Source organism: Aegilops tauschii, chromosome 7 (assembly GCF_002575655.3).
Source record: "Aegilops tauschii subsp. strangulata cultivar AL8/78 chromosome 7, Aet v6.0, whole genome shotgun sequence".
Classification (NCBI taxonomy): Eukaryota; Viridiplantae; Streptophyta; class Magnoliopsida; order Poales; family Poaceae; genus Aegilops; species Aegilops tauschii.
The window spans coordinates 470,925,861-470,997,949 of NC_053041.3; the positions used below are offsets into that span (position 1 = coordinate 470,925,861).

The following is a 72,089-nucleotide window of genomic DNA, read 5'->3' on the forward strand; positions in this document are numbered from 1 at the left end:
CACGCCAACGATTACTTCTACTTCTATGGCTAACGCGCTTAGCAATAAAGTAAAGTAATTTACATGGCGTTATTCAATGACACGCAGGTCATACAAAAAATAAAGACAACTCCTATGGCTCCTGCGGGTTGTCATACTCATCGACATGCAAGTCGTGATTCCTATTACAAGAATATGATCAATCTCATACATCACATATATCATTCATCACATCTTCTGGCCATATCACATCACATAGCACATGCTGCAAAAACAAGTTAGACGTCCTCTAATTGTTGTTGCAAGTTTTTACGTGGCTTGTATAGGTTTCTAGCAAGAACGTTTCTTACCTACGTAAAACCACAACGTGATATGTCAATTTCTATTTACCCTTCATAAGGACCCTTTTCATCGAATCCGTTCCGACTAAAGTGGGAGAGACAGACACCCGCTAGCCACCTTATGCAACTAGTGCATGTCAGTCGGTGGAACCTGTCTCACGTAAGCGTACGTGTAAGGTCGGTCCGGGCCGCTTCATCCCACAATGCCGCCGAAACAAGATAAGACTAGTAGCGGCAAGAAGAATTGGCAACATCTACGCCCACAACTACTTTGTGTTCTACTCGTGCATAGAAACTACGCATAGACCTAGCTCTGATGCCACTGTTGGGGAACGTAGCAGAAATTCAAAATTTTCTACGCATCACCAAGATCAATCTATGGAGTTTACTAGCAACGAGAGGGAAGGAGTGCATCTACATACCCTTGTAGATCGCGAGCGGAAGCGTTCAAGAGAACGGGGTTGATGGAGTCGTACTCGTCGTGATCCAAATCACCGATGATCCTTGCGCCGAACGGACGGCACCTCCGCGTTCAACACACGTACGGAGCAGCGACGTCTCCTCCTTCTTGATCCAGCAAGGGGGGAGGAGAGGTTGATGGAGATCCAGCAGCACGACGGCGTGGTGGTGGAAGTAGCGGGATCCCGGCAGGGCTTCGCCAAGCGCAAGCGGGGAGGAAGAGGTGTCACGGGAGGGAGAGGGAGGCGCCAGGGCTTGTATGTTGCTGCCCTCCCTCCCCCCCACTATATATAGGGGGCGCAGCCTTGGCCCTTCCTCCAAGGAAGGGTGCGGCCAGGGAGGAGTCCTTCCCCCCCAAGGCACCTCGGAGGTGCCTTCCCCTTTTAGGACTCTCCCTTTTCCTTATCTCTTGGTGCATGGGCCTCTTGGGGCTGGTGCCCTTGGCCCATATAGGCCAAGGCGCACCCCTACAGCCCATGTGGCCCCCCGGGGCTGGTGGACCCCCTTGGTGGACCCCCGGACCCCTTTCGGCACTCCCGGTACAATACCGATAAAGTGCGAAACTTTTCCGGCGACCAAAATAAGACTTCCCATATATAAATCTTTACCTCCGGACCATTCCGGAACTCCTCGTGACGTCCGGGATCTCATCCGGGACTCCGAACAACTTTCGGGTTACCGCATACTAATATCTCTATAACCCTAGCGTCACCGAACCTTAAGTGTGTAGACCCTACGGGTTCGGGAGACACGCAGACATGACCGAGACGACTCTCCGGTCAATAACCAACAGCGGGATCTGGATACCCATGTTGGCTCCCACATGCTCCTCGATGATCTCATCGGATGAACCACGATGTCGAGGATTCAATCAATCCCGTATACAATTCCCTTTGTCTATCGGTATGTTACTTGCCCGAGATTCGATCGTCGGTATCCCTATACCTTGTTCAATCTCATTACCGACAAGTCTCTTTACTCGTTCCGTAACTCACATCATCCCGTGATCAACTCCTTGGTCACATTGTGCACATTATGATGATGTCCTACCGAGTGGGCCCAGAGATACCTCTCCGTTTACACGGAGTGACAAATCCCAGTCTCGATTCGTGCCAACCCAACAGACACTTTCGGAGATACCTGTAGTGTACCTTTATAGCCACCCAGTTACGTTGTGACGTTTGGTACACCCAAAGCATTCCTACGGTATCCGGGAGTTGCACAATCTCATGGTCTAAGGAAATGATACTTGACATTAGAAAAGCTCTGAGCAAGCGAACTACACGATCTTGTGCTAGGCTTAGGATTGGGTCTCGTCCATCACATCATTCTCCTAATGATGTGATCCCGTTATCAACGACATCCAATGTCCATGGTCAGGAAACCGTAACCATCTATTGATCAACGAGCTAGTCTCCTAGAGGCTTACTAGGGACATGGTGTTGTCTATGTATCCACACATGTATCTGAGTTTCCTATCAATACAATTCTAGCATGGATAATAAACGTTTATCATGAACAAGGAAATATAATAATAACCAATTTATTATTGCCTCTAGGGCATATTGCCAACACTAACAATGTCATCCATACAGCTCCTCAGTCGGTTGGCTATCACTTTGACGGCCACCTTATAAAGTACTGGACAGAGAGCAATCGGACGATATTGTGAAATGCTTTGGGGGTGTCGTACCTTAGGGATCAAGGTGATGGAAGTGTCGTTGAACCCCGTTGGTAGTTCACCTCCATTGAGAAAAGCCAGCACCGCCTCCGTAACTTCATGTTGCAATAACTTCCAGTGGCGCTGGAAAAAGCCTGCCGTAAACCCGTCCACCCCTGGCGCTTTGGAAGGCGCCATTTGAAATAAAGCTCTTTGGACCTCAGATGGTTCGAAAAGTTTACACAGGGACTCATTCATCTTCGGTGTGACCCGGGACGGAACATGCGATAATAACGCATCCATATCTTTGCACCCTGTGACAAATACAAAGCTTGATAGAATGCATTAATTTCATCTTTAACCTCCTCTTCACTTGCACAAACCGAACCATCTGCCCTTCTGAGATTCGCAATTCTGTTTGTTCGCTTCCGTTGCCGGGCTTGTGCTTGAAAATAACCCGTATTGAGGTCGCCTTCTCGTAGCCATGGCACTCGAGAGCGTTGCCGCATCCAAATTTCCTCCAAATGAAGAGCTTCTCGGAGTTGTTTTATGATGCCTTCTCTTCATCCGAGGGCCCTCGTCCGACAGAGCGTTGTCACAGTTTGTCTAGACGTGACTGTAGTTTGCGCACCGACCTCGACGAGCTGCCGAACTCGCGCGCTCCCCACGGCTCTAGCTGCCGCTGGAGGGCAACCAGAGAATCGGCGATGCCCTGCAGACCCGGGGATCTGACCTGTTTCTTCCACGTGTCTGCAATGAGCTGATCATAGTCCTGATGGGACTGCCAAACATTTTCATACCGGAAATGTTTGGCCCCCGTCGAACCATGCGTGTTTGTGTGATGTCTGAACTCGGTAATAATGAAACAGTGATCCGACTCCACCGCACACACATGTCGCACTCGCGTGTGTTCGAACCTTTGCCTGAATTGCTCGTTCGCAAAGGCCCTGTCCACCCTGGCTTTGACGTTTGCTTCCCCTCCCTGACGGTTGTCCCATGTGTACGCAACACCGGACCAACCTAGGTCTTGGAACTCGCATTCGTCTCTAACTTCACGGAACGCCCTCATCTGCCACTCCGCCCGAGGGGAGCGACTAAAGTGTTCATCAGGATACAGGGTTTCATTGAAGTCCCCAACACAAAGCCAGGAATCATGGGGAATGCCATGTAGGGTATGAAGGAAGCGCCAGCTATGGTGTCGTTCCGCTGCTCTTGGAGCTCCGTAAAACCCTGTGAACCGCCATCCTGTCAAGTCCGCTGATGTTTCCCGCACCATCACATCAATATGACTGGCGCTATAGTTTTTGAGCTCTACATGCACATCGTTGGACCAGAACAGACCGATGCCCCCACTGAGGCCATCACTATCAACTGCAAAACTGCCGGTAAACCCTAAAGTGAACCGCAGATCCTCCACTCTCCTTGCTCTGATCTTCGTCTCCATGACAAAAACCAGCACGGGCCCTTCTTGCTTCACCACCTTGCGAAGCTCTCGAACTGCCTCAAGGTTCCCAAGCCCCCGGCAGTTCCAGCTGATGCAACTCATAGTTCCCGGCAGGGCTGGCTTGCAGCTCCTGCCGAATTATCAGATGTCGTAGGTGTATCTCTTTTCTTCTTCGGTGCACGTTCCTCCTCTGTACCGTCCGAGGCATCATCCCCGATTGGCTGTACTGACCCGGCCGGTATGATGGCATTATTGGTAACAGCCGCAGGCTCTGGTGCGGTAGACGCAGGTAATGCCAGCGGTCTATACACCTTCTTTGGAGATCCAACCTTCCTTTTGTTTCTTCCAGTGGAATTCTTTTTCAATGGGGAGGTGACCTCAGGCATGGCATCTTTAGTAGAGCTAGACTCTGGATTTTCCTTTCTTCCTGATTTAGCATTGTTCTGATTTGTTCCGAAGCTCTCACCAGAAGAGGCCTTCTTCTTCTCATCCGAAGCGCGGAGACTGGTGGAAAAGGGTAGATCGCCATGTTCATCCCTCATCCCCGGCGTCGGGCAAACCAAATCCGAGTGGCCCAGACGACCACACGAAAAACAGAAGTTTGGAACATGTTCATATTGAATGTCATACCAATCGCGCCTGTTCCGAGCCGCTGAATCAATAAGAATCCACCTCCGTAGAGGTTTTCTGACATCAATGGTGACTCTTGTCCTCAAAAACCCTCCCACAGGATCAAACTGGACATGTTGTGCATTCGGATCTATCTGTCTAGCCACTGCCTGACCCCGTGTTTCATTGCGTAGATTGAACGGCAGGTTGAGCACCCGCGCCCACAACTGCAAGTTGTTGAACTGAAGTTCAGAAGGTTGCATACACTCGGAAAATTCCGAGAGGATGACTGCATGTTTACTGATGTGCCACGGGCTGCCATCCCAAACGCGGTCACGATCGCGCTTGTTAGCAAATTCCGCCACAAACGTGTTTTCTCCCACCAAGTTGAAACTCGAACCCTTAGGGTTACCCCAGGCAGGCCGAAGGGCATTAGAGATCGTCTGGATATGGAGTGTATGCCGGTGCAGTACCTTGCCCGCCAGCGACCACTTCGTCGGCGCCCCCTCCTCGACGTCGTCAATCACTAATGGCGTGGCTTCTTCCTCCGTCAGATAGAGTTTGCCCATCGCCTCCTCCAGCCTTGCCCTCGCCGATCGTGGCGAGAGCGAACCTTCCTTTCCTGCGCCTGCGCCGGATGAGCTCATCCCGACGCCGCCCCGATTGCGCCTCGCCGACGAGATCGGACGCGCGCCGCCGTTTCCCCTCGAAACCCTAGTTGCCTAACGAGAGGCTCCTAAGTTTTCGGAGAACAGTCGATTCATTTGACAGAATTTACTACTATCAATGAAAAGATCAGGACCGAGTCTCCTCGTTCTATTTACTTCTATCAATGAAAAGATACGTAAACTTTGCGTATTCGTGATAATAAATCATTTGATAGAATTTACTACTTTTTGAGAAATATTCTTCGAAGGTACGCCTCACAAACTAAGTTTTGACAAACTCTCGGTTTCTATAGGAATTTTTAACAGTTTTCCGCAAAAATATACTACATGCTAGGAATTTAACAGTTTTCCGCAAAAATATACTACATGCTTTTATATCAGCAGACCTCATGACCAGGGGATTCTACAGTTTGCTCAAGGTTAAACAAGGGAAGACGGATTCTAAATTTGTTCCTTGGCCCGAGGGGAAGCATGTAGGGCCACATGCTAGCTATGTTCTTCTTTGGTCTAATTGAATTAAGGTACATTTACAAAAAGAACCTGTAACCAAACCATATCAGACTTGATCGTATCACCCTTATCTGAAGTAATGGCCTTTGGAGACCAAATAAAGGCAGGGAGCAAATGGTCCCGTGACGACATGATATCATCCCATCCCGTGGTCCACCAACAGATTAATAATTTTATTTTATTGCCAGAAGTGGATCCAAATAATTTTGGACATTGTTTACCGGCCCCTCTCTGTCTCAGAAAACATGACATTATGCAGAGAGCATTTTTGGTAGTACATTGGTAGTATGTCATTTAGGAGTAGGCGACAATGACCTATTGAAAAAGTGGTGAGCGGATGAACCAAGTGTTTCAATATACAAAAAAAAAGTGTCTCAATATATGTGAATCTATGTATACTAGTAAGCGTGCACGTGCAACGCACGTAGATAGATTTCGTGAAATTTTTGAAAATTCATACAAAGTGCATTTCTTAACTCATACAAATAATTTGATTATCATTCTTCATGATCAACATTCTTGTTGAAAAAAACATCGCACATCTTTGCGTTAATTATATAATCTCTTATCTAAATGCACACTTTCTCAATGCATAGCGCCTAAATGATTATAATCCCCTGTAAATGAATTTCAGTATTCAAACAAAATATACAGGTGGGCTTCGGCCCATTGCAGTATGTGTCAAATATACAACCGTTTGAATTTTTGTTAATCATATTGTTATAGTATAATCTAATCAGAAATTAGAATCACCTTGTTGGAAAATGGATTATTTAAAAGGTTAATCACCATTCTCCATACACACATACAAGAACCATTCAATAAAGATCCATTTATGTATCAAGAATAATAAAGAACTATTACTATGAGAAAATCAAGTGTCTTTCACAGAAGTGATAAGATGCCAGGTGAGAAAATCAAGTACAACATTTATATATCTCCAGCCAATTGAAGATATAATGTCATGCAAACCAAACCATGCCTTCGCTCTTTACAACAAGAATTCCTGCCAAGCAAAGCAGAGAAGTGCAGAATAAGGAATTTTGTTTATAGAACTATCCTCCAATTCCTAAAACACATATAAAAGTCATGCATAACACACTTTACATTTTCAGTGTTGGCACTGCAAAAAAAGCATATCATGATTTCCTGTATACTTTCTTGGCGCATATATACGGAACTCCTAACCCAAACTTACCCAAGAAACTGTAGGTTCTTATCAACATACTCTCTTGGCGCATAGACACGGAACTCCTAACCCAAACTTACCCAAGAAATTGTAGGTTCTTATCAACAAAATTCCATCAGACTATCACAACGGACAAATGAGGAATTTTTTTACTTGAGAACCTCACATCGACCATCCGACATGTCCCAATTTTGTGAAAAATAGCAGATCATCAACAAGCTCACACATCATTATTCATCAAGCTCCAAACTCTGAATGCGAGGGGAGCTCACAGTACATGTTTTCCCCGCTTGTTTTCCAACCGGCCAGTCGGCTGATGGTACCAAACCAACTGCAATACATAATAAGACTTGTTGGTTGATGCAACCAAACCAACTACAATACATCCTAAGCCAAGTCGGTTGGTACACCATAAATCGGCTGCAACTCCAAATAAGAAAATGTTCATACAGAAAAAGACAGCAATGAACTTGAGATCTTGCATGCACCTTGTCAATCTCCTCCCTATATACTTTCTTGAGATCTTGCTTACAAAATTAAGGTACCTGGGAGAAAGATATGACAAAATTCCTGAAATTCTCATAACATTTGTACTGTGAATGACAACAGAAAAAAGAAAAGAAGATCTGAATAACAGTAATTGGAAGGATAGAACAACATTTGCTTTAAATAAAATTAGCTAGTTGAGGCTGCAAGAACAACATAGAAGCTAGCATTGCTCTAGCAACTACTAAAGTACATTTTAGGCAAGCACGCCTGACCAGCTACAGACCATTTAATCGCTAGTGCTAAAAGAGATAACTCAGAAACGCAAACCTGCACGTCTCCTTGTGTTCTTAGCTATTTGTGTACCTGCCCTTTGTCCGGATGGTCTTCTTCATGTTGCACGGGCCACCGCACTCGGGGCTTGCTAGCACGTTTGCCATTAGCTGCTGATCCTCCTAAACCACATCTCCAACCATTATAAAAGAACAAAATGATTTAAGCTCGACGAAAATATGAATTGGTTTGTTAAAAATTATGTGAAAATGCACATCCACCAAATCATGAAGAAAGTGAAAGGCGATTGAAAATGCAAAGACTCAGTATCATACATCAATTCAACATGAGTACACAAGCATAGTTCATATGATGGACATGAGAATAACTATACACAGACTCCAACTTCTAATTTTGAACTAAAACGCCAAATTGGAATGTATGAACGGAACGGGAATTCCAGCTGAAACCTTCAGAATTTAGAATGTGCCAGTTGGGTGTAGGAAGAGCTAAAACAATTGATATATCCAACAGAAAGTATTGATTGGCATCTTTCATGCTTTCTAATTATTTTTCTTGCCCTGTCCATGGGTGTGCTGATTGGGCAAATCATACCGTACAAGAATCCAATACAGGCCAACGTCCATGGGAGTACTAAATTAGCTTGTAGAAATTCAGAGAAACAGGTGTTGAAGAAGCTAGCTCACGGGAAAGCATGCCGCTTGGTGGCGAGGGCCTCGACATGGCGGCGGCGGTGGTCAAGCAGAGGAGTGGAGGGCGGAGCGGCAGCCCGCACTCACGTCCATGGGTATTTCTTGTGCTTGAAGACCATGTTGCCTCATCAAGTTTACACACTCATGGCAAAGAAGCATCTGTATGACATTTATATCTCAAACCTGCACAAGAAAAATTAATATGCAAATTTCTGCCATATTTCTTTGCTGGGTTCTAAATCTGACATGGTACCATACAGGAATAGTAGGAAATAAGTTAGAGAACACTAATAGCTTAAGAGTACATATAGCTTGCACATGCATGGAATCACACTCAGCATCAAGGAATAAGATAGCACATAACTGCATGACGAACAGATCAGCCATGCCCATCTACTTCCCTCATTGCCTGCAGGAAATGTCATGTCAAATCCATTCAATGAACACATAACTGAATTGTGCAAATTCAAGTGAAGTGAAAAACACAAACTTCCAGGTTTATCAATTCACTAAGTTGGCAGGCATTATAAGTCTCACACCGCCCTAAACAATTTTCTAAGCACGTACATTGTAGCTTCAACGCATTGGACAGAAAAACAAATTACCTTCTTCGCTGAGACGCTGCATTTAAGTCTCACGCGCGACAGAAGAAAAGAACCACAGTAATTTAAGCTAAAGAGAGTGCGGGAGAGAACCTTGGAAGAAGCGGACGCCGACGTCGAGGAGCTGCTGGGACCAAGAGGAGCACTCACGCAGGTCGAGTCGTCGAGGGAGCAGACCTGCAGGGCGCCGCGGCGGATCAGCTCCAGGCATAGCGCAGCGCTGACGAAGCCCTGCCCGCCAGTCACCGTGAACCGCACGCCCTCGATCCCCTCGTTCTCGCTCAGATGCATCTCGGCTGCGGCTTAGGTGTGGGGCTAAGGGGCGGCGCGGCGGAACATAGCGACCGCAGCGGGGCTCGGCCGGCGACGCGGCGTGGCCGTGGAGGTGAAGAGGGAAATAGGGGAGAGATGGCGTCCGTCGCGTGGGGCGGCGGCAGAGGCTGGGAGGCGTCACAGCGGTGGGGAAGGAAGGCGTCGGCGTAGTCGGGGCAGTGGATAATTTGTTGGGTTCAGATGCGTTTAGCGGCGTGATGTGCGGAGGGGCAGGACGTGCGCGAGGTAGTCTGGCTGCCAGAACATTTAATCTGAAGCGTTAGTTTGTGTGGCAGACTTTGGATGTAATATGGATTGTTGGATGTAATTTAGTTTGATTGATCTAACGTCTCCGGTACTTCTGTGTACACTTCGTTGTATGGCTTTAGAGGGAGTTATGTTTGCCATTTTAATAGTAGTATAGATATAGATATAGATATAGATGCACAAGTTTAATTCCCATCGTTCGACCACCGCATTGTTGCAAACTCAAAAGAAAATCCCCGCAAAAGAAAATGTAATTTTCTCATCCTCCTATTCTTGAGTCCAGATTAGAATCCACAGTGAAAAAACGGCCACACAGGAATACAGTATTCTTTCTTGAAGTGTAAAATTTTAGACGCGGGCTGGGCTGATTCATGTCTGATCCTGTCACGGGGCGTATTTGGAAATTCGGTATTCCTGCAGGGGCTGACACGCAAAAGCGGTATCCCCTGCCTCAACGATTGGGTTTCCCTGCATTAATTTCCCGTCTGCTCCTCCTCTCTCCTCCTCTTCTTCTCCCAGCTGCGTCGTCGCCCACACGATCCACCAGCACCACCTCCACCTCCCTCTTCTCGCCGTCTCCCACCGATCCCGACCCCAGGTACGCCCCCTCCCCTGCTCTCGACCCCCCCCCCCCCCCCCACCCCCTGTCCCGTGCCGAAGCTCGCTCGCCTCGCCTCGCCTCGCGCCGCGGGCGGCCAATCGCCCCCCACCGCGCGCGGGGAGACTAGCTAGGTTCGTCCCGCCACGCTGTTACGGGTGTCGAATCCGAGATCGAGATCGAGATCTGCCCCCAATGCCTAGATCTGGGTCTAGGGGCCTGGCGGAGGCCCCGAGTCTCGGTTGTCGCGCCTGAATTTGGAGCTGCGGGAGCGATTGGCAGACAGCTTCCTGTATTTGTTTTGTCGCTGGGATCGGGGTGATCTGCGTTGTCTGGAGAAACGCGGATCGGTTTGATTCTGATGGCGCGCTTCGTGATGCTCTCCGCAGGTTGCTCTTCGTTGGGTTCAGCATGGGTCTGGTGAAGGAGGGCGCCGACATGGAGGAGGGAACCCTGGAGATCGGCATAGGTGAGTAATTGAACACGTCTCGTTTAGTGTCTCCTTATACTTTAGCTTTGTGTGCCCATCAGTGGTTGTGTTGCGCCATTGCCTGTTGTCTCCGGGTAACTGCCATTGCAGCCCGTCAGCACTTGCATTGTCGCGCCAGCTTTGGATAGGAAGTTTGAGATGCTGACTTCGATATATGTAATGAGCTTAGGCTACAAGATAAGGGACCATTTGATATAACAGAGCTTTTGCTGGAAATCCGTAGTGTCCCAATAGAGAGGGATCTAATCAAATTGTAGATGGAGTTTGCTTTTTGTAGCTTTGCAGTTTATTTTTTAACTGTGCGACAGTATGTTCCTTCAGGTCTTGCACTATGCGAATTCTTTTAGCTTAACGTTCTAATGTTAACCTTTTGGAAGCTTCATTCATAGCAAAAAGTGCATTCCACTAAGTACAATTCATTGTTGTCAACGGCATAGGGTCAAAGTGCACACACTAGTACTGCTGCTACATTCTTTTCATACAACCGAACAAAGACGGTGCTTACTAAACATTTACTTATGCAGAGTACAGGACAGTTTCTGGTGTGGCAGGACCTCTGGTTATCTTGGACAAAGTAAAGGTGTGTATGTTTTTCTAATTTGTGCATCTGTTAGCATATTCCCACACTTTTTACCAGATTATTCTAGTAGTTCCTTTTTCTTACTATTTCATTATTGTCATTATGGTCTATAGGGCCCAAAATACCAGGAGATTGTAAACATCCGATTGGGAGATGGCACCACCCGGCGTGGTCAAGTTCTGGAAGTTGATGGTGAAAAGGCTGTTGTGCAGGTTAATTAATATTTTCTCTTCTGCATTGTTGTGACGAAAAAAATGTTCAGTCTAGTCTGAAGTAATACCATTTTATATTCTTATTTGCTTTAGTAATATGTTTGGTTTAATTTCATTTTCGATTAAACTTTAGACTGTCGTTATCTATGTTTATCTGAACAGCTTGATTATACAGGTCTTTGAAGGTACTTCAGGAATAGACAACAAATACACAACTGTTCAGTTCACAGGCGAGGTACATGCCCATTATCCACAACTCTCTTCTTGTTTTTTTTACTGTTTAAATGCTCTCTAAAAGGAAGCTTTTGGTTGGCCACTGTTCGTATGATGAACTGATGATGAGGATATTCATTCTTGAAAATGCTAAGTCATGCTTATCCTTGAGTAAGGAGGATCACAACTGCATACCACTGGAATGGGATCATGCGGACAAACCCACATTGAACTATGAGAATGAAATTTAAAATAATATTGTCTGCCTTCTTGTTTGTATATGAATATGACAAGCTGCCACTTTTTGTTGCTTATGGTATCCTCCTTCTGTGACAGGTCCTGAAAACTCCTGTCTCGCTTGATATGCTTGGACGTATTTTTAACGGTTCTGGAAAACCTATTGATAATGGCCCCCCGATATTGCCTGAGGCCTACTTGGATATCTCCGGTAAGTGCTTTCTCAGTTCAAGGACACTGTTATTTAAGAGATTCATGGTTTATTGTATGTTCATTGTTCTTTATAGGACAAAATTAGAACTATGAATGGTGTTAAACTGTAATCATTTTTATACTTCCGATAGTTATGTATTGTTACTCATTTCAGGGAGTTCTATTAACCCAAGTGAGAGAACCTACCCAGAGGAGATGATTCAAACAGGGATATCTACAATTGATGTCATGAACTCCATTGCTCGAGGGCAAAAGATTCCTCTCTTTTCTGCTGCTGGTCTTCCTCATAATGAAATCGCTGCTCAGATTTGTCGTCAGGCTGGTCTTGTCAAGAGGCTAGAGAAAGGAAAGCATGCAGAGGTAGCCTTCTCTTTGAAAGAGACCATTTTTTCAACCGTGGCCAAATCATTGCTTGTTGATTGATCTGATTTCTTTGATGTACCAGGGTGGTGGTGAAGATGACAATTTTGCTATTGTGTTTGCTGCTATGGGAGTGAACATGGAGACAGCCCAATTCTTCAAACGTGATTTTGAAGAGAATGGTTCAATGGAGAGGGTCACCCTTTTCCTGAACTTGGTATTAACATTCTACCTGTTAACCAGACTTTTTCCTACCGCAAGTCAAAAATTGTTACTGCATATATAGCTATAATTTATATTTGATAATGTTTACTTGTCTCCTAAACAAGATTTGACTCAGTCAATGTCAAACAAAACATAATTTAACATTCTGCTCTTGTTTGTCTTTTAGGCAAATGACCCCACGATCGAACGTATCATCACCCCTCGTATTGCGCTAACAACAGCAGAATATTTGGCATATGAATGTGGGAAGCACGTTCTTGTCATCTTGACAGATATGAGTTCATATGCAGATGCACTTCGTGAGGTATTGCCCTTGATATTTCATCAACTAGAGCATGATTCCATTGAAGTGTATTTTCAAATCAGTTAGCTCTTCCTTGGAGTACTTGCCCTGATGTTTTGCCAGTGACCTGAATAATTAATGATTTTTTAAGGAAAGGATTGATAAAATTGTATAACCTTATTGCACACTAAAATGTCGTCTATCTATTTGCAAAAATTACTGCTTGAATGAACTAAAACTTGAAATTGTCTTGTACAAAATGCAGTACAAACTGAAGTAGCAGAGTTTGGTTGTGATCTGGTGTTGAAATATCTTGTTTTTGTTTGTTCATCACATCACTGCCAAACGGCCATATAGTGTTAGTGTTGAAAACAGAACCGATTGGTGAGAAGCCTGGAAGAGGGAGTTCTGGGAAGGCCTGGAAGACATGGTTAGGAGTGTACCGATTGGTGAGAAGCTCTTCATAGGAGGAGACCTCAATGACCACGTGGGTACATCTAACACAGGTTTTGAAGGGGCGCATGGGGGCTTTGGCTATGGCATCAGGAATCAAGAAGGAGAAGATGTCTTAAGCTTTGCTCTAGCCTACAACATGATTGTAGCTAACACCCTCTTTAGAAAGAGAGAATCACATCTGGTGACTTTTAGTAGTGGCCAACACTCTAGCCAGATTGATTTCATCCTCTCGAGAAGAGAAGATAGGCGTGCATGCCTAGACTGTAAGGTGATACCTGGAGAGAGTGTTGTACCCCAGCATAAGCTGGTGGTTGCTGACTTTCGCTTTCGGATTCGTGTCCAGCGGGATAAGCGTGCCAAAGTCGCTAGAACGAAGTGGTAGAAGCTCAAGGGGGAGGTAGCTCAGGTGTTCAAGGAGAGGGTCATTAAGGAGGGCCCTTGGGAGGAAGGAGGGGATGCGGACAATGTGTGGATGAAGATGGCGACTTGCATTCGTAAGGTGGCCTCGGAGGAGTTTGGAGTGTCCAGGGGTAGGAGAAGCGAAGATAAGGATACTTGGTGGTGGAATGATGATGTCCAGAAGGTGATTAAAGAGAAGAAAGATTGCTTCAGACGCCTATACCTGGATAGGAGTGCAGACAACATAGAGAAGTACAAGATGGCGAAGAAGGCCGCAAAGCGAGCTGTTGGTGAAGCAAGGGGTCGGGCATATGAGGACCTCTACCAACGGTTAGGCACGAAGGAAGGTGAAAGGGACATCTATAAGATGGCCAAGATCCGAGAGAGGAAGACGAGGGATATTGGCCAAGTCAAATGCATCAAGGACGGAGCAGGCCAACTCTTGGTGAAGGACGAGGAGATTAAGCATAGATGGCGGGAGTACTTCGACAAGCTGTTCAATGGGGAGAATGAGAGTTCTACCATTGAACTGGATGACTCCTTTGATGAGACCAGCATGCGTTTTGTGCGGCGAATCCAGGAGTCTGAGGTGAAGGAGGCTTTAAAAAGGATGAAAGGAGGCAAGGCGATGGGCCCTGATTGTATCCCCATTGAGGTGTGGAAAGGTCTCGGGGACATAGCGATAGTATGGCTAACCAAGCTTTTCAACCTCATTTTTCGGGCAAACAAGATGCCAGAAGAGTGGAGACGGAGTATATTAGTACCAATCTTCAAGAACAAGGGGGATGTTCAGAGTTGTACTAATTACCATGGAATTAAGCTGATGAGCCATACAATGAAGCTATGGGAGAGTCATTGAGCACCGCTTAAGAAGAATGACATGCGTGACCAAAAATCAGTTTGGTTTCATGCCTGGGAGGTCGACCATGGAAGCCATTTTCTTGGTACGACAACTTATGGAGAGATATAGGGAGCAAAAGAAGGACTTGCATATGGTGTTCATTGACTTGGAGAAGGCCTATGATAAGATACCGCGGAATGTCATGTGGTGGGCCTTGGAGAAACACAAAGTCCCAGCAAAGTACATTACCCTCATTAAGGACATGTACGATAATGTTGTGACAAGTGTTCGAACAAGTGATGTCGACACCGATGACTTCCCGATTAAGATAGGACTGCATCAGGGGTTAGCTTTGAGCCCTTATCTTTTTGCATTGGTGATGGATGAGGTCACAAGGGATATACAAGGAGATATCCCATGGTGTATGCTCTTTGCGGATGATGTGGTGCTAGTTGACGATAGTCGGACGGGGGTAAATAGGAAGTTAGAGTTATGGAGACAAACCTTGGAATCGAAAGGGTTTAGGCTTAGTAGAACTAAAACCGAGTACATGATGTGCGGTTTCAGTACTACTAGGTGTGAGGAGGAGGAGGTTGGCCTTGATGGCCAGGTGGTACCTCGGAAGGACACCTTTCGGTATTTGGGGTCAATGTTGCAGGAGGATGGGGGTATTGATGAAGATGTGAACCATCGAATCAAAGCCGGATGGATGAAGTGGCGCCAAGCTTCTGGCATTCTCTGTGACAAGAGAGTGCCACAAAAGCTAAAAGGCAAGTTCTACAGGACGGCGGTTCGACCCGCAATGTTGTATGGCGCGGAGTGTTGGCCGACTAAAAGGCGACATGTTCAACAGTTAGGTGTGGCGGAGATGCGTATGTTGAGATGGATGTGTGGCCACACGAGGAAGGATCGAGTCCGGAATGATGATATACGAGATAGAGTTGGGGTAGCACCAATTGAGGAGAAGCTTGTCCAACATCGTCTGAGATGGTTTGGGCATATTCAGCGCAGGCCTCCAGAAGCTCCAGTGCACAGTGGACGGCTAAAGCGTGCGGAGAATGTCAAGAGAGGGCGGGGTAGACCGAATTTGACATGGGAGGAGTCCGTTAAGAGAGACCTGAAGGATTGGAGTATCACCAAAGAGCTAGCTATGGACAGGGGTGCGTGGAAGCTTGCTATCCATGTGCCAGAGCCATGAGTTGGTTGCGAGATCTTATGGGTTTCACCTCTAGCCTACCCCAACTTGTTTGGGACTAAAGGCTTTGTTGTTGTTGTTGAAAACAGAACCTTGACATTTTTATTAGCTTCTAACAGTGTTTTGTAGTTTTCTCTATCCAGTAAGCTGTAAGATTTCCACCTTGGTAGTATTGCATTTCGGAGTATATGTAGTAACTTTTATGCTCAACTGTAATAATTTTGCACTTGCTGCCATAACAAGTCAGTAACCCACTTCTTCTTATGTGTAGGTATCAGCAGCCCGAGAAGAGGTGCCAGGTAGGCGTGGTTATCCTGGATATATGTATACTGATCTGGCAACCATTTATGAGCGTGCTGGGCGTATTGAGGGAAGAACAGGCTCCATTACCCAAATACCCATTCTAACTATGCCTAATGATGGTAAGTAGTGAATTGCTTGCTCTGTATTCCTTACAGTTATATAGCACCTGCAATTGTGTTATGAACATGCTATAAACTTGACGTGCAATAGATTAAAATCAGCATGTTGTCTGTCAGTGTTTGACCATTTTGCTTAGTCCTGAGTGTGATACAATCTAGCATGTGCACCAGTCTAGCAAGAGTATCTGAACACTCTTGTTTGGCGGACTAACATCAACTGCAAATCTGATTGCATTTAGGCCAATTATTACTGCACATTCCGTTTTATTGACCATTTTACATAAGAATGCAATGACCATGGAGTGTTCTTTTCCCTCCAAACAGATATCACACATCCAACTCCTGATCTCACGGGGTACATTACTGAAGGACAGATATACATTGACAGACAGCTCCATAACAGACAGGTACTTTCACTGTTCTTTTACTTCTGGAATACAGCTCTTTATCATTTAGAACCTGTAGTAGTTTCTTTTCCTTCTTAATATTTTTCTCAATGTTTTACATGATCATGGTATTGTTTCAGATATACCCACCCATCAATGTCCTTCCATCACTCTCTCGGTTGATGAAGGTGAGACCGCTTACCGATCGAGCTTTACAAAACTGGGTCCATTACTTTAAGATGCTATCAAGATTTCATACCGAAATTTAGTTCTAAGAACTGTCAATAATTCTTTGCAGAGTGCTATTGGTGAGGGTATGACCCGTCGAGACCATTCAGATGTGTCTAATCAGGTACTTACTTGAACGCTCTATATTTGGTTCCCTTTCTAGCCAATTGTAACATACAGTGGAATCACACATCCTGCTTTCTGTTCAGCTTTATGCCAACTATGCTATTGGAAAGGATGTCCAGGCCATGAAAGCAGTCGTGGGAGAGGAGGCTCTCTCTTCTGAAGATCTGGTCCGTAACTGCTCACTAGCCAACTAAGTAACCAGCCCATGGGCTCATGGTCTTTTTAGAAATCAAAGAATCTAATGTATTGTTGTTTTGCTTGTGCAGCTTTATCTAGAGTTCCTTGACAAATTTGAGAGGAAATTTGTAGCACAGGGAGCATACGATACTCGGAACATCTTCCAGTCACTTGACCTAGCATGGACATTGCTCCGCATCTTCCCTCGCGAGCTTCTCCATCGTATCCCTGCGAAGACCTTGGACGCGTTCTACAGCAGAGACGCTGCCCACTGATCTTTGTTGGGAGATCCAATGTTTTCTCAAGTGCAGATTGAATAAATTGAGCAGTTCAAACTTCTGGCCTTTTTACTGTAGTAATTATATAGTCAGATCCCATTCTTTTTGAAGCAGCGAGCATATGTTATCTGTAGATTTCTTTGGTCACGGCGTCTTCTGTAATATTATTGTCTTGTGTAATATCATCTCCTGTATTGTTGAACCAACGCACATGAGCTGTTTTTTGGTTTCACTTCCCGGAACTGTTAGCAAGAGCATTCTAGGCCAAGATGCTCGAACACGCTGGTTGTATCTACTTTTGTGTATGAATAAAGATGGGGCAATAAACTGTGCTGGACTGCACGTGCTGGTGTACATCGTCAACTACACGGGTTCTGTCTGTAACCTCTAGCTTGTAATTATTTTCTCTTGGTACTTCTTTACTTTTCTGAGAAGAGGAGCCTTGCCTTTTTTTTTTGTGGGTAAGAGGAGCCTTGGCGTTGGCGCAGTGGTAAATCTGCTGCCTTGTGACCATGTCACGGACTCATGGGTTCAAGTCCTGAAAAACAGCCTCTTAAAATGTAAGGAATGGCTGCGTACAATAGACCCAAAGTGGTTGGAGCCTGCACAAGCGGGAGCTACATGCACTGGGCTGTCTTTGCTTTACTTTTTTGAAACTTTAATTATTTTCTCTTCCTATTTCTTTACTTTTCTGAAACTTGAAACGCACAGTAACTTGATTGCCGTGTGCATGAGAAAGTTGCAGTGGAGACTATTTTACCAGGGGTTGCAAGTTGCGCCGAACTAAGCGTAGAGAAAGAGCAAAGTGTAGTCATTTTGGTTTGCCTCATCTTTTTAACGTCGCTCGTTTCATTGACTTTGAATGATCGCTTTTGAACGGTTGTTCAAACTTGGTTTGGTACTGGGATATGCTTAAATTTCATTAGTGCCTTTCTGTTAACTTTGTAGAGTACTTGGTTTTGTAGCTGCACAATAGATTCTTTCGACCGAGTGTTATATGTGGAATTTTGAAGTAGAAAGAAAATGGGGGGAGCAGAGTCACTTATGACTGCCTAGTGGGCGGCTCCTGAGAGGCTGAGCCATAAGCAAATCGAAATTAAGAATTTGGATGCCGTTGATCTTGGACATATTTAATTAAACTACTACCGGCGGCCTGTGTCGGTGGATCACGTGCATGGTCGGCATTGTCAACTACTCCCTCTGTTTCATAATGCAAGACGACTAGTGTTAAAAAACATCCTATATTATGAGATGGAGAAAGTACGAAGTTGGAAGTGCGGGAAGAAATAAATACTCTCTTTGTCCCACTAATGTCAAGAGTACTGTCAAGCGTGATTAGGCGCATGGCGAAAGCAAAGAGGGATAGTTGTTTTGTACAACCTTCGTCCAGAACTAACTATCGTTGAAATGAATTGTAGGCACTCGTTTCAGTAACAAATTAATTCAAAAGGAGGAAGTATTTCATATTGTCAAAAGAACTGTTCAAGAAGGTAAAGTGCCACCTAATACGTACAGTTGAGAATAAAGAAAGTCTTTGACGACTGACGAGCTTATAAAGCTCAAAGAGGGTAAAGTGTCTTCCAGCAAATGCGCCTAAAAATTTCTTTCTGGTGACTCCAAAATGATGAAAGTGATTTGAGGTTGACGGGAACCATCCAGTGTAGGTCGGAATAAGACGGCTCCTCTGTCGGTCGGTGGGGTTTCTATTTTGAATTTTGTTCCACACGGCACATACGATACGTAATCCCTTTCCTTTTATTACGTCGACGAATCGCGGCCGTTTATTGGCTCGTTGCATTGCACCCTTCCGTAGGCCGTAGCTCGGAGTTCCCCACCACCAGGGCAGGCACCACCTCCCCACCCATATTTCTCTTCTCGGCACACTACTCCCCCCACTTCTCCCCCGCATCGCCTCCCCCGACATGGCGATCACCGGCGGCCCGCGCGGCCGCCTCCTCCTCCTCCCCCTCTTCCTCGTCGCCGCCGCCGTATGCCTCGTCTCCACCCCCGCCCGCGCCTTCTACCTCCCCGGCGTCGCCCCCCGCGACTTCCAGAAGGTGAGCAATCCGCCCCCCGCCCTCTCCTCGTCGGATCTAAGCTCTAGGTGGCCTCCCGGCCGTACGCGCCGGTGGATCTAGCCTTACCGGGAGCCGCGGCCTCAGATCTGGCTTCCCAGACCTCGTTTCCCCGTGTTCGGAGGGTCTCCGCGCATTTGGAGGATTATTAGCGTCTGTGGTTCAGGGTTTAGTGACCTGAGCAATGGAGGTGGAGAGCGGAATGTCTGGATTTTATGCTGGCTTGCGTGTGCGTTTTGCGCGTACCTGCGGATAGGGTGAAAGCCGTACGTGGCAGCGCCCGCTTGCTTGGCCTTTGATTGCGTGTGATTAATGTTGTCGAGCATGGTGCATCGGGGTTAGGCTCCTCGTTCCATAGGCCGACTCCTGATGTTGTTTTTAGCTCTCCTTAGCATGAATCGCGATGGTATTGCACAGTATAGTGAGATCCGTTGATGTGGTGAACTGTATTTGGTGCAGCGTGTTGGTATTATTGTGGGATGGGTGCGGGTCACACTTCAAAAAGTGTTGATAAGCAGGGGATTTTTGGTTTCTGCTTGTTTGAGTTCGTCTAGAGGTGTAGACACGTTATCGCTTCGCGTCTTGTTTTCATCGCTGTTTTATTTAGTCTCTTTTGTACTATTGGAGAACATGTATTTACTGAGTCGTAAACTATTTGGGCGTTCTGGGTAGAAAAGTCAGTTAGGTACCTATTGTTGTGTATGTTGGTGGGTTTCATGGAGATTACAACACTGCAATCACAAACCTTGTGAAAGTGGCATCAACTGAAGTGTTGGCTTCGTCTAACTTGCTAGGGCCTAATATCCTCATATGACGGCTGCAAACTACGACAAACAGTCCATTCTTAAATTAAAATGTTTGAAACGTCAACATGCCTTATGTAGTATGTTTGTAGATGTACTAGAGTTGTTGTATTAGAATGTCCACATCATCTAAAAACATCATGCATATCCTGATGTTCCTTTCCGTTATACTATCATAATATAGTTTGATATAGACAAATAGTCTCCTTACCCATTTTAAGCTCATTTGGTTCTCTTGTTTGAATGATACTCTGATGAGAATCAAATGTGTAGAAGTATATTCTGCAACAGTAACGTTTATGTTGAAGCCTATATGTGTTGCCTATGTGCTTGGCGATCTACTTGAAGAAGCCACACCTTATAGACAAGTGCATGGTTGTTGTTTCTTGTTGCCTCCTAAGTCCTAACGCAGTTACAATTTCAGGAGATCAGGAGAACAGGATACATTATGTATAACTTAATTAACACCTGTTAACACTTGCATGCTGTTTTCCAGTGCCATTAAATTGACGTGTTAATTGATTTCATCATTTACAAGTTGTTGGAGTCCTCTTGTTTATGGAGCTCCTATTGTTGTGTTGCGTTGGTGACTGTCATTTCTTCGGAGAGACAGTTACCAACTTACCATACCATACAATTATTAAGGCAGTTACAGTTGTATAACCAAACTTCTAAACCAGAGATGATACCCCGCGCGTTGCTGTGGGACTTAGACACAGTTATTTCTATGAGATTTGGCAGTATGAAACTTCAGTATTTTGATTAGCAATATGAGAATTAAAATAATAGTACATACAATTTACAATATCTAGTTATTATATAGTTGTAAAATATTTATTGAGAATGAGTAGCATGCATGGTGCATGGAGTTTTTTCATGCATAGTGACATGGTGAGTTGGCATAGTTGCATATGGAGAGAATTAAATTTAGTTGGGCATGCATGATGGCATGATGAGTTGGCATAGTTGCAGGTTAGGATAATTGAGTTAGCGGGGATCAACTATTTAGGTATATAGATATGATTGTTTGGAAATTTTATCCATAGTTTCCTGTCTATATTCTCTGCTTGCTCAATGGTTTTCAAAGGTTGACTAACCGTTCATATTGCAGGATGATGATCTCCAGGTGAAGGTCAACAAGCTGTCATCTATAAAGACACAACTTCCATATGACTATTATTTCCTGGACTACTGCAAACCTGAGGCGATTAAGAACAGTGCTGAGAACTTAGGGGAAGTCCTTCGTGGGGACCGCATTGAAAACTCTGTCTATAATGTAAGTATACTACCTGTGTATTTTGCATTAAATACTCTACAAATGATTTTTGCCCGTTTGTTCAAGGGTGTACAGAGCACGACAACATAATATGATAAATTGTACACTCTTTAACTTAAGTTCAATTTCCCAACTTTTGCAGTTCAAGATGAGGAGGGACGAGAGTTGCAAAGTTGTTTGTCGAACAAAGCTGTCTGCAGAAGCTGCAAAGAATTTCAGAGAGAAGATCGATGATGAATATCGAGTGAACATGTATGTTCTGATTTTGAAGTTCCTGTTGTATTGCCAGTTGATTAACATGACCGTTCCCCGCCAAAAAAGGATTAACATGACTGTCTAGCCGGCTTACATATGATACTGGTCCAAGTTGTAGAATTGTGGTTATGTTCCGCATAAGCTATAATACAGTGCCTGACAATGTACTTTCCTTCTATCAGGATTTTGGATAATCTCCCAGTTGTGGTCCCTAGGCAGACACGGGAAGGGAGCCAACCGATCTTTGATCATGGTTACCGCGTTGGCTATAAGGTGAGCATCTCACCAAGTCGATTGCTACTCACTGAAACATGAAACATTTATCAAGGAACTTGTTTAATTTGAGCACAACATTGGCAGCTCAAGGATGACAAGTACTATATTAACAATCACTTGAGCTTTAAAGTCTTGTACCATGAAGACCTAAACTCCCCAGAGGCTCGTATTGTTGGCTTCCATGTGATTCCTAGCAGGTATGTTATGTATACTCAGTCATGTCTAACTTAGCATGCCTCATGGTCTAATTGTTCTTTTTTTGTTATGGGTATGTGTAGCTGACCAGTCCGAAACCAATTGAAATTCTTGTTCATGTAATGTTTTGATCATTTCATAAATAGTTTAATCTCCATAGTAAATGTTCAACATAGCCAATATTTAGAAATTAGTGCTTGGCTTTTTATAAATTTATATCTTATGTGAAGGTACATGTGCCTATCATAACTTGCCTATTCACTCTCTATCTTTATACAGCATTAAACATGAATATGGTGCCTGGGATGACAAGAATCCTACAGTGCAAACCTGCAACGCTAACACGAAGATAACTCCTGGTAGTCACACACCTCAAGAGGTGGCCCCTGATGCATATGTTGTGTTCTCTTACGACGTTACCTTTGAGGTATATTACCTTTTTCATATCCTTTGTTGCTGGCATTCATGTTCCTGCCGTGCTGATTAATTCACAATTGATCTTCTGCAGTCTAGTGAGATCATATGGGCATCTCGCTGGGATGTCTACCTTCTTTCCAGTGACAGCCAAATCCACTGGTTCTCGATCATTAACTCCTTGATGATTGTCCTTTTCCTTTCTGGCATGATAGCCATGATTATGATGAGGACCCTTTACAAGGACATAGCAAACTATAATCAGCTTGACAATCAGGAGGAGGCCCAGGAAGAAACTGGATGGAAGTTAGTGCATGGTGATGCCTTCAGGCCTCCTGTTCATTCAGGCCTTCTTTGCGTTTATGTTGGAACTGGTGTGCAGTTCTTTGGCATGACAGTGGTAACCATGATGTTTGCACTACTTGGATTCTTATCCCCTGCGAACCGTGGAGGACTCATGACTGCTATGGTCCTTTTGTGGGTTTTCATGGGTGTATTGGCGGGTTACACGTCGTCTCGCCTCTACAAGATGTTCAAGGGCACCGAGTGGAAGAAGATAACCCTCAAAACTGCCTTCATGTTTCCTGGTATAATCTTTGGGGTCTTTTTCGTCCTGAATGCCCTTATCTGGGGTGAGAAATCATCTGGTGCAGTTCCTTTTGGGACAATGTTTGCTCTGGTCCTTCTCTGGTTTGGCATCTCCGTGCCACTGGTCTTTGTTGGAAGTTTCTTGGGATTCAAGCAGCCAGCCATTGAGGACCCAGTCAAGACAAACAAGATTCCCAGGCAAATTCCCGAGCAAGCATGGTACCTGCAGCCAGCTTTCTCGATACTTGCTGGTGGCATTTTGCCATTTGGTGCTGTCTTCATTGAGCTCTTCTTCATCCTCACATCTATCTGGCTGAACCAGTTCTACTACATCTTTGGCTTCCTCTTCATAGTCTTCGTCATTCTCCTGGTAACCTGTGCTGAGATCACAATTGTGCTCTGCTACTTCCAGCTATGCAGCGAGGACTACCACTGGTGGTGGAGAGCCTACCTGACCGCAGGCTCTTCAGCTCTATATCTTTTCGCTTATGCTATCTTCTACTTCTTCAACAAGTTGGAGATCACAAAGCTTGTTTCAGGCATTCTCTACTTTGGTTACATGCTGATCATTTCTTATGCCTTCTTTGTCCTGACTGGCACCATTGGCTTCTATGCTTGCTTCTGGTTTGTGAGGAAGATCTATGCTTCTGTGAAGATCGACTGATGTAGCAACTTCCAAGATAAGTTTCCTGTCTGCTTCTAGAGACTCTCCCGGACAAGGTTTTCTTGCAATATCATACATGCTGCTGTTCAAGTGACATATATGAAGGAAACTGGGATTTGAGATGGGATTCCATGGTTTTGGTAGAATATGTAGCCTGGTAGGATTAAGAATCACCGGATATTCACGGATGTTGAAGAGAGAATTTGATACTCGTTGCAGATTAGCATGTCTTGTAATTCTAAAGATATTGAGTGCTCCTGTACTGTTTCGGATCTCAATTGACCATGTCTGTTCCATTTGTGTTTTATGTCTTACACGCAGTATGCTGGACATGGCACTATTTCTTAGTGCATAACTTTCTCGTTGGTTGAATGATTTCATTCGATAGTACCCTGATGCTGGGCTAAAGGCGTACTGTCTGTTACTCTCTTACTATGGTAGTAACTGTGTACCTGAATCTTAAAATCATTTTGCCAATCAATGAAAATTTCAGAACAATTATCTTTTCATTAGAAGACGCCACCAGAAAGCAAACTTTTTTATTTATCAATACAACTTTATTCAGTGAGAATGTGTAGTGAAATACATTTTACGTTTGACAACTACTGATATTTGAAGTTCTGACTGGAAGGCCTTTGTTTTGCGCTGCTCACTGACAAATGACCACGGATACACTGGAACAGGCATGCGAGGAGGAGCTTATCGATGAGCCGATGGCGCCGGCGCCGACGAGCCTGGCTTAGCGGGAGTCAGGGCTGCGGCCGTCGTCCTGATCACCCCGCACATCATGGCCTCCCTGGGCACGTCGAGCTCGCGTATCTTATGGGCCCCTTCAACGAAGACGGCGCCCATGCCCATGTGGAGGTGCGGCTCGATGTGGCAGTGGAACGCCCACGCGCCCACGTTGTCGGCGACGAACCGGATCGCCGTCCAGCCGTGCGGGAACACCACCACCGTGTTCCGCAGCGGCGGGTCCTCCGTGTTGAGGCGCTCGCGGCCGCTGGTGTACCGCCCCTCGCCGTACCCCAGCACCCAGAAGTCGTGGCCGTGCAGGTGCCACGGGTGCGTCTCGCTGTCGTTGTCCCTCCGCATGTCCGCGTTCTGGAGCACCACGTCCACCACGGCGCCGTGCGGCAGCTCGTACACCCGGTCGCTGAGCGTCGTCTCGTAGCTGTTGTTCGCCGGCGGCAGGTCGATGTCGTAGCCGCCGGGGAACCCGTTGGGCGCCTCGCCGGAGGCGTCGAAGGCGCTGCCCTGCACGCCGTAGAAGTAGGCGCCGAGGTACGGGGTGGCCGGGAGCGTCAGGGACACGTTGTTGACGGCCCACTTCATGTGCCCGCCCACCAGGGTCTGCGTGTTGAGCATCACGATCGTCCGGTTCACCTGCTCGGTCCGCGGCGGCGGCGGCGCCTCGGCGGCGTTCCTCCGGGCATTGATCCTGTGGGTGAAGTCCTTGCTGCGCTGCAGGTCGTACCACGCCGGAGTCGCCGGGGGCGGGCTGCCTGGCCACGGGAACCTGCTGTTGGTGTACCTTAGGATGGCGGTGGCCGGCAGCGTCTTGGGGGGCCGTCCTCTCACGCCGACGGAGATCCAGAAGGACCCAGACCTGTAGAACGTCGGCGTGTGGTTGGTGGTGAGGAGCACGGAGTAGCTCTCGCCGGAGTAGATGTCGATGTCTGGGACGGTGAACGGCTCCACCGGGTTGCCGTCGGCCTCCACCACCGTCAGGTCGTGCTGCAAAATCACAAAACCCCCACCATGTCAATAGTCAACCGAATAATTTCTCACCGTGAGATGTATGAAAATCTATAGTCTTACCCCTTGGACCTGCACGTTGAGGGCGGAGAGTGAGGTGGTGCTGGCGATCCTGAGCCGGTACGTCCTGCCAGGCTCCACGTCGAACACCACGGGGGCGCACTGGCTCTGCGGGCAGTAGGGCCCGCACTCGCTCCGCCGGAGGCACCTCTCCTCGTCGCCGCACAGCTTGGCCTCCTTGCCCCTCACGCAGGTCCTGGCGCGCCTGTCGATGCCCCGGTGGAACCTCGTGACCGCGCCCAGCATGCAGTCGTATTGCCCTCGCCCGTTGATGAGGATCGTCTGGGGCTCGCCGACCCACTGGAAGTGATCGTACTTTTGCTCCAGCCCGGCCGCCTGCGCGTACACGTTGTCGTGGTACCAGTCGCTGAGCAGCATGCGGAGCTCGCCGCCGTCGTAGTCCCTCCGGTACGGCTCGTCCTGCTCCGCCGTGGCGTTCACGACGAGCCACCCGTACAGCCCCGCCGCCCGCTGCATCCCGAAGTGCCCGTGGTAGAAGTAGGTCCCCGGCTGCACAAGCGGACAGATTCGGTTCAGTTCAGTTCAGTTCCTCGGGCCTTTTCTTCACGTGCCCGGCCATTCCGGGTACGGGGTTTTGTTCGGTTGCGACGTTGCCTACCTTGTCGGCGACGAACTCGTAGGTGAACGAGTCCCCCGGGCTGATGGCGCACTGGGAGATGGACGCCGTCCCGTCCGCCCACGGCGTGCCCACCTGCCGCATCCCGTGCCAGTGGATCACCAGCCCCTCCGTGTGCAGCTTGTTGTTGACGGTGATGCTGAGGGTCTCGCCGGCGCGGGCGGTGATGTTCGGGCCGGGGAACTTGCCGTTGATCCCGATCATCACCCGCTGCTGGCAGTCCGGCGACCACAGGATGTACTCCACGTCCCACGTCATGTTCTGCTTCGCCGGGGTCAGAGCAGGGGCGGGAACGGAGGCTGCGGTGGTCGCCGGAGCAGCCAAGGCCAGGAGAAACGTGCAACACAGCAGCAGATGCACCATCAGTGGTGACTCACTACTGCTAGTGTGAGGCCTGGTCATCGTGGCTTTTCCGCTTTTCGGAGGGGTTGTTGCCGTGGAGGTTCTGCTCTGGGTTGCTGAGCTTTTTATAGGCGTGAGAAATGATCGAGTTGAGGAGGAAATATAAATTGCTAAATTATTAGGAAAATGGGTTGAGCCGTTCCACATGTTTCCAACCGTTTTTTTGAGAGTTATAAATCTTTGCAAACAACAAGTAACTCTATCCAATATAATTGTAGTTAATGGTCTGTCTCAAGTATTTTTTTTAAGTTTGATCAAGTCTACAAAAATACTAACACCTAAAACGTCAAAGTAGTCTCGTGAGATTCTTTATGAAATACATTTCCATACTATGCATAAAAAAATTGCGAACTTTTTCGACACAGTACAACGCAGATGCCCACCCAACCCCTATGAGCACCTTCGAGTGACTGAGGTAGCACAATATTTTGAGATTGACGAAGTCACCACATGTATCCTCATAGTCGAGGGAAACATCTCTCTCACTGAAATAAACCGAGAAAAATACGAGCACCAATGCCAAGTTTAGGACTTAAACCATGGTGGGTTGGTTTCATCAGAAGGAACAGAACCATCTGAGCTACGCTCATTTTTTCCTATAGAGTTGATCAAAATTAAATTAATGCAATTCATGTTATAGATTAGAGCATCTCCAACGCTGACCCGCAAATTTGCTCCGGTATTCGTCCGCGGACAGGGGGTACCAGTCCGTGGACATGGATGCTGGAGCCGGCCATCCAACGCTGCCCGTATATATTTCAAGCCGGGTTTCGACTTAGCGGACGGAATTCATGCAAACTGGTGGATATTCATCAAAGTTCGGAAAACAAAAAACACAAATCATCCATACATAGCATGCAAATAAGTGTAGTACACCAATGTCTCAAATTCGATGTCCAACAAGTTTCAACGGATCATGCCATCTCACACATACTGCCCCTTCAGCTTTATTCGATAGTGTGTGTACGTAAATGAACATCCCTCTTTCCTATGGTACATCATGTCAACGCGTACGGGCTACACAATGTGTAGAGCAACATCGAGTGAATGAATGATTCAAAGCATCTTCAGCCGCACCCCCAATATGCCCCCCAAGACGCCATTTTTTTCGCCAGCGACAAAAAAACCCCAGCCGCCCCCAGGACGCCGAATTTCGCCGGTTCAGCCCATTTTTTGGCCCGACGATCCCAGACCGAACCCAACGCACGGGGGTGGGGGGGGCACTTGGGGGCTCCGGCGGAAGGAAAGGTGTCGCGTGGGCCACCATCGTCAGGCGAGAAACGCCTTTTCCCCGCCCAGATTCGACCCGCCGCCGCAGGACGCCACTTCCTCTTTCGCAACCATGCCGATCCGGCGTCGCCCACCTGCCCGCAACCGCTGCTCTGCCGCTAGAAAGCCCATTTCCCCGCCGGAAAGAGAGGGTTTCGCCGCGACAACCTCCAACCCGCTCCTGGGCGAGCTTTCCAGGGCTCCAACCACTCAGGCAGGGATACTGGCGGCTACACCCACCACGCCCGCCAGGTGTTCGACGATTTGCCTGTTCGACAATGGACTCCAACAACGAGGAGGCATTCACGGCTCTGATGGAGGAGGAAGTTGAGGCCGACACTGATACGTCCATTTTGCAGCATGTTTTTATGTTGATATTTATTGCATTATGGTTTGTTATTTCACATTATGGTACAATACTTATGCCTTCTCTCTCTTATTTTACAAGATTTACATGAAGAGGGAGAATGCCGGCAACTGAAATTCTGGACCAGAAAGGAGCAAATCTGAGATAACTATTCTGCACAACTCCAAATGTCCCGAAACTTTACGGAGAATTGTCTTGGAATATATATATATATATATATATATATATATATATATATATATATATATATATATATATATATATTGGGCGAAGAAACAACACAAGGGGACCCGCTAGGTGGCCACAAGCCTAGGGGGCGCCCCATACCCCCAGGGCACGCCCCATACCCCCAGGGCGCGCCTCCCGAGCTTGTGGGCCCCCTGACCAGCCCACGGTGTCCATCTTCTGCCATATGGAGGGTTTTGACCTAGAAAAAAAATCATAAGGAAGCTTTCGGGATGAAGCACCACCGTCTCGAGGCGGAACCGGGGCAGAAGCAATCTAGGACTCCGGCGGAGCTATTCTGCCGAGGAAACTTCCCTCCGGGAGAGGGAAATCGAAGCCATCATCATCACCAACGATCCTCTCATCGAGGGAGGGTCAATATTCATCAACATCTTCACTAACACCATCTCCTCTCAAACCCTAGTTCATCTCTTGTATTCAATCTTTGCCTCAAAACCTCATATTGGTACCTGTGGGTTGCTAGTAGTGTTGATTACTCTTCGTAGTTGATGCTAGTTGGTTTATTTGGTGGAAGATCATATGTTTAGATCCTTAATGATATTCAATACCCCTCTGATCTTGAACATGGACTTGCTTTGTGAGTAGTTACGTTTGTTCCCAAGGACATGGGAGAAGTCTTGTTATAAGTAATCATGTGAATTTGGTATTCGTTTGATATTTTGATGAGATGTATGTTGTCTTTCCTCTAGTGGTGTTATGTGAACGTCGACTACATGACAGTTCACCATGATTTGGGCCTAGGGGAAGGCATTGGGAAGTAATAAGTAGATGATGGGTTGCTAAAGTGACAGAAGCTTAAACCCTAGTTTATGCGTTGCTTCGTAAGGGGTTGATTTGGATCCACATGTTTAATGCTATGGTTAGATTTATCTTAATTCTTCTTTCATAGTTGCGGAGGCTTGCGAGGGGGGTTATCATAAGTGGGAGGCTTGTCCAAGTAAGGACAGTACCCAGGCACTGGTCCATCCGAATATCAAATTATCAAAGTAACGAATGCGAATCATATGAGCATGATGAAAACTAGCTTGACAATAATTCCCATGTGTCCTCGGGAGTGTTTGCTTTATGTAAGAGTTCGTCCAGGCTTATCCTTTGCTAAAAAAGGATTGGGCCATCTTGCTGCACTTTTTTTACACTTGTTACTGGTTACTGTTACGAATTATCTTACTACCAAACTATCTGTTATCGATAATTTCAGTGCTTGCAGAAAATACCTTGCTGAAAACCGCTTGTCATTTCCTTCTGCCCCTCATTGGGTTCGACACTCTTACTTATTGAAAGGACTATGATAGACCCCTATACTTGTGGGTCATCAAGACTCTTTTCTGGTGCCGTTGCCGGGGAGTGAAGCGCCTTTGGTGAGTGGAATTTGGTAAGGAAAAAATTATATTACGTGCTGAAATTTACTGTTACTTGTCACTATGGAAAACCATCCTTTGAGGGGTTTGTTCGGGGTATATTCACCTCGACCGAAAGAACAAAGAGTTGCTCCTCAACCTACTGCACCTACTGAAAATACTTATTATGAAATTCCTTCGGGTATGATAGAGAAACTGCTAGCTAATCCTTATGCAGGAGATGGAACACTACATCCTGTTATGCATCTAATCTATGTGGATAAAGTTTGTGGATTATTTAAGCTTGCAGGTTTACCCGGAGATGAAGTCAAGAAGAAGGTCTTCCCTTTATCTTTGAAGGGAAAGGCTTGACATGGTATAGGCTATGTGATGATATTGGATCTTGGAATTACAACCGATTGAAATTGGAATTTCATCAGAAGTTTTATCCTATGCATCTGGTTCATCGTGATCGGAATTATATATAAAATTTTTGGCCTCGTGAAGGAGAAAGTATCGCTCAAGCTTGGGGGAGGCTTAAGTCAACGTTATATTCATGCCCCAATCATGAGCTCTCAAGAGAAATTATTATTCAGAATTTTTATGCTCGGCTTTCTCGTAATGATCAATCCATGCTCGATACTTCTTGTACTGGTTATTTTATAAAGAAGACTATTGAATTCAGATGGAATCTTTTGGAAAGAATTAAACACAACTCTGAAGATTGGGAGCTTGACGAAGGTAAGGAGTCAGGTATAAAGCTTGAATTTGATTGTGTTAAAACCTTTATGGATACCGATGCTTTTCATAATTTTAGCACTAAATATGGACTTGACCCTGAGATAGTAGCTTCTTTTTGTGAATCATTTGCTACTCATGTTGATCTCCCTAAGGAGAAGTGGTTTAAATATCATCCTCCCATTGAAGTAAAAATAGTAGAACCCGCTGAAGCTAGAGAAGAAACTACTACTTATAATGTTGATCCAGTTATTCCTACTGCTTATATTGAGGAACCACCTTTTTCTGTTAGGATAAAAGAAAATGCTAAAGCTTCAGCTATGGTTCGCAAGAGTTATACAAGAACACCTACACCCTCTAAACAAATTAAATTTGAACTTAATGTTGCTATGGTTAAAGATCTCTTGGCTGAAAATATTGATGGGCATGTTTGAAAGTGCAACTAATCCCTGGGTGGTTTTGGTAATTCATAACAACATATAGCTCATTGAACTAATATCCATTCAAGTTAAATATTTCAGAAAGTTCAATGATTGGCATCGCATGGACTAGAGATGTGGACCCCTCAAAATGTTAAGGACAAAGATTGGCAAAGGCTCAAGACTCTTCATTTTCATTTTCGTGATCCAAGATCACATTGAGTCCATAGGAAAGCCAATACTATTAAAAGGGGATGAGGTGTTACTTAATGGTCTACTTGCTCAAAGTGCTTGGTGATATTGCTCCAAAAACCTCAACCACTTTATCATTTCCAAATATCTCCAAAACCCAAAGTCAAACTCGGCCCCACCGATTTGATCTATCCAGCACCACCGAGTTCTTTTGACATAGCCACTGCCAGAAACCCTAGACAATTCGGTCTCACCGATACAGATCTCGGTCTCACCGAGATGGATTTGCAAACTCTCTGTTTCCCTTCGTAACATTTCAGTCTTACCGAAATGAGCGATAGGTCCCACCGAGTTCGCATTGCAAACTCTCTGTTTCCCTTCGTAATGTTTCGGCCTCACCAAAAGGAGCGATCGGTCCCACCGAGTTTGCCTAACCAACTCTCTGTTTGCTCATTGTTGAAATCGGTCTCATCGAGATGAGGTTTTGCCCTAGCCCTAGCACATCGGTCCCACCGAGTTGATCATGTCAGTCCCACCGAGATTCCTAACGTTCACATTTTGAACTGAATCGGTCTCACCGAGTTCTTCTATTCGGTCTGACCAAGTTGGGTCAAATGTGTGTAATGGTTGGATTTAGCATGGAGGCTATATATACCCCTCCACCCCCTTCTCTATTAAAAAGAGAGCCATCAGAACGTGCCTACACTTCCACTACTCATTTTCTGAGAGAGAACCACCTACTCATGTGTTGAGACCAAGACATTCCAATCCTACCACAAGAATCTTGATCTCTAGCCTTCCCCAAGTTGCTTTCCACTCAAATCATCTTTCCACCATAGCCAAATCTATGAGAGAGAGTTGAGTGTTGGGGAGACTATCATTTGAAGCACAAAAGTAAGGAGTTCATTATCATCACACCATCTATTACCTTTTGGAGAGTGGTGTCTCCTAGATTGGTTAGGTGTCACTTGGGAGCCTCCGACAAGATTGTGGAGTTGAACCAAGGAGTTTGTAAGGGCAAGGAGATCGCCTACTTCGTGAAGATCTACCCGAGTGAGGCAAGTCCTTCATGGGCGATGGCCATGGTGGGATAGACAAGGTTGCTTCTTCATGGACCCTTCGTGGGTGGATCCCTCCGTGGACTCGCGCAGCCGTTACCCTTCATGGGTTGAAGTCTCCATCAACGTGGACGTACGATAGCACCACCTATCGGAACCACGCCAAAATCTCCATGTCTACATTGCGTTTGCCTTCTCCAAACCCTTCCCTTTACCTTCATATGCAATGGTTTACTTTCCGCTGCTACACTCTTAGAATTGCATGTGTAGGTTGATTGCTTGACTTGTGCTTAGTTGCTAAAATCTGCCAAGACTTAAAATTGGGAAAAGGCTAGATTTTTATTTGGTCAAGTAGTCTAATCACCCCCTCTAGACCTACTTTCGATCCTACAAGTGGTATCAGAGCTTTGGTCTCCATTTTCCTTGATGTCCATAGCTTTTGGTGATCATAGCCTTGGTTTCACAACCTAGGAGAGTATGGCGTCTAGTGAGGGAAATTACCACCGTAGAGGTCCTTACTTTGATGGTACTAATTTTGCTAGTTGGAAGCATAAGATGAAAATGCATATTCTTGGTCATAACCCCGCCATTTGGGCTATTGTGTGTATTGGTTTGCATGGTGAATACTTCGAGGATGGAAGAGGACCGAATCATGAAGCAACCGTAGAAGAATTGAAGATGTTGCAATACAATGCTCAAGCTTGTGATATCCTCTTCAACGGATTGTGCCCTGAAGAATTCAACAAAACCAACCATCTTGAGAATGCAAAGGAAATTTGGGATACTTTGGTTGATATGCACGAAGGTACCGAGTCCGTTAAGGAATCCAAATTGGATGTGCTTCAAAGTCAACTTGACAAGTTCAAAATAAAGGATGGTGAAGGAGTCGCTGAGATGTACTCTAGGCTTGCTCTCATCACAAATGAGATTGGCGGCTTAGGAAGCGAAGAAATGACCGACAGATTCATCATCAAGAAGATCCTAAGAGCCTTGGATGGAATATATGATACCGTGTGCACCTTGATCCAATTGACGCCCAACTACATGTTGGGGATCGTAGCAGAAATTAAAATTTTCTACGCATCACCAAGATCAATCTATGGAATTTACTAGCAACGAGAGGGGAGGAGTGCATCTACATACCCTTGTAGATCGCGAGCGGAAGCGTTCAAGAGAACGGGGTTGATGGAGTCGTACTCGTCGTGATCCAAATCACCGATGATCCAAGCGCCGAACGGACGACACCTCCGCGTTCAACACACGTACGGAGCGGTGAAGTCTCCCACGCCTTGATCCAGCAAGGAGGAGGGAGAGGTTGAGGAAGAAGGCTCCAACAGCAGCACGACGGCGTGGTGGTGGTGGAGTGACAGTTCTCCGGCAGGGCTTCGCCAAGCACACGCGGAGGAGGAGAGGTGTTGGGGAGGGGAGGGGCCGCGCCTTGGATGTGGTGCTGCAGCCCTCCCCTCACCCCTCTATTTATAGGGAGAAGGGGGAAGGGGCCGGCCCCTCTAGATGAGATCTAGAGGGGGGGGGGCGGCCAAGGGGGGAGGGAGCTTGCCCCCCAAGCAAGGGCCCCCCCCTTTAGGGTTCCCTTACACCTACAGCCCATAAGGCCCTTCGGGGCAGGTGGACCATCCCGATGGACCCCCAGAACCCCTCCGGTGGTCCCGGTACAATACCGGTATACCCCCGAATATTTCCGGTGACCGTATGGTGACTTCCCATATATAAATCTTTACCTCCGGACCATTCCGGAACTCCTCGTGACGTCCGGGATCTCATCCGGGACTCCGAACAACATTCGGTAATCACATACAAACCTTCCTTATAACCCTAGCGTCATCGAACCTCAAGTGTGTAGACCCTACGGGTTCGGGAATCATGCAGACATGACCGAGACACCTCTCTAGCCAATAACCAACAACGGGATCTGGATACCCATGTTGGCTCCCACATGTTCCATGATGATCTCATCGGATGAACCACGATGTCGAGGATTCAAGTGATCCCGTATACAATTCCCTTTGTCAATCGGTACATTACTTGCCCGAGATTCGATCGTCGGTATCCCAATACCTCGTTCAATCTCGTTACCGGCAAGTCACTTGTTCCGTAATGCATGATCCCGTGACTAACTACTTAGTCACATTGAGCTCATTATGATGATGCAATACCGACTGGGCCCAGAGATACCTCTCCGTCATACGGAGTGACAAATCCCAGTCTCGATCCGAGCCAACCCAACAGACACTTTCGGAGATACCTGTAGTGCACCTTTATAGCCACCCAGTTACGTTGTGACGTTTGGTACACCCAAACCATTCCTACGGTATCCGGGAGTTGCACGATCTCATGGTCTAAGGAAATGATACTTGACATTAGAAAAGCTTTAGCAAACGAACTACACGATCTAGTGCTATGCTTAGGATTGGGTCTTGTCCATCGCATCATTCTCCTAATGATGTGATCCCGTTATCAATGACATCCAATGTCCATGGTCAGGAAACCGTAACCATCTATTGATCAACGAGCTAGTCAACTAGAGGCTCACTAGGGACATGTTATGGTCTATGTATTCACACATGTATTACGATTTCCGGATAACACAATTAAAGCATGAACAATAGACAATTATCATGAACAAGGAAATATAATAATAACCATTTTATTATTGCCTCTAGGGCATATATCCAACAGTCTCCCACTTGCACTAGAGTCAATAGTCTAGTTACATTGTGATGAATCGTACACCCATAGAGTTCTAGTGTTGATCATGTTTCGCTCGTGGAAGAGGTTTAGTTAACGGATCTGCGACATTCAAATCCGTATGCACTTTACAAATATCTATGTCTCCATTTTGAACATTTTCACGAATGGAGTTGAAGCGACGCTTGATGTGCCTGGTCTTCTTGTGAAACCTGGGCTCCTTGGCAAGGGCAATAGCTCCAGTGTTGGCACAGAAGAGAGTCATCGGCCCCGATGCATTGGGAATAACTCCTAGGTCGGTAATGAACTCCTTCATCCAGATTGCTTCATGTGCTGCCTCCGAGGCTGCCATGTACTCCGCTTCACATGTAGATCCCGCCACGATGCTTTGCTTGCAACTGCACCAGCTGACTGCCCCACCATTCAAAATATACACGTATCCGGTTTGTGACTTAGAGTCATCCAGATCTGTGTCGAAGCTAGCATCGGCGTAACCCTTTACGACGGGCTCTTCGTCACCTCCATAAACGAGAAACATATCCTTAGTCCTTTTCAGGTACTTCAGGATGTTCTTGACCGCTGTCCAGTGTTCCATGCCGGGATTACTTTGGTACCTTCCTACCAAACTTACGGCAAGGTTTACATCAGGTCTGGTACACAGCATGGCATACATGATAGACCCTATGGCCGAGGCATAGGGGACGACACTCATCTTTTCTCTATCTTCTGCCGTGGTCGGGCATTGAGCCGTGCTCAATCTCACACCTTGCAATACAGGCAAGAACCCCTTCTTGGACTGATCCATATTGAACTTCTTCAATATCTTGTCAAGGTATGTGCTTTGTGAAAGACCTATGAGGCGTCTCGATCTATCTCTATAGATCTTGATGCCTAATATGTAAGCAGCTTCTCCAAGGTCCTTCATTGAAAAACACTTATTCAAGTAGGCCTTTATACTTTCCAAGAATTCTATATCATTTCCCATCAATAGTATGTCATCCACATATAATAAGAGAAATGCTACAGAGCCCCCACTCACTTTCTTGTAAACACAGGCTTCTCCATAAGTCTGCGTAAACCCAAACGCTTTGATCATCTCATCAAAGCGAATGTTCCAACTCCGAGATGCCTGCACCAGCCCATAGACTGGAGCTTGCATACTTTGTCAGCATTCTTAGGATCGACAAAACCTTCCGGCTGCATCATATACAATTCTTCCTTAAGGAAGCCATTAAGGAATGCTGTTTTGACGTCCATTTGCCATATTTCATAATCGTAGAATGCGGTAATTGCTAACATGATTCGGACGGACTTCAGCTTCGCTACGGGTGAGAAGGTCTCATCGTAGTCAACTCCTTGAACTTGTTGATAACCCTTAGCGACAAGTCGAGCTTTATAGATGGTAACATTTCCATCCGCGTCCGTCTTCTTCTTAAAGATCCATTTATTTTCTATCGCTCGCCGATCATCGCGCAAGTCTGTCAAAGTCCATACTTTGTTTTCATACATGGATCCTATCTTGGATTGCATGGCTTCAAGCCATTTGTTGGAATCTGGACCTGCCATTGCTTCTTCATAGTTCGAAGGTTCACCGTTGTCCAACAACATGATTTCCAGGACAGGGTTGCCGTACCACTCTGGTGCGGAACGTGTCCTTGTGGACCTACGAAGTTCAGTGGTAACTTGATCATGATCGTCATCATTAACTTCCTCTCTAGTCGGTGCAGGCACCACAGAAACATTTTCTTGTGCTGTGCTACTTTCTGGTTCGAGAGGGGTCATCTCATCAAGTTCCACTTTCCTCCCACTTACTTCTTTCGAGAGAAACTCTTTCTCCATAAAGGACCCGTTCTTGGCAACGAAGATCTTGCCTTCGGATCTGAGGTAGAAGGTATACCCACTGGTTTCCTTAGGGTATCCTATGAAGACACATTTTTCCGACTTGGGTTCGAGCTTTTCAGGTTGAAGTTTCTTGACATAAGCATCGCATCCCCAAACTTTAAGAAACGACAGCTTAGGTTTCTTTCCAAACCATAATTCATACGGTGTCGTCTCAACGAATTTCGACGGAGCCCTATTTAAAGTGAATGCGGCAGTCTCTAAAGCATAACCCCAGAATGATAGCGGTAGATCGGTAAGAGACATCATAGATCGCACCATATCCAATAGAGTGCGATTACGACGTTCGGACACACCATTACGCTGAGGTGTTCCAGGCGGCGTGAGTTTTGAAACAATTCCACATTTCCTTAAGTGTGTGCCAAATTCGTGACTCAAATATTCCCCTCCACGATCTGATCGTAAGAACTTTATTTTCCTGTCACGTTGATTCTCAACCTCACTCTGAAATTCCTTGAACTTTTCAAAGGTCTCAGACTTGTGTTTCATTAAGTAGACATACCCATATCTACTCAAGTCATCAGTGAGGGTGAGAACATAACGATAGCCACCGCGAGCCTCAACGCTCATTGGACCGCACACATCAGTATGTATGATTTCCAATAAGTTGGTTGCTCGCTCCACTGTTCCGGAGAACGGAGTCTTGGTCATTTTGTCCATGAGGCATGGTTCGCACGTGTCAAATGATTCATATCAAGAGACTCCAAAAGTCCATCTGCATGGAGTTTCTTCATGCGTTTGACACCAATGTGACCAAGGCGGCAGTGCCACAAGTATGTGGGACTATCATTATCAATCTTACATTTCTTGGCATTCACACTATGAATATGTGTAACATCACGTTCGAGATTCATTAAGAATAAACCATTGACCAGCGGGGCATGACCATAAAACATATCTCTCATATAAATAGAACAACCATTATTCTCGGATTTAAATGAGTAGCCATCTCGCATTAAACGAGATCCAGATACAATGTTCATGCTCAAAGCTGGCACTAAATAACAATTATTGAGGTTTAAAACTTGTCCCATAGGTAAATGTAGAGGTAGCGTGCCGACGGCGATCACATCGACCTTGGAACCATTCCCAACGCGCATCGTCACCTCATCCTTCACCAGTCTCCGCTTATTTCGCAACTCCTGCTTTGAGTTACAAATATGAGCAACTACACCGGTATCAAATACCCAGGAGCTACTATGAGCGCTGGTTAGGTACACATCTATAACATGTATATCACATATACCTTTGGTATTGCCGACCTTCTTATCCGCTAAGTACTTGGGGCAGTTCCGCTTCCAGTGACCGTTTCCCTTGCAATAAAAGCACTCAGTCTCAGGCTTGGGTCCATTCTTTGTCTTCTTCCCAGCAGCTTGCTTACCGGGCGCGGCAACTCCCTTGCCGTCTTTCTTGAAGTTCTTCTTACCCTTGCCTTTCTTGAACTTAGTGGTTTTATTCACCATCAACACTTGATGTTCCTTTTTGATCTCCACCTCCGCTGATTTCAGCATTGAATATACCTCAGGAATGGTCTTTTCCATCCCTTGCATATTGAAGTTCATCACAAAGCTCTTGTAGCTAGGTGGGAGCGACTGAAGGATTCTGTCAACGACCGCGTCATCCGGGAGATTAACTCCCAGCTGAGACAAGCGGTTGTGCAACCCAGACATTTTGAGTATGTGTTCGCTGACGGAACTATTCTCCTCCATCTTACAACTGTAGAACTTGTCGGAGACTTCATATCTCTCGACCCGAGCATGAGCTTGGAAAACCATTTTCAGCTCTTGGAACATCTCATATGCTCCGTGCTGCTCAAAACGCTTTTGGAGCCCCGGTTCTAAGCTGTAAAGCATGCCGCACTGAACCAGGGAGTAATCATCACTACGTGACTGCCAGGCGTTCAGAACGTCTTGAGTTGCTGGGAAAACAGGTGCATCACCTAGCGGTGCTTCAAGGACATATGCTTTCTTGGCAGCTATGAGGATAATCCTCAGGTTACGGACCCAGTCCGTGTAGTTGCTACCGTCGTCTTTCAGCTTGGTTTTCTCTAGGAACGCGTTGAAGTTGAGGGCAACGTTAGCGTGGGCCATTTGATCTACAAGACATATTGTAAAGGTTTTTAGACTAAGTTCATGATAATTAAGTTCATCTAATCAAATTATTAATGAACTCCCACTCAGACAGACATCCCTCTAGTCATCTAAGTGATACATGATCCGAGTCAACTAGGCCGTGTCCGATCATCACGTGAGACGGACTAGTCATCATCGGTGAACATCTTCATGTTGATCGTATCTGCTATACAACTCATGTTCGACCTTTCGGTCTCTTGTGTTCCGAGGCCATGTCTGTACATGCTAGGCTCGTCAAGTCAACCTAAGTGTATTGCGTGTGTAAATCTGGCTTACACCCGTTGTATGCGTACGTTAGAACCTATCACACCCGATCATCACGTGGTGCTTCGGAACAACAAACCTTCACAACGGTGCACAGTTAGGGGGAACACTTTCTTGAAATTTTAGCGAGGGATCATCTTATTTATGCTACCGTCGTTCTAAGCAAATAAGATGTAAAACATGATAAACATCACATGCAATCAAATAGTGACATGATATGGCCAATATCATTTTGCTCCTTTTGATCTCCATCTTCGGGGCGCCATGTTCATCATCGTCACCGGCATGACACCATGATCTCCATAATCGTGTCTTCATGAAGTTGTCTCGCCAACTATTACTTCTACTACTATGGCTAACGGTTAGAAATAAAGTAAACTAATTACATGACGTTCCAGTTGACACGCAGGTCATAAATAAATTAAGACAACTCCTATGGCTCCTGCCGGTTGTCATACTCATCGACATGCAAGTCGTGATTCCTATTACAAGAACATGATCAATCTCATACATCACATATATCATTCATCACATCCTTCTGGCCATATCACATCACATGACACTTGCTGCAAAAACAAGTTAGACGTCCTCTAATTGTTGTTGCAAACTTTTACGTGGCTGCTATAGGTTTCTAGAAAGAACGATTCTTACCTACGCCAAAACCACAACGTGATATGCCAATTTCTATTTACCCTTCATAAGGACCCTTTTCATCGAATCCAATCCGACTAAAGTGGGAGAGACAGACACCCGCTAGCCACCTTATGCAACTAGTGCATGTCAGTCGGTGGAACCTGTCTCACGTAAGCGTACATGTAAGGTCGGTCCAGGCCGCTTCATCCCACGATGCCGCCGAATCAAGATAAGACTAGTAATGGCAAGTAAATTGACAAAATCGACGCCCAAAACAACTTGTGTTCTACTCGTGCATAGAAACTACGCATAGACCTAGCTCATGATGCCACTGTTGGGGATCGTAGCAGAAATTAAAATTTTCTACGCATCACCAAGATCAATCTATGGAATTTACTAGCAACGAGAGGGGAGGAGTGCATCTACATACCCTTGTAGATCGCGAGCGGAAGCGTTCAAGAGAACGGGGTTGATGGAGTCGTACTCGTCGTGATCCAAATCACCGATGATCCAAGCGCCGAACGGACGACACCTCTGCGTTCAACACACGTACGGAGCGGTGACTTCTCCAACGCCTTGATCCAGCAAGGAGGAGGGAGAGGTTGAGGAAGAAGGCTCCAACAGCACCACGACGGCGTGGTGGTGGTGGAGTGACAGTTCTCCGGCAGGGCTTCGCCAAGCACACGCGGAGGAGGAGAGGTGTTGGGGAGGGGAGGGGCTGCGCCTTGGATGTGGTGCTGCAGCCCTCCCCTCACCCCTCTATTTATAGGGAGAAGGGGGAAGGGGGCCGGCCCCTCTAGATGAGATCTAGAGGGGGGGCGGCGGCCAAGGGGGGAGGGAGCTTGCCCCCCAAGCAAGGGGGGCGCCCCCCTTTAGGGTTCCCCCAAACCCTAGGCGCATGGGACCTAGGGGGGTTGGCGCCCAGCCCACTAAGGGCTGGTTCCCTTCCACCTACAGCCCATAAGGCCCTCCGGGGCAGGTGGACCCCCGGAACCCCTCCGGTGACCGTATGGTGACTTCCCATATATAAATCTTTACCTCCGGACCATTCCGGAACTCCTCGTGATGTCCGGGATGTCATCCGGGACTCAGAACAACATTCGGTAATCACATACAAACCTTCCTTATAACCCTAGCGTCATCGAACCTCAAGTGTGTAGACCCTACGGGTTCGGGAATCATGCAGACATGACCGAGACACCTCTCTAGCCAATAACCAACAGCGGGATCTGGATACCCATGTTGGCTCCCACATGTTCCACGATGATCTCATCGGATGAACCACGATGTCGAGGATTCAAGCAATCCCGTATACAATTCCCTTTGTCAATCGGTACATTACTTGCCCGAGATTCGATCGTCGGTATCCCAATACCTCGTTCAATCTCGTTACCGGCAAGTCACTTTACTCGTTCCGTAATGCATGATCCCGTGACTAACTACTTAGTCACATTGAGCTCATTATGATGATGCAATACCGAGTGGGCCCAGAGATACCTCTCCGTCATACGGAGTGACAAATCCCAGTCTCGATCCGAGCCAACCCAACAGACACTTTCGGAGATACCTGTAGTGCACCTTTATAGCCACCCAGTTATGTTGTGACGTTTGGTACACCCAAAGCATTCCTACGGTATCCGGGAGTTGCACGATCTCATGGTCTAAGGAAATGATACTTGACATTAGAAAAGCTTTAGCAAACGAACTACACGATCTAGTGCTATGCTTAGGATTGGGTCTTGTCCATCACATCATTCTCCTAATGATGTGATCCCGTTATCAATGACATCCAATGTCCATGGTGAGGAAACCGTAACCATCTATTGATCAACGAGCTAGTCAACTAGAGGCTCACTAGGGACATGTTATGGTCTATGTATTCACACATGTATTACAATTTCCGGATAACACAATTAAAGCATGAACAATAGACAATTATCATGAACAAGGAAATATAATAATAACCATTTTATTATCTCCTCTAGGGCATATTTCCAACACTACAAAGATCTCAAGACAACGGAAGTCATTGATAGAATCGTTGCTCATGAGATGTCACTTAAGGATAAGGAAGAGCTTCAAAACAAGTCTAGTGGTGCTTACAAAGCTTCATGTGATGCTCCTACAACATCAAGTGAGAAGCAAGTCTTCAATGAAGAATTGAGCTTAATGGTGAAGAATTTCAACAAGTTCTACAAGAGTAGAAGCAACAAGAGAAGTTCCAACTCAAGGTCCTACAATGACAAAAGATCTTCTAGTCGTGATCGCAATTGCTGTAATTATGGAAGACCCGAACACTACTCCAATGAGTGTACGGCTCCCTACAAAAGAAGAGAAGACTCACCTAAAAGGAGAAGTAAAAGAGAAGAATCACCACCAAGAGAGAGAAGGAGTAGAGATGATCGTTATGAACGAAGACCCTCTCTTAGAAGCAAGGATTCGGAAAGGAAGGACAAGTCATCAAAGAGCTACACAAGACGAAGACATCAAGCTCATGTTGGTGAATGGGTATCTGGTTCCGACTCCGACAACTACTCTGAGAGAAGTTATCACTCCGACTCTGAATATACTCAAGATGAAGGTGTTGCCGGTCTTGCACTTGTGTCATCCAACTCCTACGCCATATTTGACTCACCAAATGAAGGGATTGGAAGATGCTTCATGGCTAAATGCCCCAAGGTATTACACCCCGAGTATGTTGATTTCTGTAGTGATGAAGATGATTTGCTAGGTGATGATGATTTACTTGTTGACAACACTAGTGATGAAAACTATGATGAAATTGCTATTAACCATGCAAATCAAGATAAAACGAATGACAATGATAAGAAGGAGATTGAGCGTCTAACTAAAGAACTAAACACTCTTAAGTTAGCTCATGAAACTACCTTAGAGGATCATCGAGAGCTTTTAAAGACTCATGAGAAGCTACGCTTTGAAAATCTCAATTTAGAGCAAGAGCATGGGTTCTTAAAATTAATCAATGATGATCTTTGAAAGAAAAGTTCTTCTTACATTGCCAAGCGTTTACTCTTGTCTACTTACATGCCACAAGTAAAATCTAGCAACAAGAGCAAGAAAGATTCTTCTTCTAGTAGTAACAATAATCATGCTAAATCCAATATTGTTGCTTCTAGTAGTTCTCTTGATTCCACTAATGATTCTCTTAGCCAAGTTACACTTGAGCAAGAAAACAACTTATTGAAGGGAATTATAGAGAAAGGTGTTTACAAGAGCCTTGCCGGAAGTAAGCAATTTGAGGAAATTGTACGCAAGCAAGGAAGGCACCGGAAGAATCAAGGTGTTGGTTTTGAATGCAAGTTCAATGCCAATGGAGTTGAGTGGGAAGAAGATCAATACCCCAAGACGAAGTTTGTTCCTCAACAAGAGAAGTATGATCCCACTTCTTTCAAGGGAACACAAGCTCAAGATGATCTTCCACCATAAGACCACAAGCTAAAAGGCAAGGACAAGCTTCAAGAGGAGATTGATGCATTTGAAGAAGCAACTAAGGCCTTGGTCAAGTGGGTTCCCAAGACTACATCAAGTTCTACTTCATCAAGTACGACTACAACTCCAAGGATTCCCATCAAGTTGATGTGGGTCCCAAAGAAGAAGAACTAGAGAGTTCTTGAGGGTGACTCCGCCAACATACTTCACTCATATTCATTTTGGCAAGGACAAGTGCAATCAACTTCCATATCTTGCACTAGTTCAAGGATTCACAAACCCTCTTGTTAGTAAGACAAGGGACAAGGAAACCTAATGCTTTCCTGGACATCATCATATGTGTGTCTCACTCTATGTCTATGGATATCCTTGTTTGTTCCTTGTGGGACTAACCCATGTGGGTATTGAAAGTGCAACTCACTCCAAAGGATTGATCCAAATGATCTACATCAACATTGAGCATCCACATATTCAACACCTACATGAAGTCATCATCGACAAAACCCAAGGTTAGTTCATCCCTCTTAGGGGGGATATCACATCTGGGGGAGCTTTGCTCTAAAGAATTGATTAGTTTACCTTAGACCTACGGGGATTCCATCACGGAGGGCTTCTACATCAACTCTTTTGCCCTTCCGATGAAGCGTGATTAGTTTACCTTAGACCTACGGGTCCATAGCTAGTAGCTAGATTGCTTCTTCTCTCTCTTTGATTCTCAATACCATGTTCTCCTCGATGTTCTTGGAGATCTATTCGATGTAATACTTTTTTGTGGTGTGTTTGCCGAGATCCGATGAATTGTGGATTTATGATCAGCTTATCTATGAATATTAATTGAATCTTCTCTGAATTATTTTATGCATGATTTGATATCTTTGTAATTCTCTTCGAACTATCGATTTGGTTTGGCCAACTAGATTGGTTTTTCTTGCAATGGGAGAAGTGCTTAGCTTTGGGTTCAATCTTGCGGTGTCCTTTCCCAGTGACAGTAGGGGCAGGAAGGCACGTATTGTATTGTTGCCATTGAGGATAAAAAGATGGGGTTTTCATCATATTGCTTGAGTTAATTCCTCTACATCATATCATCTTACTTAATGTGTTACTCTGTTCTTCATGAACTTAATACTCTAGATGCAGGCAGGAGTCAGTCGATGTGTGGAGTAATAGTTGTAGATGCAGAATCGTTTTGGTCTACTTGACACGGACATGATGCCTATATTCATGATCATTGCCTTAGATATCGTCATAATTATGCGCTTTTCTATCATTTGCTCGGCAGTAATTTGTTCACCCACCGTAATAATTCCTATCTCGAGAGAAGCCTCTAGTGAAACCTATGGCCCCCGGGTCTATTTTCCATCATATAAGTTTCCGATCTACAATTCTAGTTTCCTATTTACTTACTTTGCAATCTTTTACTTTTCGTTCCATATACCAAAAATACCAAAAATATTACTTTACCATTTATCATCTCTATCAGATCTCACTTTGCAAATAACCATGAAGGGATTGACAACCCCTTATCGCGTTGGGTGCAAGTTGGTGTTTGTTTGTGCTGGTATTCGGTGACTTGAGTGTTGTCTCCTACTGGATTGATACCTTGGCTCTCAAACTGAGGGAGATACTTATCTCTACTTTGCTGCATCACCCTTTCCTCTTCAAGGGAAAAACCAACGCAAGCTCAAGAAGTAGCACCTATTGTCAGTGATATGAGATGGGTTGATTGGACATACAGTGATGACAATGAGGACTATTTTCCAGGTGTGCATGAGAGCTTCAGGATGAATGAAGTTGACAAGTTTGTTGGTCAAAAGTTGACAAAATGGAATGATGAAATGATTATGCAATTCTACTCCACTACTCATTTCTGTCCAAATGGCAAGATTGTCTAGATGACAGAAGGAACCAGATATCAATCTTCTATTGCTGAATGGGCTAAGTTGATCAATGCCCTCGAGGAAGATGAAAATGACACGGATATATATGCCAAGCCAAGGAAGGATCACAACTCCATGGCTTGGCAAACATGTACAAGACCATTCCAGATGCTGCGTTGGAGACTCACAAGCTTGGGTCCATTTACCATCTGCTATCAGGTTTGACCACCATCAACACCATCTTGAGGCACACTCTGTTGCCCAAGTCAGGAGATCATAGGATGATCCGTGGTCACTCCATCAACTTGCTACATATGTTTGATGTGCCAGAGAAGTTCAAAGTGATGAGCTTAATAGTTGAAACAATGAAGAGAACTGCAGCTGATGAGAAAAGATCATGTGGATATGCCCCTCACATATAGATGCTAATCAACTCTAAGATGGGGACATGGACATATCTTCTTGATAAAGAGCATCTTCCCCTGAGGCCAGAGTTTGAATACAATAAGATTATCATGGATGAATCTCATCCAACCAGTGCAGAAGCCCAAGAGAAGAGAGAGAGAGAGAGAGAGAGCAAAGGCTGCTAAAGCAACAAGGGCAGCTAGTGTATTAGATGCTTCACAAGTGATGCTCAAGACCAAGCAAGATCAACTCAGTTATCTGCTTGAGACTACTGTGAGGATTGAGAAGGGCTTGGCCACCCTGGCTCAGAATCAAGAAAGTCTTGAGAGGATCATTGAGACCAAACTTCATGATCTAGATGTGAAGGTCACTGAGATCCAGACTACTGTGGAGAAGCTCCAGGAAGAGGTTGAGGATAGGAGTGATAGACCAACCACTGATGCTTTTCAGAGAGTGCCAAGGGCACAAAGGTCTACAGCTGTGCCAGTTGTCAGAGACTCCAGGACTACCATTTCAGCACCTGCAGCAACTACCTCAGTCATACCTCTAGTTTCAAATCTTCCAGCTCCACAGACGTCAGCTGAAGCTTTTGTAGACGAACTCGTCTCCATGCCATCTACGCACACCAGAGCAACCAGCCAGAAGACCACTTCAGGAGCTCCCGGAGATCGTGCCTAGAGTGCCGCATAGCACTATGCATTTGAGCTTTTTGGTAACTTGTTGCCAAAGGGGGAGAAAGTGTATAGATCATTAGGCTTCAAGAGAGAGAGCGTTTTGCCTTTTGTTGCCTCTCTTGCTACTTTGATCATTTGCTTTGATCATTTTCTCGTTTGATTCCTATGCTACTATATCTATGCTTGTTTGTGAGATACTCTTGTGATCATGTGTTTGATCATATTATACTTTAATGTGTGCTTGCATGATGATATATTGATACTTGTGTACGATCAATCATGTCTATTCTTGGTGATGAGTGCATGCTCTTTATAGCTTATCATTTTGAGCGCTCCACCAAGATGTATGTGACATGGAAGAGTGACCCATGATCCTAATCGATTGTGCATTTGCATTCAAAAGCAAATTTTAAATAATGCACAAATTTAGGGGGAGCTCTTGCTTATCACATACTTCTCAAAGCGACGATGTATTTCATTCATACTATCATTTGTCGAAGTTTTGATCTATATGTTGTCATCAATTACCAAAAAGGGGGAGATTTAAAGTGCAACTAATCCCCGGGTGGTTTTGGTAATTCATAACAACATATAGCTCATTGAACTAATATCCATTCAAGTTAAATATTTTAGAAAGTTCAATGATTGGCATGGCATGGACTAGAGATGTGGACCCCTCAAATTGCTAAGGGCAAAGATTGGCAAAGGCTCAAGACTCTTCATTTTCATTTTAGTGATCCAAGATCACATTGAGTCCATAGGAAAGCCAATACTATTAAAAGGGGATGAGGTGTTGCTTAATGGTCTACTTGCTCAAAGTGCTTGGTGATATTGCTCCAAAACCCTCAGTCACTTTCTCATTTCCAAATATGTCCAAAACCCAAAGTCAAACTCGGCCCCACCGATTTGATCTATCCAGCGCCACCGAGTTCTTTTGACATAGCCACTGCCAGAAACCCTAGACAATTCGGTCTCACCGATACGAATCTCGGTCTCACCGAGATGGCTTTGCAAACTCTCTATTCCCTCTATAACATTTTGATCTTACCGAAATGAGCGATCGGTCCCACCGAGTTTGCATTGCAAACTCCTTGTTTCCCTTTGTAACCTTTCGGTCTCATCTTTGTCCTCGCCGCAGATCTTCTTCAGGCTGCCATCAATGAGGCTTTCAGACAAGGGAGGATTCAGCTTCCATTCTCGTGTGCAGGTCAAACAGAATACCCGGTAATTCAATACGCTGACGACACGATCTTGGCCATGCCAGCCTGCCCTCGACAGGCAACCATCATAAAGGGAATTCTTGCTGATTACGCGTCATCCATTGGCCTCAAAATCAATTTTCACAAGTCAACACCGATCTCGATCAACACCTCTTCAGACGTGGTAGCTGATATGGCTCACATCTTCGGATGCTCGGTGGGTACAATGCCATTCACCTACCTCGGGCTCCCACTTGGCACATCTAAACTGACCGTCCTTGACCTTATGCCGCTCGTCTGCTCTGCTGAACGCCACCTAACCTCCACGATTGCCATGATGTCATATGGGGCAAGCTCTCTTGGCTCAACGCCACGGTTACATCTCTCCTGATATATGCCATGTGTACCCTCAAATTCCCTCCTAAATTGATCGAGATGCTTGACAAGATCAGAAGAAGGTGTCTTTGGACCAAGAAAACGAAACAAGGAGAGAAATGCAACTCGCTGGCTGCATGGGAGATGGTTTGCAAGCCTAAGAAACATGGTGGTCTTGGGGTCATCAACATTAAGCTCCAAAATGAGGCGCCCCTCTTGAATTTTTTGCACAAGTTCTACAACAAGATGGACATACCGTGGGTGAACCTGCTCTAGGACAATTATTATACAGACAAAATCCCACACGCGACAGATCCTATGGGCTCCTTCTGGTGGCGTGATATCCTCAAACCTACACCCATCTTCAGGGGGATCTCGCATGTACGGGTCGTGTCGGGCACGACAGCTTTGTTCTGGAAAGATCTCTGGTGGAATGATGTGCTCAAGATCACCCACCCTCATGCTTTCTCCTTCTCCACACAGGAAGACATGTCTGTTAAGGATTTCTTGGACATCACGACACTCGCAGAAACCTTTCACCTACCCATGTCACACCAATCTTTGGAAGAGGTCAGGGATCTCCAGAAAATTTCCATGCACATGCACCCCTCCACCTCAACGAATGATGTTTGGTCTTACACCTAGGGGAAAACTGAATTCAGAGCAGCCGATTACTACAAATTTTGCTTCAGAGAGGCGGCTACCCACCCCACCTTCACACATCTCTGGAAATTACACTGCATTATGAGGATCAAGGTTTTTGGATGGTTGCTCCTTCATGATCGTCTCAACACTCGGAACATGTTGAAACGCAAGCATTTTAACATTGGGGATGACCACAACTGCCTGCTCTGTGGAACACAAATTGAGGAAACGGTTGACCACATGATTTTTACGTGCTCCTTTAGCCAAGCATGCTGGAATAAGATTGGCATCATCGGGCCCTCATACACCTGCAGGCTCCAGCTCCTCCACGGGATGCATCAAACTTGGAGGGGGCCACCATTCTTTAACATGTTCCTAGTTGCCGCTTGGAGCCTGTGGAAAGAAAGAAAAAACAAGCATTTCAGAGGCATAAACCCCAACATTGATTCCTGGTTCCGAAGATTTATAGAAGACTTTAGCTTGCTGCAGCATAGAACTAAAGAGGCCCTTGGTGCCTCCATTGCCTCATTTGTCAATTCTCTGCGCTAACTCCTGTAACATATATATATTGCTGCCACACCTTCTCTCCCACCCCCCTCTGGGTGGCTGTAGAAGCGTGAAACCATGTACATACACTACTGCAGGATGGTCCAAATGCGACACTACGATCAGAGACCCTTCGACGAAACTGTGTGCGATGCCATAATCGCAAACGGTGGTGTAAAAAACCCGTCAAAAAGGTGCAAAACGTTTGCGATGACGGATGCATCAAACACGGTTCAGATTTTAGTTGCGTGTGCGACGCAGGGCATACGGTTCAGATTTTAGTTGCGTGTGTGATGCAGGGCATACGGTTCAGTTCAATTAACTGTTTGGGATGAGGAGGAACAAAAGAAACGGGCAGCCAGATGAAGGCGTGTGCGATATACAGCATACGGTTCACTAGGATGAACTGTGTGTGATTAGACAACACAATGGAAATGGTTCAACTGAACAAGATGTGTGTGATACGCGGCAAACAGGTCCGTAATCAGAAATGTGTGTGAAGACCAATAATAACAGAGATGATTGTTGCAAAGAAGCCGTGTGTTTTTCTCTGTCTACAGTAGAATAACATGTATATATATAACTGAAATAAACATCCAATTACATAAGTGACTATACAGATCATTCGCACACACCTCAATAAACAATTGCATGCATTCTAAGGAGAAACAATCGTCTAGTCATCTACTTCTTGTGACGCTCCCGCCACTGCTCTGTTGCTCGATCCCTCGTCTGGGACAGGAAGAAGACACTTCCTCATGTCAACGATCCGCCTGTACATCTCGTAGCTTGTGTACACGTCCATTGCCGCGTACTTGACATGTTGTTCATCCAGTCTCTCATGCCACACACTGTGCCAGGAGTTCTTGTCCCTATTGCTCTCATTCTTCATCTTCATGTAGTAGGGGTCGATGATGGCCGAGGCAAGGTCAACCTGGGAGTTCTGTTTGTTTTTGTCGCTGCCCCAGACCTTGTAGTGGTGCTGGATGTTGACAAGATTCGGGCATTTGAAGTCCGAAACCTTGAGCGCTTTTAGATCGTTGGTGGTGTTCACCGTAGCGAAACTGTAGTCGAAGCTATTGATAAACCTGGAGAAACGCTCGCAAGGCCTTGTGGCAAGGTGGTAGTGGTAGACGAGGACGTCATGTCGCATGCACAACTGGGCGACGACAACCTTCTGATCGTGCCCGACACGACCGATGGTGTACTCGAGGTCGAAGCCGACCACTCGGTACTTGTTGTCGGCAACACTAGCTATTTAATTATCATGTCATTACCACCAACACTAGCTATTTAATCATAAGAGTCATAGTGTAGCACATCATCATCTTCAAACTCATTCTAGCTAGCTAATCACTCCTGCTGCTCTCTCTCAGGTAAAATAGCATAGAACATGTGTAGCACTCCTGCTTCATCATATTGGAGAATGCAGATGAACCTGTCTCCTAATTGTGGGTTGCGCTTCTGATTGCTGCCCCCTAGTACTTCTCTGCGATCATTCACAATTCTGCTCCAGTCTTTCACTATTAAGCATTCCTCGGTTTTAGAAATCCTGAATGCACTCATGTGCAATGTAGGATGTCTTGGCCGTAAGCTAACCATTGACATGCAACCTTTAGTCTCGATCCACGGAGCCAGAACTATCATCGGGAGTCCCTGTTGAAGAATATCGTATAGTAACATACTTAGCAAAAATAATGTATGCAAAAGATGCACTGAGGACAAATAGTAAAAATCTTACCATCTTTCCTAAATATATGTGACCGTAGTTCAATACGAACACTATTGGTCGCACGTTTTGAGTACTAAGATTTTAAGTCCAGGAAAATAATTTCTCTTGACAACACCAAGATCCTGAAGCCATGAAACATAATGACTTATCTCCTCGCAATTTAGTTCAGCCCCGGGATAGTGGACGGTCATGTCTACTAAGCGCCGGACATGTTTGCTTGAATGGAAATAAGCTGTCAATAGAAATTAATTAGTTGTCAACTATTTTGAATAAACAATATCGAAGACATAAATATGGCTGAGAAACTCACATAATGGTAGAACTGGAGGCGTCTGCACATTGACCCAGATGTCTCTATTACCTTAAATATCATCTTCCGGACGAATATCAAAGGTGATAACCATATCAGGCTCAAATGCATAAGCCTTGCATAGTGCTTGCCAAGTTTTGCATTCAAAATAGGTGTAGGTGTCTGCATTGTATAATTTTGCGTCGAAAGTATAACCATGCCCGGTCTTCAAGTAAACTCTCTTTACCTCCATAGTTTTCATAGGACTGAAACCTATCTTATCCAAGACAAAACTCTTGCATGGCAGGGGATACACTAGTACAATAGTAAAAAAATAAATTATAAGTTGAAGCAAATGAAGCAGAAATCATGCTTAATTACGAAAAAAGACTTGTCGTTGTGACTTACTGTATCCACTTCGAAGTTCTCGTCCAGCTTGATGCTGAAGCGCCTATCATCAACTAGGTAGATTCTGTCGCACATGCCGCGCTCGTCTTCACAGTATTCGCAAATACCGAAATCCTTTTCGTAGTCAGACGTTTCCTATGTTCATAGTTGAAACATTAATTGAAAATCCGGGGCACTCGATATTTCCTACGTATTCTAGCACAAGTCATGCTTAAATTCACGGAAAAATCCGGCATGACCTTTGCTAAAATAGGACATATCGAGCGCCTGAAATTTTCCAGGACGGAAACGAATCAACATTCCGGCAAAACATAGGCCACTCGGAGGCACATGGCAGACAAGAACACCAAGACATACTCTATATTCAGAATGCATCATCATCGACATCAATGACATGGCAACTATATAGCACTAGCATTTTCATCATCCACATTTATAGCACATTATCATTTGGTTATTCTCACCTAGAGGTCTTAAGGGGTCGGCGATGGGGACGACTGCGGGGATGAGGCAGGGGCAAACTTAATTTCTGCAAAAACAAAATATATTAACCACTTACTATAAAAAAACTAATTCTATTAACCACTTACTATAAATTTCCTATTCTATTCAAAACACCTAAAATAGTCTAAGAAATTATTCTATTAAAAAACCTACATTCTACAATGTCTACATTCTAAAATCCACATTTAAATTACCTACATTCTACAAGAACAGAGACAAGGGAGGGAGGAGGTGGGAAGGAGGAGGGAGTGATACGTCTCCAACGTATCTATAATTTTTGATTGTTCCATGCTGTTTTAGTATCAATCTTGGATGTTTTATAATCATTTTACCTATTGACATAGTGCCAAGTGCCAGTTGCTGTTTTCTGCATGTTTTTTACATCGCAGGAAATCAATATCAGACGAAGTCCAAATGCCACGAAACTTTATGATGATTTTTGATGGACCAAAAGGAAGAAGTTGGGCCTTGGTTGCACCTAGGGGAAGTCCCAAGGAGGGGACAACCCACTAGGGCGCGCCAGGAGGCCCAGGCGCGCCCTGGTGGGTTGTGCCCACCTCGGTTGCCCCCGGACCGCCTCTTTGCTCTATAAATACCCCAATATTCCAGAAACCCTAAAAGAGTCGACGAAATATTCATCCAGCCGCCGCAGAGTCCAGAACCACCAGATCCAATCTAGACACCATCTCGGATGGGGTTCACACCTCCATTTGTGCCTCTTCGATGATGCGTGAGTAGTTCTTTGTAGACCTCCGGGTCCGTAGTTAGTAGCTAGATGGCTTTCTCTCTCGCTGAATTCTCAATACAATGGTCTCTTGGAGATCCATATGATGTAACTCTTTTTGCGGTGTGTTTGTTGGGATCTGATGAACTTCGAGTTTATGATCAGTTATATCTTTTTATGTCCATGAAAGTTATTTGAGTTTCTTTGATCTCTTATATGCATGATCTCTTATAGCCTCGTATTTCTTCTCCGATATTTGGGTTTTGTTTGGCCAACTTGATCTATTTACCTTGCAATGGGAAGAGGTGCCCGGTAGTGGGTTCGATCTTACGGTGCTTGATCCCAGTGAAAGAAAGGGAAACGACACGTATGTATTGTTGCTACTAAGGATAAAAAGATGGGATCTATATCTACGCAATAGATAAACGGATCTTGTCTACATCATGTCATCGTTCTTATTGCATTACTCTGTTTTTAAATGAACTTAATACACTAGATGCATGCTGGATAGCGGTCGATGTGTGGAGTAATAGTAGTAGATGCAGGCAGGAGTGGGTCTACTAATCTTGGACGTGATGCCTATGTAATGATCATTGCCTAGATATCGTCATAATTATTTGAAGTTCTATCAATTGCCCAACAATAATTTGTTTACCCACCGTTTGCTATTTTTCTCGAGAGAAGCCACTAGTGAAACCTACGGCCCCCGAGTCTTCTTTCTCATATATTTGCTTGCGATCTACTTTTCCTTTGCATTTTTATTCAGATCTATTAAACCAAAAATACAAAAATACTTTGCTGCACTTTATTTTATTTGCGATCTATTATTTCAATCTATTACAAATTTCTGGCATCGTTACCCGAAAGGGATTGACAACCCCTTTAACACGTCGGGTTGCGAGGTGTTGTTATTTGTGTGTAGGTGCTGTTCACGTTGTGTTGCTTGGTTCTCCTACTGGTTTTGTAACCTTGGTTTCATCACTAAGGGAAATACCTACCTTCGCTGTGCTACATCATCCCTTCCTCTTTGGGGAAATACCGACGTAGTCCTAGCAGACAGGAGCTTTCTGGCGCTATAGTCAGGGAGCAATCAGGGAGGGAGGAGGCAGGAAGGAGGAGGGAGGAAGGAGGTTATCACCCGCTCCGCCACCGCCGCCCGAAGGCGGGAGGCGGAGGTGGATTCCCAAGCTACCTCTTGAGCACTGCGTTGGTTTTCCCTTGAAGAGGAAAGGGTGATGCAGTAAAGTAGCGTAAGTATTTCCCTCAGTTTTTGAGAACCAAGGTATCAATCCAGTAGGAGACCACGCTCGAGTCCCATGCACCTACACAAACAAATAAGAATCTCGCAACCAACGCGATAAAGGGGTTGTCAATCCCTTCACGGTCACTTACGAGAGTGATATCCGATAGAGATGATAAGGTAATATTTTTGGTATTTTTATGGTAAAGACTAAAAGTAAAGAAAGCAAAATAAACGGCAAAAGAAATAGCTAGTTGACGGAAGATTAATATGATAGAAAATAGACCCAGGTGCCATAGGTTTCACTAGTGGCTTCTCTCAAGATAGCATAAGTATTACGGTGGGTAAACGAATTACTGTCGAGAAATTGATAGAATTGAGCATAGTTATGAGAATATCTAGGTATGATCATGTATATAGGCATCACGTCCGTGACAAGTAGACCGACTCCTGCCTGCATCTACTACTATTACTCCACACATCGACCGCTATCCAGCATGCATCTAGAGTATTAAGTTCATAAGAACGGAGTAATGCTTTAAGCAAGATGACATGATGTAGAGGGATAAACTCATGCAATATGATATAAACTCCTTCTTTTATCCTCGATGGCAACAATACAATACGTGTCGTTTCCCCTACTGTCACTGGGATCGAGCACCACAAGATTGAACCCAAAGCTAAGCACTTCTCCCATTGCAAGAAAGATCAATCTAGTTGGCCAAACCAAACTGATAATTCGAAGAGACTTGCAAAGATAACCAATCATACATAAAAGAATTCAGAGGAGATTCAAATATTGTTCATAGATAATCTTGATCATAAACCCACAATTCATCGGATCTCGACAAACACACCGCAAAAAGAAGAGTTACATGAAATAGATCTCCAAGAGAATTGAGGAGAACTTTGTATTGAGATCCAAAGAGAGAGAAGAAGCCATCTAGCTAATAACTATGGACCCGAAGGTCTGAAGTAAACTACTCACACATCATCGGAGAGGCTATGGTGTTGATGTAGAAGCCCTCCGTGATCAATGCCCCCTCCGGCGGAGCGTCGGAAAAGGCCCCAAGATGGGATCTCACAGGTACAGAAGGTTGCGGCGGTGGAAATAGGATTTTTGCTCTGTATCTGATGGTGTGGGGGTACATAGGTATATATAGGAGGAAGAAGTAGGTCGGTGGAGCTACGAGGGGCCCACGAGGGTGGAGGGCGCGCCCCCCTGCCTCGTGGCCTCCTCGTTCGTTTCTTGACGTCCACTCCAAGTCCTCTGGATCACGTTTGTTCCAAAAATCACGTTCCCGAAGGTTTTATTCCGTTTGGACTCTGTTTGATATTCCTTTCCTTCGAAACACTGAAATAGGCAAAAAAACAACAATTCGGGCTGGGCCTCCGGTTAATAGGTTAGTCCCAAAAATAATATAAAAGTGTATAATAAAGCCCATTAAACATCCAAAACAGAATATGATATAGCATGGAACAATAAAAAATTATAGATCCGTTGGAGACGTATCAAGCATCCCCAAGCTTAATTCCTGCTCTTCCTTGAGTAGGTAAATGATAAAACAGAATTTTTGATGTGGAATGCTACTTAGCATAATTTTCAATGTAATTCTCTTATTTGTGGTATGAATATTCAGATCCGAAAGATTCAAGATAAAAGTTTATTATTGACATAAAAGTAATACTTCAAGCATACTAATAAAGCAATCATGTCTTCTCAAAATAACATGGCCAAAGAAAGTTATCCCTACAAAATCATATAGTCTGGCTATGCTCTATCTTCACCACACAAAATATTTAAATCATGCACAACCCCGATGACAAGCCAAGCAATTGTTTCATACTTTTGGTGTTCTCAAACTTTTCAATCTTCACGCAATACATGAGCGTGAGCCATGGATATAGCACTATAAGTGGAATAGAATGGTGGTTGTGGAGAAGACAAAAAGGGGAAGATAGTCTCACATCAACTAGGCGTATCAACGGGCTATGGAGATGCCCATTAATAGATATCAATGTGAGTGAGTAGGGATTGCCATGCAACGGATGCACTAGAGCTAAAAGTGTATGAAAGCTCAATAATGAAAACTAAGTGGGTGTTCATCCAACTTGCTTGCTCACAAAGACCTAGGCCAATTTGAGGAAGCCCATCATTGGAATATACAAGCCAAGTTCTATAATGAAAAATCCCCACTAGTAAATGAAAGTGACAAATCAAGAGACTCTCTATCATAAAGATCATGGTGCTACCTTGAAGCACAAGTGTGGAAAAAGGATAGTAGCATTGTCCCTTCTCTCTTTTCTCTCATTTTTTTAGTTGAGCCTTTTCTCTTTTTTTTATGGCCTCTTTTTTTTAGTCCGGAGTCTCATCCCGACTTGTGGGGGAATCATAGTCTCCATCATCCTTTCTTCACTTGGGACAATGCTCTAATAATGATGATCATCACACTTTTATTTACTTACAACTCAAGTATTACAACTCAATACTTAGAACAAAATATGACTCTATATGAATGCCTCCGGCGGTGTACCGGGATATGCAATGAATCAAGAGTGACATGTATGAAAATTATGAACGGTGGCTTTGCCACAAATACGATGTCAACTACATGATCATGCAAAGCAATATGACAATGATGACGCGTGTCATAGTAAACGGAACGGTGGTAAGTTGCATGGCAATATATCTCAGAATGGCTATGGAAATGCCATGATAGGTAGGTATGGTGGCTGTTTTGAGGAAGGTATATGGTGGGTGTATGATACCGGCGAAAGGTGCGCTGTATTAGAGAGGCTAGCAATGGTGGAAGGATGAGAGTGCGTATAATCCATGGACTCAACATTAGTCAAAAGAACCCATATACTTGTTACAAAAATCTATTAGTTATCAAAACAAAGTATTACGCGCATGCTCCTAGGGGGATAGATTGGTAGGAAAAGACCATCTCTCATCCCCGACCGCCACTCATAAGGAAGACAATCAATAAATAATCATGCTCCGACTTCATCACATAACGGTTCACCATACGTGCATGCTACGGGAATCACAAACTTTAACACAAGTATTTCTCAAATTCATAACCACTCAACTAGCATGACTCTAATATCACCATCTTCATATCTCAAAACAATTATCAAGCATCAAACTTCTTTTAGTATTCAACGCACTTATAAGATTTTTTTTACTAATCTTGGATTCCTAACATATTAGGACTAATTTCACAATTAAAGCAAATTACCATGCTGTTTTGTAGGACTCCCAAAATAATATAAGTAAAGCATGAGAGAACAATAGTTTCTATAAAACAAACCACCGCCGTGCTCTAAAAGATATAAGTGAAGTACTAGAGCAAAAACTATATAGCTCAAAAGATATAAGTGAAGCACATAGAGTATTCTAATAAATTCCGAATCATGTGTGTCTCTCTCAAAAGGTGTGTACAGAAAGGATGATTGTGGTAAACTAAAATCAAAGACTCAAATTATACAAGACGCTCCAAGCAAAACACATATCATGTGGTGAATAAAAATATAGCTCCAAGTAAAGTTACCGATGGACGAAGACGAAAGAGGGGATGCCTTCCGGGGCATCCCCAAGCTTTGGCTTTTTTGTGTCCTTGGATTTAACTTGGGGTGCCTTGGGAATCCCCAATCTTAGGCTCTTGCCACTCCTTGTTCCATAATCCATCAAATCCTTACCCAAAACTTGAAAACTTCGCAATACAAAACTTAACAGAAAATCTCGTGAGCTCCGTTAGCGAAAGAAAACAAAACACCACTTCAAGGTAATGTATTGAACTCATTCTTTATTTATATTGGTGTTAAACCTACTGTATTCCAACTTCTCTATGGTTTATAAACTATTTTACTAGCCATAGATTCATCAAAATAAGCAAACAACACACGAAAAACAGAATCTGTCAAAAACAGAACAGTCTGTAGTAATCTGTAACTAATGCAAACTTCTGGAAATAAAAAAATTCCACTAAAATAGGGCGACCTAGATAATTTTTTTATTGATCTTCTGCAATTGGAATCAGTATTTTACCACGTTCCGGTGATTATTAACAATTGTTTTCGTGAACAGAAAGTTTCTGGAATTTTCAGCAGGATCAAATAACTATCACCCAAGAAGATCCTATAGGTTTTACTTGGCACAAACACTAATTAAAACATAAAAACACATCTAACCAGAACCTCGATCAAATATTTATTCCTAAACAGAAGTAAAAAGCAAAAAACTAAAATAAAATTGGGTCGCCTCCCAACAAGCGCTATCGTTTAACGCCCTTAGCTAGGCATAAAAACAAGGATAGATCTAGGTATTGCCATAATAATGGTAAGGTAAATCATGAAAACTCCTTTCGTATTCTCTACGTTCAGCAGCAAGTTTCCTTTGTGGCAAGCGAAAGTAATCAAAGGGGTTAAATTTAATAGGACAAAAGTCCCCAAGATCAAGCTCGGGAGGTATGGGTTCCTCCCTTGGCCCCTTATATTGCACAACCAATTCATCATTGCAAGCGTTCCTTTGACAAAAAGTCACGAGCCTTTGCTCAAGAGAAAAACCTAACCCATTATTCTGAATAGCAAAGTCGCCATTAAGTTCAGAAATTCTATCAACTAAAACATCGGTAGGAACCTTTTTTCTAAGGTTTTCATTATAGCAACATGATCCAAAGATTGTAAACGCATTATGTATTCTTGATTAAAAAGGATAGCTTCTATGGGAGGATGACCAGCATCCACCCTTTAATGCGCAAAAATTTCTTTAGCCTCTTTCATTATAAATCTGAACTCATGGGCCAAAAAGATAGTAGCGGCACGCTTAACAGAAGAGTACTCAATATTAGTAAATTCTAGGAAAATTCTTTGTATGCAAGGATGCATATGAAGAAATTGCCTTTCAAGCTCAACTACGAGCAAAGATATCGCGTCCGCAAGGCTACTAGTTCTATGAAGAATAGAGCCACCCATGATGGGCAAAGCACCGACACAAGTAAAGAAACCTTGAATAACTCCTTTCCCAATAATATTACCACTACCGACTCGAAACTTTTTAGTATGCAAGATAGTAGGTTCCTCAAGAGGATCATCGAAGGCATCAAAGTTTCCCATGTTATTATTATTGCCTTCATTAGCGATAACCTCCCCAGATTCAGACATGGCGAAAGAAAGGCGAGCGGAAAAGAGGGCAAACGGAAAAAGAGGGCGAATAAAACGGCAAGGGTGAAGTGGGGGAGAGGAAAACGAGAGGCAAATGGCAAATAATGTAATGCAAGGGATAAGAGTTTGTGATGGGTACTTGATATGTCTTGACTTGCGCGTAGACTCCCCGGCAACGGCGCCAGAAATGGCTCATTGCTGGGTGTCAAATCTTGACTTGACTTGGTGTAGGCCTCCCCGGCAACGGCGCCAGAAATCCTTCTTGCTACGTCTTGAGCACTGCGTTGGTTTTCCCTTGAAGAGGAAAGGGTGATGCAGTAAAGTAGGGTAAGTATTTCCCTCAGTTTTTGAGAACCAAGGTATCAATCCAGTAGGAGACCACGCTCGAGTCCCACGCACCTACACAAACAAATAAGAACCTCGCAACCAACGCGATAAAGGGGTTGTCAATTCCTTCACGGTCACTTACGAGAGTGAGATATGATAGAGATGATAAGATAATATTTTTGGTATTTTTATGGTAAAGACTAAAAGTAAAGAAAGCAAAATAAACAGCAAAAGAAATAGCTAGTTGACGGAAGATTAATATGATAGAAAATAGACCCGGGGGCCATAGGTTTCACTAGTGGCTTCTCTCAAGATAGCATAAGTATTACGGTGGGTAAACGAATTATTGTCGAGAAATTGATAGAATTGAGCATAGTTATGAGAATATCTAGGTATGATCATGTATATAGGCATCACGTCCGTGACAAGTAGACCGACTCCTACCTGCATCTACTACTATTACTCCACACATCGACCGCTATCCAGCATGCATCTAGAGTATTAAGTTCATAAGAACGGAGTAACACTTTAAGCAAGATGACATGATGTAGAGGGATAAACTCATGCAATATGATATACCCCATATTTTTATCCTCGATGGCAACAATACAATACATGTCGTTTCCCCTACTATTACTGGGATCGAGCACCGCAAGATTGAACCCAAAGCTAAGCACTTCTCCCATTGCAAGAAAGATCAATCTAGTAGGCCAAACCAAACTGATAATTCGAAGAGACTTGCAAAGATAACCAATCATACATAAAAGAATTCAGAGGAGATTCAAATATTGTTCATAGATAATATTGATCATAAACCCACAATTCATCGGATCTCGACAAACACACCGCAAAAACAAAAGTTACATCAAATAGATCTCCAAGAGAATCGAGAAGAACTTGTTATTGAGATCCAAAGAGAGATAAGAAGCCATCTAGCTAATAACTATGGACCCGAAGGTCTGAAGTAAACTACTCACACATCATCGGAGAGGCTATGGTGTTGATGTAGAAGCGCTCCATGATCAATGCCCCCTCCGGTGGAGCGCCGGAAAAGGCCCCAAGATGGGATCTCACGGGTACAAAAGGTTGCGGCGGTGGAAATAGGGTTTTTGCTCCGTATCTGATGGTTTGGGGGTACGTAGGTATATATAGGAGGAAGAAGTAGGTCGGTGGAGCTACGAGGGGCCCACGAGGGTGGAGGGCGCGCCCAGGGGGGTAGGCGCACCCCCTACCTCGTGGCCTCCTCGTTCGTTTCTTGACGTCCACTCCAAGTCCTCTGGATCACGGTTGTTCCGAAAATCGCGTTCCCGAAGGTTTTATTCCGTTTGGACTCCGTTTGATATTCCTTTCCTTCGAAACACTGAAATAGGCAAAAAACAGCAATTCGGGCTGGGCCTCCGGTTAATAGGTTAGTCCCAAAAATAATATAAACGTGTATAATAAAGCCCATTAAACATCCAAAATAGAATATAATATATCATGGAACAATAAAAAATTATAGATACGTTGGAGACGTATCAGCCCGCATGTGCGTCAGCGACCTTGCGTGCTACATCGTGTTCCTGTGGGAGGAGGAGGAGGAGCGCCTCGTCGAGCACGCAAAGAGCCTTACCGCCGCCGTGGCCGCGACACACGCCGCCTCAGAGGCGAGGAATCAGGAGATCTACGAGGAGAACCAAAGCTTCGAGAGGGGTCGTCAGGAGCGGCAGATGGCGTTCGAGGTGAGCGTCGCTGAAGCTGCAACATCGGCATGCACCGTATTGCGGTTGCCCAGCTCGTCGGTAGGCTCCTCCTCCTCCGCCTCTTACTGAGCGTGCTCGGCAGAGGAGAGGCAGCCGGAAGCAGTACAAAGCCCCTCCGCAGTAGTAGTAGTATTTAGGGGCTATTTTGTTCAGTTCATCTGACTAAAGATGTGGTGGAACTGTACAGCGTACTTAAAATTAGCTAGTATATATAGTTGAACTAGCTATTTCAGTACGTAGTTGGCAACAATTGGGGAAAATTTTGGTCGGTTCAGCTGTCAAGTTGAACTGTTTGTATAAATTAAGAACGACTGCTTAATCTATGAATGAAATCTATGCTTAATTACTGATAGTGCTAGTGATTTTTAGCTTCATATTTTGACAAATCGCAGTGTTACAAGGATTGACAAATGGCAATGTTACTAGATCAACAAATGTCAATCTTTCCAGTTTGACAAATGGCAACATACCCAATATGACATATGCAAATCTTACCAAATTGTTTGTACGTGGTTGCACACGGGTCATCCAAAACAACCGTTTGCGTTGAAGGGATGCACAAATCCTGCGTGCGAATTTTCCCTCGACTTAAGGGGGAGACCATAGCTCTCACTTTGCATACATGTGTTCTATCTAAAACGTTTGCAATCAAGAGCTGCTGAAATCCTGCTCGACACATTTTCTCTTGGCTTCCTAGGGAAGCTGTCGGTTTGCATACTGGTGTTCTAACTAAAACGTTTGGATGAGTGTTTTATATTTAAAAACCGAATTAAGTTGCGGCTTGGGTGCCATTAATGGAGAGGATGCGAGCAAGGCGGGCGACCATGGGAGTCAAAGGGCTCGCTTCCCAGTGAGCCTGCGCAGCATACAACTCGCACGCTTCCTGGTGAGCCTGCGCATTGGAGGACAGCTTGCACGCCTCTCGATCAGCCTGCGCACCGGACTGCGCTCGCACGCATCCTGTTCAGTCAAGGTCAAGCAACTGTCTGCACGGCACCTCCTACAACCATTAAAACCAAGACATGTGGCGTCACGTGAATGGTTAACATAACGCACACAATTTGAATTATACAAACGTTTGAGATATTAAAGTGGCAGCTATTTTTTTCAAAATGCCTTTGTTGGCTGTCATTATTCGAGTGCGCCTTCTCTCAAAATGGACACCAAAAATACCACAGCATGTCGGGTGCCATTCCATGATAGCTTGCCAAGTTTCCTGAATTTCACACGAGTTTTGAATTTACTAGAATTTAAAAACCAGGTATCTCAATGTTTTGCCAGCAATCAACGGTGCTCTGGTGTTTGAAATTCATTACCATTTCTTGCATGGGACCTAAGCATGCACCCAAGGACACAAATTTGATTTTTCAACCAATTTATATGCACTGGAGCATGTGCATGTAGTTCAAATTTGAATTATGCACATAAATGCATTGAAAACTCAGTTAATGCATAAAAATGTACGAACCCCGAAAAATCTCAAAAATTGACACAACACTCCTGTTGTTCTATGTTGACACGAGAAATTTTTTTGAAAGCAATAAGAGGCAATGGATATCGTATCGTCCCCAAAGGTGGGACGTTCCCTACCGAAACCATCATGCTTGTTGTGAGAAGCTCTGGTTTGTGAGAAGCATATTCCCAAACCTGCCCCAAATGGGACAAAAAATTACAACGGCATGTTGATGCCGCTCCATGATAGCATGCCAAGTTTCATGAATTTCAGACGAGTTTTGGATTTACTAGAATTTAAAAATAAAGTACCTCAACATTTTGCCGGCAATCAACGATGCCCTGGTATTTAAAATTCATTCCCATTTCTTGCATGGGACCTAAGCATGCACCCAAGGACACATATTTGATTTTTCAACCAATTTATATGCACTGGAGCATGTGCATGTAGTTCAAATTTGAATTATGCACATAAATGCATTGAAAACTCAGTTAATGCATAAAAATGTCCAAACGAACCCCGAAAAATCAAAAGAATTGACACAACACTCCTGTTGTTCTATGTTGACATGAGAAATTTTTTGGAAGCAATAAGAGGCAATGGATATCGTTTCGTCCCCAAAAGTGGGACGTTCCCTACCAAAACCATCATGATTATTGTGAGAAGCTCTGATTTGTGAGAAGCATATACCCAAACCTGCCCTAAATGGGACAAAAATTTTACCACGGCATGTTGATGCTGCTCCATGATAGCATGCCAAGTTTCATGAATTTCAGACGAGTTTTGGATTTACTAGAATTTAAAAATAAAGTATCTCAATGTTTCGCCGGCAATCAACGGTGCCCTGGTGTTTGAAATTCATTCTCATTTCTTGCATGGGACTTAAGCATGCACCCAAGGACACAGATTTGATTTTTCAACCAATTTGTATGCACTGGAGCATGTGCATGTAGTTCAAATTTGAATTATGCACATAAATGCATTGAAAACTCAGATAATGCATAAAAATGTCCAAACGAATCCCGAAATATCACAAAAATTGACACAACACTGCTGTTGTTCTATGTTGACACGAGATTTTTTTTTGGAAGCAATAAGGGGCAATAGATATCGTTTCGTCCCCAAAGGTGGGACGTTCACTACCGAAACCATCATGATTGTTGTGAGAAGCTCTGGTTTGTGAGAAGCATATACCCAAACCTGCCCCAAATGGGACAAAAATTTTACCACGGCATGTTGATGCCGCTCCATGATAGCATGCCAAGTTTCCTGAATTTCACACGAGTTTTGGATTTACTAGAATTTAAAAATAAAGTATCTCAATGTTTTGCCGGCAATCAACGGTGCCCTGGTGTTTGAAATTCATTCACATTTCTTGCATGGGACCTAAGCATGCACCCAAGGACACATATTTGATTTTTCAACCAATTTATATGCACTGGAGCAGTTGCATGTAGTTCAAATTTGAATTATGCACATAAATGCAGTGAAAACTCTGTTAATGCATAAAAATGTCCAAGCGAACCCCGAAAAATCACAAAAATTGACACAACACTCCTGTTGTTCTATGTTGACACGAGAAAAAATTTGGAAGCAATAAGAGGCAATGGATATCGTTTCGTCCCCAAAGGTGGGACGTTCCCTACCGAAACCATCATGCTTATTGTGAGAAGCTCTGGTTTGTGAGAAGCATATACCCAAACCTGCCCCAAATGGGACAAATTTTTTACCACGGCATGTTGATGCCGCTCCATGATAGCATGCCAAGTTTCATGAATTTGAAACGATTATTGGATTTACTAGAATTTAAAAACCAGGCATCTCAATGTTTTGTCGGCAATCAACAGTGTCGTGGTGTTTGAAATTCATTCCCATTTCTTGCATGGGACCTAAGCATGCACCCAAGGACACAGATTTGATTTTTCAACCAATTTATATGCATTGGAGCATGTGCATGTAGTTCAAATTTGAATTATGCACATAAATGCTTTGAAAACTCGGTTAATGCATAAAAATGTCCAAATGAACCCCGAAAAATCACAAAAAATGACACAGCACTCCTGTTGTTCTATGTTGACACGAGAAATTTTTTGGAAGCAATAAGAGGCAATGGATATCGTTTCATCACCAAAGGTGGGACATTCCCTACCGAAACCATCATGCTTGTTGTGAGAAGCTCTGGTTTGTGAGAAGCATATTCCCAAACCTGCCCCAAATGGGACAAAAGTTTTACCACGGCATGTTGATGCCGCTCCATGACAGCATGCCAAGTTTCATGAAGTTCAGATGAGTTTTGGATTTACTAGAATTTAAAAACCAGGTATCTCAATGTTTGCGGCCGAGTGACGGTGGCAGGTTGTTTGACATTCATTCCCATTTCTTGCATGGGACCTAAGCAGGCAACTAAGGACACAACTTTTAATTTTCAACTAATTTATATTTATTAGAGCATGTGCCTGTAGTTCAAATTTGAATTATGCACATGAATGCATAGAAAACTCAGTTAATGTATAAAAATGTCCAAGAAAACCCCAAAAAATCCCAAAAAATGACACAACGCTCCTGTTGTTCTATGTTGACACTAGGAAAAAATTTGGAATCGAGAAGAGGCAATGGGTATCGTTTCATCCAGAAAGGTGAAACGTTCCCTACCGAAACCATTGCACTTGTTGTGAGAAGCTCTGGTTTATGAGAAGCTTATACCCAAACCTGCCCCAAATGGGACATAATTTTTACCATGACATGTTGATGCCGCTCCATGATAGCATGCCAAGTTTCATGAATTTTGGATTTACTAGAATTACAAAAGCAAGTACGTCGATGTTTGCCGGAGAGCCACGGTGCCGTGGTGTTCGAATTTCATCCCCATTTCTTGCATGGGAGATAAGCATAAACCCATGGACACATATATGATTTTACAACCCATGTTGGTGCACCGGAGCATGTGCATGTAGTTTAATTTTAAATTGTGCACCTGAAATGGCTAGAAAACCAATTTAATGTATAAAATGTTCGAACGAACCCTGAATAATTCCAATTCTTTTACGACACAGATATAGTTGCATGTTCACTCCAGATAAAAGGTCTAGCAATTCAAACACCGTCAATTGCCGTTGTGACCCCATTATGTAATTCAAATCAAGTAGATGGCACACAGTTTATTATCACCAACCGCGTGAGATGCAGCAAAAAAATCCTCGAGCACCGTTGGTGTATAGTACTTCTATAGCTTACGCGAGAAGGTGCGTCGACTACAGTCGACAGCTGGCATCTCAAGCACACTAGCTCGCTCCCCAAATATCATTTCACTGTTCATTCGTCGCCGGTGAAAGATGGGCACGTGGACCCGCGTCGTGAGGGCAACTTCAATGGCCCACTCCGGCGAGAGCACGGCCGCAACCGCCATGCACGTGCTAACAAGGTGCATGAGCGCGGCCGCAATCTGCGACGGGGCGGCAAAGGCAGCCCAAACGGCTGCTGTTGCTTCTCAGGTGGCTGCAGCAACATCTGCCTCGGGGATAGCAACTGGCGAGAGCGGCACAGCAACTGTCCATTCCGCAGGGGCGGCCTTAGCCCTGATGGAGGCCGCCCACGACCATGTCGAGGCCGCCCACGCCCAGCTCCTGGCAGTCATCGCACAAATCGAACAAAGCTTCTCCGACAATGGTCGGCAACCCATGGCCGAAGAGCTGGCAATCGCCGAGAGCGTTCGAGAAGCCGTCCGTTCCTCCACCGCATACCTTGCGACGACGGAGCCCGTCCAAGCCCAGATCGCGGCATTCCATGCCCAGCTCGTGGCGGCCTTTTCCAAAGAGATGGCGGACGCGGATGGCGAGATGCTTGCCGAGTATGGTGCGATGGATGCCATGGAGCCCCTTCCCCAGGAGACCGTCGGGCGCGAGCTGGACATGGAGGCGGCAGCGGAGATCGACGAGCACCAGCCGTAGTAGTACTCTTTGTTTTGTTTAATTAAGTGCACCGGTCTTTAATTTGTTAGAGTAATGTTTAGGTCAGCTAGCTCTGTTTAATTGCTAAACTTGCTTGATTAAGAAGTGTGGGTGTGTTGTAGTCTCCTTTGTGTACCCAAATTATGCAATGACGTGGATGGCCACTGTTACCATGGAAATTCGAACCAAAATTTTTGACGTTCAAACTCATCACACACGGGTTAAGCTATCTGAATCATTTGTGATGTTCACATATCGTACACAGTTCTGAATAAGGGACCGTGTCTGATGACACTTTGCGTGCCAGTTTTTTCGCTGAAGCGATTCCAAAATTTTGGCTTCCGTGGAAATATCTACCTCCCCGCCCCCTTCCCCTTACCAAAAGCCACATTTCCCCTGTTTCCGCCTTCCTTTCCAAGTTGAAACCTTCACTCCTTGTTTGCAGCGCCGCCTCCTCGCCGACGACCCTCCTTCACGCTGCTCGGCCTCGCCTATCCAGGCAGGTAATCCACACCCGACCCCCATCCTCCTCCTTCCACATCCCACATGACCCGACCGCCGGCGCGAGCGCGACACCTTCCACCCAAATCACCGAGCCCTCCACCAAATAAGCGCCGCCCTAAGCCATGGTGCACGCAGTATAGCTAGGATCTCAAGGAGCATTTGGCAGTAGAGAAGCAAATCGCGGCCGCACGCGCGGATGAGGTCGCGATGGCTGCCATTCGTGTCAACCCCCAGGTCTTGGAGGAGCACCTTGCCATTTGCTAGTTACGCCGGTTAAGCATGCTCGGTTTACCCGTTGTGTGTGCTGCTCCTGCCTTTCCTTCACAAATTCTAGTGAATTGTGCTATCTAATTTTACCATGCAATCTGTTGCTCTAGTGTATATGTTCTATATGTCGTGCAGTGTGGTGCTCACTTATTAACTATTTTGTTAATTAGTTGTCGTCTTCAGTTAACTGTTTGGTTCAATTCTGCAAATGTGATGTTCAATTCTTCAGGCTGCAATTTTGTATTGTCTTCCATGTGAGAAATAAATCAAATTTATCTTTACAAAATACATGAGAAACGAATACAATTGCTATATTTCCAAGTTGTCAAGCATGCTTGGTTTGGTTATACATTGTGCAATGTGGTGCTCAGTTAACGTTTGGCTTATTTGTGTTGTGGTGTTTAGTTAACTGTTTGGTTCAATTCTGCAATGCGATGTTCAATAGTTGTGGGTGCATTCTATTATTGTATACTATGTGAGGAATAAATTGATGGTTGTAGTAAATACATGAGAAACAAATACAATTGCTACAATTGGTTGTAGTTAACTGTTGGGTTAACTGTCTGATCTTCTATTAGGAGTATGTTATATTATGCAATGTGGTTCTCAGTTAATGTTTGGTTCATTTGTTGTGGTGTTTAGTTAACTGCTTGGTTCAATTCTGCAATGCGATGTCCAATTATCATAGGTAGAATTTTGTATTGTTGTGCATGTGAGGAATAAATCGAATTTGGCTGCACTTAATACATGAGAAACATATACAAGTGCTATATTTCCTAGTTCTTAATCATGCTTGGTTTGGATAAATGGGTTTTCCATGTGGCTTGAATTAATCTGATGAATCTGCAATGTGCTTATTTTTCATCAACATATTTTACTGATAGCATGCGAACCCTTACTTAACCTGATGACTAACTACCTTATATGTGTTGCAGGGAAACAATGGGAAGCACTGTGGTTTACAATCGAGGTTAGCACGTGCATGGTCCGTTGTCTAATAGCACATTATTGTGCAATTGCAGGAACCATTCTAATATTTTGGTTTTTAACAATTTGGTCTTGCACATGTAGGTCCTGCTGTCAGAGGTTTTGACCCACTGTTTGACCCTTTTTGCATATGGAGAAATGAGTTGTCCATGAATATCAATCAAATCAAGAAACTCAGAAAGATTGTTAGGATAAAGAAATTAGCGACAAAAAACAACAAGATCTTTGTCTGCACAATGAAGAAGACATCAGTTCACTACAAGATGGTACTAACTATTATACCTTGCCTTTTTTTTATTCCTTTGCCCCATTTCCAATATAGAGAAGATATTTATGCACATCCTTGTTTTCAGGCCTTTCCAAAGTAGTTCACTGATGATTACCTCTCAAACCACCTCTATGGTCAGGAGGCGAGGAAGGTTTTCATACAACACCCGCGGTTCAATTGAAGTGTTCCTGAAGAGGATGAAGGATGGACGGTCAATCATCCACACGCACTGGCCTAAAGTTGCAAAGACCTTCAACATGAATGAAGGCTCAATATTCGCCTTCCGCTTCAGCAGTTTTCTAGGTGAGATGCATCTGTTTATATACCGTCTATGATGCTAATTTTGAAAGGTTCTACATGTTGCATGCGAAACTTGGTGCTGGTGCAGTTGTGTAATGGGGTAGGTGAGTGCTGAAGCTATATCATGTTGTACTCTGATGTATTTCAATTATGAAATTCTGCTTCCGTAATATGGAAATGAAATATATTATGTGCTTAATATGAATGTCAATTAGATTAATAAATGGATTATTAATAATAGGGCAATTAGCCTGCTAATGGCGAATTAGCCTGCTAATTGGGTTTTGCTATTGCAAACGGTTATTGAAAAAATACTGTGGGCGATGACCTCAGGCAACGCACACAGTTTCTAGGAATAAACCGTGTTGGATCAATGAATAATCACACACGACTTTCTCTTGAAAACTGTTTGTGTTAGACCACCTTGCGCAAACGTTTAGCACATAAAAACTGTGTGTGATGGATAGCCTTTGCCACACAGTTTCTTCTACAGACCGTGTGTGATACATTCAATAACGCAAACGATTTAACGGGAAAAATTATGTGTGATGTACCTATGAACAGAAACGTTTTCCTTGGAGCGACTGTGTGGGATGTACATACGAACGGAAACGTTTAGTGGGGACTGACTGTGTGTGATGTGCTTGCAACCGGAAACAATTTCGCCTGTCTAATTGTATTTTTTTAGCTCTACTGTACGTATTTCCGTATTTGAGCGCTCGCCGGTCGCAGACGACCTCATTTTGCCGAGCGTGTGTGCCAGGAGGGCATATCCCCGACGGTTTCTGGATCATGTGGGAAGGACCCCCTCCCCCAATCGCCCACACTCAATTGGCGACGGTTCCAAATGCCGTCGCTGAAAGGGGTTAAAAACCGTTTGCATAGCACCGACGCGTACCAGTGATAAGATGTAACTGTGTAACACCCCCTTTTTATATATGAAAACACAGTAGGAGCCTCTCCTACTGTCTAATTCCTCAAAAAAAGGAGCGATCTGTCCCACCGAGTTTGCCTGACCAACTCTCTATTTGCTCATTGCTGAAATCGGTCTCACCGAGATGAGATTTTGCTCTATCCCTAGCACATCAGTCCCACCGAGTTGATCATGTCGATCCCACCGAGATTCCTAACGTTCACATTTGAACTGAATCGGTCTCACCGAGTTCTTCTATTCGGTCTAACCGAGTTGGGTCAAATGTGTGTAACAGTTGGATTTTGTGTGGAGGCTATATATACCCCTCCACCCCCTTCTCTATTAAAGAGAGAGCCATCAGAACGTGCCTACACTTCCACTACTCATTTTCTGAGAGAGAACCACCTACTCATGTGTTGAGACCAAGACATTCCAATCCTACCACAAGAATCTTGATCTCTAGCCTTCCCCAAGTTGCTTTCCACTCAAATCATCTTTCCACCATATCCAAATCTGTGAGAAAGAGTTGTGTGTTGGGGAGACTATCATTTGAAGCACAAGAGCAAGGAGTTCATCATCATCACACCATCTATTATCTTTTAGAGAGTGGTGTCTCCTAGAATGGTTAGGTGTCACTTGGGAGCCTCTGACAAGATTGTGGAGTTGAACCAAGGAGTTTGTAAGGGCAAGGAGATCGTCTACTTCTTGAAGATCTACCCGAGTGAGGCAAGTCCTTAGTGGGCGATGGCCATGGTGGGATAGACAAGGTTGGTTCTTCATGGACCCTTCGTGGGTGGATCCCTCCGTGGACTCGCGCAGCCGTTACCCTTCATGGGTTGAAGTCTCCATCAACGTGGACGTACGATAGCACCACCTATCGGAACCATGCCAAAAATCTCCGTGTCTACATTGCGTTTGCCTTCTCCAAACCCTTCCCTTTACCTTCATATGCAATGTTTTACTTTCCGCTGCTACACTCTTAGAATTGCATGTGTAGGTTGTTTGCTTGACTTGTGCTTAGTTGCTAAAATCTGCCAAGATTTAAAATTGGGAAAAGGCTAGATTTTTATTTGGTCAAGTAGTCTAATCACCCCTCTAGACCTACTTTTGATCCTACAATGTTATTTATTTATGTTATGAAGCCACTAGAATTGCTAAACCTGATGAAAAAGATAAACATAGACCTGTTGTTGGCATGCCTGTTGTCTCTGTTAAAATAGGATATCATTGTTATCATGGCTTATGTGATTTGGGTGCTAGTGTGAGTGCAATCTCGTTTACTTTATATCAAGAAATTATGAATGATATTGCACCCGCTAAGATAGAAGATATTGATGTTACTATTAAACTTGCTAATAGAGATACTATCACACCACTTGGGATTAGGGATGTTGAAGTCTTGTGTGGGAAAATATAATACCATACCGATTTTCTAGTTCTTGGTTCCCCACAAGATGATTTTTTGTCCCATTATATTTGGTAGACCTTTCCTAAACACGGTTAATGCTAAGATAGATTGTGAGAAAGAAACTGTTAGTGTAAGTTTTGGTGATGTGTCTCATGAGTTTAATTTCTCCAAATTCCGTAGACAACCCTATGATAAAGAATTACCTAGTAAGGATGAAATTATTGGTCTTACTTCTACGGATGTCAAGCGGGCATTTGGTGTGCTCCAATCTCGATTTGCTGTTGTCTGATACCCCGCTCTGACCTGGTCGAAATCTCAAATGTGGGATGTGATCAATTGATGTGTCATCTTGCACAACATGATCATTGAGAGCGAGCACGAAGAGCTAGTGTTTGACACTGAACCATATTTCAGGCAGGGTCCTCTTGCAACTGTTGATCACCAGGTACCGGCAACATGGGTTGCCTTCCTCAATATGCGTCAGGAGATCCGAGACCCACAGTGTAACACCCCGAGAGTCATGCTACAGTAATCCCTGAGATCAAACTAGTCATTTTGCTATAACAGTGTTAGTCAATTTGATCAATATTCCATTTCCAATTCTAGTCAGATTCAAACTCAAATGTTAAGTGAAATTCTAAATTGCTC

At 44.5% G+C, this 72,089-nt stretch overlaps 4 protein-coding genes across 4 annotated transcripts; 2 read left to right on the forward strand and 2 right to left on the reverse strand.

Moving 5' to 3' along the window:
• Positions 1-3,034: 3,034 nt before the first annotated feature.
• LOC141027281 (uncharacterized) lies at positions 3,035-3,985 on the reverse strand. The gene has a single exon (XM_073504271.1). It carries the CDS (start codon positions 3,983-3,985, stop codon positions 3,035-3,037), a length of 951 nt encoding a protein of 316 aa, XP_073360372.1.
• Positions 3,986-9,899: 5,914 nt separating this feature from the next.
• On the forward strand, positions 9,900-17,773 carry LOC109775652 (V-type proton ATPase subunit B 1). Its single transcript, XM_045230691.2, has 15 exons — positions 9,900-10,110; positions 10,500-10,579; positions 11,125-11,180; positions 11,294-11,392; positions 11,568-11,627; positions 11,942-12,053; positions 12,210-12,415; positions 12,501-12,632; positions 12,807-12,944; positions 16,086-16,236; positions 16,561-16,643; positions 16,763-16,810; positions 16,921-16,974; positions 17,060-17,143; positions 17,243-17,773. The coding sequence occupies exons 2-15, from the start codon at positions 10,522-10,524 to the stop codon at positions 17,426-17,428; spliced, it is 1,467 nt and encodes a 488-aa protein (XP_045086626.2). The 5' UTR covers positions 9,900-10,110; positions 10,500-10,521; the 3' UTR covers positions 17,429-17,773.
• Positions 17,774-19,222: 1,449 nt separating this feature from the next.
• LOC109776679 (transmembrane 9 superfamily member 7) lies at positions 19,223-24,291 on the forward strand. Its single transcript, XM_020335346.4, has 7 exons — positions 19,223-19,488; positions 21,421-21,585; positions 21,728-21,837; positions 22,023-22,113; positions 22,201-22,313; positions 22,591-22,738; positions 22,820-24,291. The coding sequence occupies exons 1-7, from the start codon at positions 19,354-19,356 to the stop codon at positions 23,975-23,977; spliced, it is 1,920 nt and encodes a 639-aa protein (XP_020190935.1). The 5' UTR covers positions 19,223-19,353; the 3' UTR covers positions 23,978-24,291.
• Positions 24,292-24,502: 211 nt separating this feature from the next.
• LOC109776669 (L-ascorbate oxidase) lies at positions 24,503-26,877 on the reverse strand. The gene is made up of 3 exons (XM_020335335.4): positions 26,412-26,877; positions 25,796-26,302; positions 24,503-25,711 (listed from the first exon to the last, which is right to left on the reverse strand). Exons 1-3 carry the CDS (start codon positions 26,829-26,831, stop codon positions 24,677-24,679), a joined length of 1,962 nt encoding a protein of 653 aa, XP_020190924.3. The 5' UTR covers positions 26,832-26,877; the 3' UTR covers positions 24,503-24,676.
• Positions 26,878-72,089: the final 45,212 nt, after the last annotated feature.

Bases quoted from the DNA above. Each gene is read 5' to 3' on its own strand.
- LOC141027281 (XM_073504271.1), bottom strand. From the start codon at position 3,985: ATGAGTTGCATCAGCTGGAACTGCCGGGGGCTTGGGAACCTTGAGGCA.
- LOC109775652 (XM_045230691.2), top strand. From the start codon at position 10,522: ATGGGTCTGGTGAAGGAGGGCGCCGACATGGAGGAGGGAACCCTGGAG. The intron at 11,393-11,567 runs GTTAATTAATAT...TTGATTATACAG, and splicing joins GTGAAAAGGCTGTTGTGCAG to GTCTTTGAAGGTACTTCAGG. The intron at 16,975-17,059 runs GTACTTACTTGA...CTTTCTGTTCAG, and splicing joins ATTCAGATGTGTCTAATCAG to CTTTATGCCAACTATGCTAT.
- LOC109776679 (XM_020335346.4), top strand. From the start codon at position 19,354: ATGGCGATCACCGGCGGCCCGCGCGGCCGCCTCCTCCTCCTCCCCCTC. The intron at 22,314-22,590 runs GTATGTTATGTA...ATCTTTATACAG, and splicing joins TTCCATGTGATTCCTAGCAG to CATTAAACATGAATATGGTG. The intron at 22,739-22,819 runs GTATATTACCTT...GATCTTCTGCAG, and splicing joins CTTACGACGTTACCTTTGAG to TCTAGTGAGATCATATGGGC.
- LOC109776669 (XM_020335335.4), bottom strand. From the start codon at position 26,831: ATGACCAGGCCTCACACTAGCAGTAGTGAGTCACCACTGATGGTGCAT. The intron at 26,303-26,411 runs GTAGGCAACGTC...CCGCTTGTGCAG, and splicing joins ACGAGTTCGTCGCCGACAAG to CCGGGGACCTACTTCTACCA. The intron at 25,712-25,795 runs GTAAGACTATAG...GTGATTTTGCAG, and splicing joins TCAACGTGCAGGTCCAAGGG to CACGACCTGACGGTGGTGGA.